At 34.8% G+C, this 72,089-nt stretch overlaps 6 protein-coding genes and 2 long non-coding RNA genes across 10 annotated transcripts in view; 7 read left to right on the top strand and 1 right to left on the bottom strand.

Moving 5' to 3' along the window:
• Positions 1-2,325: 2,325 nt before the first annotated feature.
• LOC131627806 (F-box/kelch-repeat protein At3g23880-like) lies at positions 2,326-5,235 on the top strand. The gene is made up of 2 exons (XM_058898666.1): positions 2,326-3,628; positions 4,795-5,235. The coding sequence occupies exons 1-2, from the start codon at positions 2,354-2,356 to the stop codon at positions 4,798-4,800; spliced, it is 1,281 nt and encodes a 426-aa protein (XP_058754649.1). The 5' UTR covers positions 2,326-2,353; the 3' UTR covers positions 4,801-5,235.
• Positions 5,236-13,132: 7,897 nt separating this feature from the next.
• Positions 13,133-17,186, top strand: LOC131627807 (F-box/kelch-repeat protein At3g23880-like). 2 transcript variants are annotated; one of them, XM_058898668.1, is made up of 3 exons: positions 13,133-13,847; positions 13,971-14,419; positions 15,111-17,186. In XM_058898668.1, exons 1-3 carry the CDS (start codon positions 13,148-13,150, stop codon positions 15,114-15,116), a joined length of 1,155 nt encoding a protein of 384 aa, XP_058754651.1. In that variant the 5' UTR covers positions 13,133-13,147; the 3' UTR covers positions 15,117-17,186. The 2 variants fall into 2 exon arrangements, with proteins under 2 accessions (XP_058754651.1, XP_058754650.1); XM_058898667.1 differs by having other exon boundaries at positions 13,133-14,419.
• Positions 17,187-19,269: 2,083 nt separating this feature from the next.
• Positions 19,270-20,226, top strand: LOC131627779 (F-box/kelch-repeat protein At3g23880-like). The gene has a single exon (XM_058898635.1). It carries the CDS (start codon positions 19,270-19,272, stop codon positions 20,224-20,226), a length of 957 nt encoding a protein of 318 aa, XP_058754618.1.
• A 2,285-nt stretch (positions 20,227-22,511) lies between these two features.
• LOC131627781 (NAP1-related protein 1-like) lies at positions 22,512-23,366 on the top strand. Its single transcript, XM_058898636.1, has 3 exons — positions 22,512-22,634; positions 22,818-22,940; positions 23,331-23,366. Exons 1-3 carry the CDS (start codon positions 22,512-22,514, stop codon positions 23,364-23,366), a joined length of 282 nt encoding a protein of 93 aa, XP_058754619.1.
• A 7-nt stretch (positions 23,367-23,373) lies between these two features.
• LOC131627830 (uncharacterized) lies at positions 23,374-30,835 on the top strand. Of its 2 annotated transcripts, XR_009291570.1 has the most exons (7): positions 23,374-23,578; positions 23,682-23,788; positions 23,913-24,045; positions 24,135-24,325; positions 24,964-25,026; positions 25,201-25,452; positions 27,784-30,835. It is a non-coding gene; the product is annotated as an uncharacterized LOC131627830 (long non-coding RNA). The 2 variants fall into 2 exon arrangements; XR_009291569.1 differs by having other exon boundaries at positions 25,201-30,284.
• A 1,100-nt stretch (positions 30,836-31,935) lies between these two features.
• Positions 31,936-35,541, bottom strand: LOC131627808 (uncharacterized). Its single transcript, XM_058898669.1, has 7 exons — positions 35,343-35,541; positions 35,005-35,252; positions 34,717-34,920; positions 34,528-34,620; positions 34,334-34,441; positions 33,876-34,238; positions 31,936-32,284 (listed from the first exon to the last, which is right to left on the bottom strand). The coding sequence occupies exons 1-7, from the start codon at positions 35,485-35,487 to the stop codon at positions 32,138-32,140; spliced, it is 1,308 nt and encodes a 435-aa protein (XP_058754652.1). The 5' UTR covers positions 35,488-35,541; the 3' UTR covers positions 31,936-32,137.
• A 13,539-nt stretch (positions 35,542-49,080) lies between these two features.
• Positions 49,081-49,665, top strand: LOC131627782 (G-type lectin S-receptor-like serine/threonine-protein kinase At1g67520). Its single transcript, XM_058898637.1, has one exon. The coding sequence runs from the start codon at positions 49,081-49,083 to the stop codon at positions 49,663-49,665; it is 585 nt and encodes a 194-aa protein (XP_058754620.1).
• A 21,205-nt stretch (positions 49,666-70,870) lies between these two features.
• Positions 70,871-72,089, top strand: part of LOC131627831 (uncharacterized) — a 4,609-nt gene continuing 3,390 nt past the window's right edge. Inside the window, exon 1 of the long non-coding RNA XR_009291572.1 lies at positions 70,871-71,285. This is a non-coding gene — a long non-coding RNA (uncharacterized LOC131627831). The remainder of the gene's footprint in view (positions 71,286-72,089) is intronic.

Consider the following 72,089-nt stretch of genomic DNA (forward strand, 5'->3'; position numbering starts at 1 on the left):
TTCGGAAGTTCATTTCCGAAACTGGGATGGAGGAGTTTTCGGAAATGAACTTCCGAAACACCCATGCGCAGAGCTTTTCTGCAACCTACAATGGCAGACCCCAAAATCAAACTTTAAACCTATGTCTATCTCTTCCCTTAAATCAACCACCACTATGATCACAATTAAAAACAAAATTAAATTTTTAATAAATTTTAATTTCCTCACTCTTTATTGGTTGTTCCTACAAATATGAATTTAAGTTCGTATTCATGCAAACATTTGTCCACTTTTGGATAGCTGCAGTTAGGGGTGGCAAAACGGGCCGGGGCCCACCGGGCTGGCCGCGCACCCGCCAAAAAATGGCGGGTTGGGATTTTAGGCTAGACGTCCGCTAAAGCCCGCCCCGCCAAAACCCGCTGCCCGCCATACCCGCTCCGCCAAAACCCGCTCCTCCTCCAAAACTCACTCTTTTTTTAGTTTATTCTAGTAATTGCAATTCTTGATGGTTAATTTATACATTTATTTATAAATATATGTAATATTTTTTAGAGTAAATTTGTTAAAAAATTACTTTTATAAAAAATTGTTTTAAAAAATAAGTGAAAAGTTTAGTTAAAAGGTAAAAAAAAGCATATTAATCTATTAAAAAAATATAAACAAAAATAGGCGGGTAAGCCCTCCGCCCGCCATCTTGGCGGGGCGGGCATGATTTTGATGCCCATTTTACTTGGCAGGCATGCCCGCCCCGCTCGTTTTTTGGCGGGCATAAGGCGGGGCGGGTGGCCTGTTTTGCCACCCCTAGCTGCAATGTGGGTTATTTAGAAGGTGTAGAATCCGAGAATTTTTCAAATTTTGAGTTTGTCGTGTCGGTAATTTGTGAAAAGGTAAAACTTGAATCTTATTGATGGTTGAAAGGTCATTTTGTGGATTGCAGGGAAAAGTACCAAATATGGAGGAGTAATCTGATAAATTATGGGCATGTGTGTTTCAGCTTTAAAAAAAAAGTGGATTTTTTTGTTGTAATTTTGAAAGTCGATTTTTCAAAACTGTTTTTCAAAATATTATAACTTTTTTTATATTCGTTTTTTCTAAAATGAAACACTAATTTTGACATTGTATAACATAAATATACATTATTGAAGACTAAAACTTAGTCAAAATCACAATTTTTTCAAAAAATTGTATTTCAAAAGTGATTTTTATTAAAATCTATTTGAAATAGTTTCTAAGTAATTTTTTGAAATTTTAATATTCAATTTTTTTTCTATAAATAAATGAAATACTTAAAATCACATTTTAAGAATAACCATCCAAACAAAATTTTCTTTTAAAATTTTTATAATTTTTTTTTTACAGAATTACATAACACTATAAAAATTATTTTAAAAAAAAAACTGGCCCTATATTTGGCAAATTTCGTGTAGTGTGCGTTTTCTGGTTTTTGATGTGTTAGCATTAGGGGTGGAAATAGGCTGGACCGAGTTAGGCTTTGTCAAGTCTAAGTATGGCCTGTCAAAAAACTGAAACCTAAGTCTGGCTTGTAGCCTGTGGTAGGTTTATTTTTTAGGCCTGAGTCTGGCCTTTTCGAAGGTCTGGTTAGCCGCCTACATAGAAGCCTATTTGTTTTAGACATGTGTAAATAAGCAATTAAAATAATGTAAAAATAGACTAACTTATTTTAACTTACCTATTAGCATAAGTTCTAGAAGATTATTTGTTTAAGAGAACTTATGAAACACAAGTTCTTTAAGATAATCAAGTTTTATTTATGTATTTTAATTCAAATTATAAAACATAACATATTGATCATAAAAAAGTATTATATTTATTTAAATAGGCTGGCCTGATAAGCTTAAAAGGTTTTTTTAGAGTCTGAAGCATAGCTTTTTTTAATTAAATAGGCTTATAAAGAAGTCTAAGCATTTTCTATTTAAAAATAATATGTGTCCTGGTCTGAGTCTATATAAACTAGCGTGTAGGTCCCTGTTATCGGCTTGACTTATTTCAACCCCTAGTTAGCATGTTTTGGACTAGATTGGTGTTGTAAGTAGTTTCTCAAGTACATGTTTGATGGACTCTTTTTGGATGTAAAATATATTATTTTAACTTCTTCAAAATACTTGATTTTAAATTTTATAAAAAAAAAGTAATTAAAATAAAACACCATACAATTTATAAAAAACTTTTAGAAATAACCTTACAATATTATCGTCAAATAAAAAAAATATCTATTTATATTAATAAAATTATTTTAAAATATTTTTATAATTTGGTGGGATACATCATACATGTGATTCGTGGTGTATTATGTCTCTTATTTTTCCTTATAAGCATATGATTCGTGGTGGGATACATCATAGAATATAGAGTCATGTTTCCATCACCACCGCCGCCGCCGTTCTTAACCGACGATCTCATCGCCGAGGTATTATCCTTTCACGATGTGAAATCTATTATGCGATTGAGATGTGTTTGTAAGTTTTGGAACACTATCATTTTCGATCCCACCTTTGTGAATTTGCATCTCAAGAAATCAGCAAAACAAAATCCTCAATTGTTACTCATCACCAATCATAGGAGTTATTATGAAAGAAAGGTCGAGCATGGTGTAATTCCCTACTCTATAAGCAGCTTACTCGAGAATCCTTCGTCCGCACTTTCTGTCGACTCTTACTACTTGTTGCAAGACAAAGAATGCTCCGATATAGTTGGTTCCTGCAATGGATTGATCTGTTTGAGTGGTGAAACTGTCACAACGGACTATTATGATTACTGGTTCCGATTATGGAACCCAGCCACCAGGATAATATCTCCAAAATTTGGATTCTTACGCTTATTTTACATTCGTCCCGACTGCACATCCTCTGCTGATGATGGCTATTACAGATTCAATTTTGGTTGTGATAATTCTACATCCACTTATAAGTTAGTGGCCTCACGTTACAATAAACGTGAACTGAGAAGCGATGCCAGAATTCTAAGTTTGGGTGATGATGTTTGGAGAGATATAGAAAGTTTCCCGGCTGATCCTTTGTATTTGGACTCATCTTATGAAGCTTGTGGTGAAGTTGGTGTGTATTTCAAAAGCACTATTAACTGGATGGCTTATCAAAATAATCTTTTGTATGATTGTGACAATATTAAGGATATTAGTGTTGAACAATTTGTTGTTGTTTCGCTTGATTTGAGGACGGAGACATACAATCAATACTTATTGCCTCCCGATTTTGATGAAGTTCCATCTGTGGCTCCAGTTATTGGTGTGTTGGGAGACTATCTTTCTTTTTCTTATTGTTATAAAGAAACCTACTTTATTATATGGCAGATGAAGAAATTTGGGGTTCAAGATTCCTGGACTCAATTTCTTAAAATTGATTATCACAATCTTCAAATTGAATATGACTATAGTAACGAAGATATAAAGTATTATTTTAAATTGGTTCCGTTGTTTCTTTCTAAGGATGGTGATACACTTGTACTTAAAAGTATTCCAAAATACCAAGAAATCCTCTATAATTGGAGGAATAATGGAGTAGAGCGAACAAAAATTATTGCAAGAAAAGCGGTTGCCGATTATCAAACTGTTGATTCTGTCTCATGCTCGGGCGGTAGCTATTTTGAAAGCTTAGTTTCAGTGTTTTGGAATGTAAGTTCCCCTTTCGTTTACATGTTGGTATTAACGTTAAGTTGTATTTGTTGTTTTTGCAATTATAGATTGTGTGAATGGTCTTTTTATGATTGTTTAGATTGATTGTATTTTTTTGAATGAATATATTATAGCTATCAACAAATGATATTAACAGATCTAAATACTTGAAGTGACACCTGAAGTCTGAACTTTAGAAAAAATAGATACAAGAAAAAGAATAGATCTTATATTATTTTTAGTTAGTAGATGCACCTCTTTGTTTATTACAAATAGTAACAGAGATGATGAGCTTTGTCATGTGGGCTTACCTCAATATGACTTAACATTATAGAATGAATTTCAACAACTTGAAGTAGTAATCTTTTAATATTCTCTAGGTCCTGATATTGTGTCTCTAATTCAACATTTTTCTTTCAAGACTTACAAATAAACATTATACTAATGTCATTTTTAATAGACAATCTCGATATTAAGATAAACGGTATTGATAAATCTGTCATCTGCTGTTGTGCAGATTACTTTAAATTGTACTATCTCTCACTACACGTTCTAAATCTTTGTTGCTTATTTTCCTATTGCGGGGATTAAACCCACTTTTCTCTACTGATTTTCTTGTAACACACGCATAATTGAAGTATTTGTACTACTATAATGTAAATGTAATACTACCATTTCAGTTGGGTATTTGTACTTCGGAAGTATTCAATGTCATTTATATTAGAGAAATGTATAGGAATTTCAATATGAGGTTACTACTGGTCAAAACTAATAGCAGGGGAAATTATTTCACATCTATTCTTACTCGATAAATGGTGTGCAAGAAAAATCATATATTCTTTATATTCGTTTGTTTAAATTTATTTAGCATCCTATTTTATTAAAGAATGACATACACTTGATAATTACCGGATGGATTTTTATTAGTATTTGTTCAATTTTATGATTTTTTACATAGAATTACTACCTTCATTCATTTTTTATAAGAAACAAGTCACTTTTTAGATTCATTTAATGACCAATGTATTTGGTTTGTTTATAGGCTACATATATTAATTATTCAATGAATCTAAAAAGTGACTAGTCACTTATAAAAAAAACGGAGGTAGTATATTTTTTAGACTTAATGAAAATAGTGGGAATTAATTTCATGCGCGGGATTGCAGAATTAGAAGGACTTTCAAGAACTAATACAATGTGGAAATTTAGAGCTTAGAAGAAGAGCAGCTAAGGCAGTGTCTTGGGAGGATCAGGGTGATTTCAGTGGAACATGGTTTGAATCAGTTTGGATTTTAGAATGAAATTTGTCCAGGTGCTTTGGAACATGATTTGTTCATGTATTTTGTTAATTTCATGTGTGAGAAAAGTGCATACTGTTTATTGACTTGTACCTGTTGTAGAAGGAATTCTACCTTTTTAGTTATTATGTGTTAATTATTGTGTTTGATATCCACATCATAGTTGGCATTTTCATCTATTCTTGTTAGTATTTCTAATTCACTTATGTTCCCTTGGAATTGGATGGCTCTAAAAGGACTACCTACGGATGTCTTAGATGGAAAAGGGGATTTATTTCATCTATCTATGTTGTGTTGATTGCAAGCTTATACCATAATAAAAAGTTCAAACTTAATGCAATGTATGTTTGAGATTATCTTTTTTCTATGCTTGCTTGTGTAAAGCCTTATTGTAAGAAATTAATATTCTTATTTACAAGAATACTGTCATGGTCTTGTATGCTATACCAATAGTTCAAGCAATAAAATTTAAGGTGGATAAAAGAATAGTAAATTTAAGGTGGATAAAAGAATGACAAAATCACATATACCTAGTAGAGAAGTTAAAAATCCAAATCTTAATTAATTTCTATGCTTCTTCTTCAAATGATGAGATATACTTGTAAGGCCACTCTAACGTAAAAGTAAGACAGGGTGTGAGTAGTAAATAAATAAATTGAATTGAATGATTATTTACAGACTGAATCCTTTATTTATAGAATGACTAAACTTGCTCTTTAGATACTACATTATTAGAGGTGTTTTATATGATTATTTTATAATTAGATGGAACTAAAAGTGCTCTCTATGTAATAAACAAATCGATAATTCTAAAACCATATTATAAAAAGAGTTTGACCTAAATAATTCATGTAAAATCAACTTGTAATATGAGAGTATCATTTTACATTAAAAAATTTCAAATTCTATTTATAATTGTTCTTGCTAAAACATTAAAAGGTTAGCTTCCCTGTTATAGGTTAGGGAACCGCAAATGTATGTTATAGAAGGATATTTGAGGGCTGGAAGCCGTTGTTGTTATCTCTCCGTTCAGGTCCCCATTCTCATTGGTACCCAGGCCTTTTTATAGTTGTTAGATCCATGGTTTTAGGATTGACAATATTTTTGCTAAACATGATTCACTGACAAATGTTGAGTAAAATGTCATAACATCTTAATTAACTGTACAACAGGTGTTGCTGTTATTTTTCTTGACACAGTTGATTTGGTTTTGTGAGATATCCTATGGATATATCTCACCTATTTGCACAGTTCAAGAAGTTTTTAAGTCCTAACATGTTGGTCAGACTTCATTGAAGATAGATGTTCTAACAGATGGTGTGACATGTTATACCAGAACTTCAGTACAGTTCAAATTTTTAAATCCTTAAAGATTTCTTTTTAAAATATGAGATTATGAATTATTCTAGTTCTCGTATGGTTGCATCTGAGCAAAAAATTTATTAGGAACAATACAGATTTGATTGTGTTTCATAAAAAGGATCTTTGAAACTTTTTAGGAAACTTTGAAGATTTGTTCCTATTTTTGTGGAGAAGATCCTGCAGGTGATTTACAACTATAAGATTGGATTTGATTGAAGAGTTCAAGTCCATATAAAGGGAAATACTAAACCTAAAAAGCGTGTGAATTATAATTGAAGAAAACGTGTGTTTAAAATAAGGGTTTAGGGTTTGAGAGTTATTTTAGTGTGTTGTGTTTGTGTGTGTCACTCATGTATCTTCGATACATTGAGGTAGACTGATTGTTACTTGATTGTATATCAAGTTATTGTTTTCACTCATGAGTTTTTAAGCAAAGACTTAAGTATTGTATTTGAAGTGTAATCTCTTATTTATTGCTTTTGGTTATTATCATTGGTTTGTGACTGATTTTTATCATTGAGGTGATTGTGGGAAGTGAGAGGGGCGTTTCATATCTAGAAAGTTTCTAGGTAGAAATTGCATAGGGTAGTTATTAGGTGATAATTTATAAACTGGGACTGTTTAGGCTTTGAACTAATACTATTATAGTGGATTTTCTTCCTGGCTTGGTAGTTTCTAGATGTAGGTGAGTTGCACCAGACTAGGTTAACAATTTATTGTGTTCTTTTACCTTCTGCAATTTATTTCTGTATTGTTTCTATTTTGGTAAAAGTTTTTGTCAGCAGTTGATGTTATAACATCAGTCTTGACATTGTGTTACTGTATAAATTTCTGATAAAAATAATTTATATTATTACAAAATTGAAGAGGCTAGTTGTTAGAAAGCTACTTTAGAACCCTAACAACTCAAGAAAAGTTAAGAGAAATAAAAAAGACAAGTAAAATAAACTAAAAAAATTAAAGACTTTTCATTTCATTTGATATCTCAAATGTGTCAACACTACATTATACTCGTCGGTTTACCCGTGCGAGGCACGGGATAAAAAATTGTATGCTAAAAAAAATTACTTTATAATTATTTACGATATACAAATGAAGTTATAACTAAAACTCATTTGCACTTTTTAAAATAAACATAAAATATTAATTTGTCTTTAGTTTACAACTAAAACTCATTTGCACTTTTTAGGTCTTTTACAAATAGTATATTTATTTTATAGTAAATTAGCACAATTTAAAAAATATACTCTATTTTATTTGATTTGCATGTGCCTAAAATTAAAATAAAATATATTGTAAATATTAAATAATTTATTTTAATTTTTTATAAATAAGGCAATTAATTCTAATAGAGATAAAATATATACTCTCTTGTCTTATAATAACTATCTATAATATTTTCACATATTTTTTAAAATAAATAAGTAATTATTTTTGCAGTTTTTAAGTCTTTTACCAATAATATAATTATTATATAATCAGCAATATAACTATTTATTAAAAATATATTTATTTTAGAAGTATGTTGTCTAATTATTTAAGAATTATAATCTTTTTATACATAAAATCACTCATACATGATACGTGGAAAATAATTAATTCTCCAATTTTTAATTTCAGCAGCATATTATTTTAACTATAATGGCACTAAAATTTCCGTCACAGTCCATTTAAAAATTAAAGAAAATTAATTCATGTATAATATGAATATTTAAACCTTAATAAAAAATACAAAATATTGTGATATTGCATAATAAATATATTTAATGAAATTTATTACACATTTATAATTTAGAAAATTCAATGTAACTAATTCAGAAGTAAAACAATAATCATTTTAGAGTGATCAAAGACAATAATCACTTTTGTCTATCATAATAAAAAAAATTAATAAAAATAAACATACATGTAATAGGAAAAATCCATACAAATTTTAATAATAATAATAATCTCTGGAAATACTTTTAAAAAAAGATTTAAGACTTTATATTAGAAATTTAAACACCTATTCTCTCTTACTGGGTAAAATTCTAAGAATAACTTATAATTAATGTAAAAAAAACTGTAATAACTATTAAAAAAAATTGAAAATCATAATATTTACAGAAATTGTTAATCAATTTTAATAAACATAATTGATAATAAGTATAACTGTTTAATCTTTTCAATTATTTGATGAAACCAAATTAATTTTCACGTTTTAGATTTTATAGAAATTTTGTAAATATTTTAGAATAAAGAGTATATTATTTTTAATAATGTATTCTCTTTGTAAGCACAATAATCTTTATATATATATATATATATATATATATATATATATATATATATATATATATATATATATATATATATATATATATATATATATATATATATATATATATATATATATATATATATATATATATATATATATATATAAAGACTTACTCCTCATCATGACCATTGATTCTTTTCAATCTAATGGTTAAAATTAACAAGTAATTAAATATGAAGAGAGAAAAATAATACTCATTAATTTTAACCATTTGATTGAGAAGAATCAATGGTAATGATGAGGAGTAAGTCTTGATAAATCTCTCCTCTCTCTCTCTCTCTCTCTCTCTCTCTCTATATATATATATATATATATATATATATATATATATATATATATATATATATATATATATATATATATATATATATATATATATATATATATTCTTCATTTGAGATTGGAGCAAGATATTTTAACTTTTGAAATCTATAAAATAATCCATTTAAGAAAAGTAATTACCATAATAATGATAATTATCTCATTTAATAATTATTTCATTTAATCATAATGATAATTATCTCATTTAATATTTCTAAAATATAGTAATGGTTACATTTCGGTGAACTATTCAATGAAAAACCAAAAAAACGTCTTCACAACTCAAAGCTTCTTATGAAGTTTTATAAAAAAAATTGTGATTAAAATTTCAGATTGCTCAAGTCCCAAATGACTTTGCATGAGAAAGGGTTGAACCAAAAACCATAGATTGAACAAAAGTACGGTTGTCTCTTTGTACTTTTCTTGTTTCTCTAAATCTCAATTAATCAACTAAATAAACAAAATGCTTAAACATCCCATGTCCGTCTCTCTCACGCTTAATTCCTCTCCTTCCTCTTGTTATCCTTTTCACGCTTATCTCTCTTAAATATCTAATCTCACGATTTTTTCCCTTCTTTTCTCTAGTCACCGAACGAAATCATATTTAAGCCCTCATCTCTTTCGATTACCCAAATCAAACCACCATCATCAAGCAAAAATAAAATAGATAAAAAACCAACAACCCTTACCCTAATTCATTCACATTATTTTGAACATTATAGATTACATCAATCGTGATTGCAAAAGGTAAAACATGAAATTGAGCAATACAATGGATATTCTTCTTCTAGATCCTCTTTCCTTCTGAAACCTCTTTTGGATATGAAATTTTGTCCCTATTCTTCTTCTTCTGAGTTTGGGGTGTATCTGGATTTGTTGTGTTGTGCGATTTGGCTCTTAATCAGGTCTGAAGGGTTGAATACAATGAAAACCAATTCGCCAATTCATCAAACAGTGAATGAACATTCTCAAGATCAAGAAGCTTCAAAACCTTCCTCTTCTATTTATTACTGTGAAATTACACAAAATTGCTATGCATCTCTAACAAAATCATAGTTTCAAGTAATCAAGAACTAAAATTACACTGGTACCTTAAGAGAATCAATGAGAAAAAGAAGAACGTGGGCTGCAAAATGCTTCTCGCAATCAGGAAGTTACCCAAAAATTGAAATATAAACACAGAGCACGAATTCAGAATTCAGTTTGTAATCAATCATATACATATACGAAATAATAAGAAATAATGAAGGCGGTCATACAACAAGAATGATTGAAAACACGAAACTGCAAAATGTAGAGTAAGAGTAGATCCAATTTGCACATCTTTATATGATAGAAGATATGATGAAAGAGAAGCATGGGTAATGACATAAAACTGGCCAAGAATCTGAAAGGTTGGAATTTAGAAGGTAGAAAGCATTAATTAGGGTGGACAGACATTGATTGAATTTCGGCGAACCATTGAAGCATTTGTTGCTGTTAAAAAATTCAAACGCCAGGCTCAAATGAAAAGAATTAATGACAGAGAGAATTAGAAAAATTAATAAAATAATAAATTAAATAATAATAAAATAATTAAAGTTAAATATAGTAAGTTACCATTAATAGTATGTTTTAAAATAGTAAGAAGGCGGTGTTCTCATTTGTTAAGGATCGAATATGGAAAAGAATTAATTCTTGGAGTGGTAGATCTTTATCTAGAGCGGGAAAAGAGGTTATGATTAAATCAGTGCTGCAGTCAATTCCCGCTTATATTATGAGTGTCTATTTGATTTCGGATGGGGTGGTGAGAGATATTGAGAAAATGCTTAACGCATTTTGGTGGGGGGGAGGTCATAATAACAGAGGTATAAGGTGGTTGTCTTGGGATAGAATGACTATGCGAAAGAGTGAAGGAGGCATGGGATTTAGGGACTTCAAAGCTTTTAATATGGCTATGGTAGCAAAGCAAGGATGGAATCTTATGGCGAAACCCAATTCTCTTGTGGCTAGAATCTTTAAAGCAAGGTATTTTCCTCGCTCCTCTTTTTTTGATTCTAAGGTTGGTAACAATCCGAGTTTTATATGGCGGAGTTTGTGGAAAGCTAAGGATGTTCTTAAGCTTGGTAGTAGGTGGAGTATTGGTGAAGGGAGTAGCATTAAGGTTATGTTGGATCCTTGGCTTCGTGAGAAAGGATGTTGGTGGGTTAGTGGTCCGCAAGTGCAAGAAGTGCATGATCTCTATGTAAAAGATCTTTTCCTCCCCAATGTCAAACAATGGGATGTGGGGAAGGTGAACTCTCTTTTTGGTCATACGGGGGCTGAAATCATTCTTAGAGTTCCGTTGGTGGAGGATGTAGTGGAAGATAGGTTGGTTTGGCAAGAGAAAAAGAATGGTGATTATAGTGTGAAATCGGGATATAGACTTTGGAAAAGGTTGCACACTAGTAATTTGCACTATGGTATTGAGGGTAATTGGAAGAATTTGTGGAACATTTCCGCACCACCTAGAGCCAAACACTTGTTATGGCGGATTTGTCGGGGCTGCCTTCCGACTCGTGCTATGTTGCAACATTATCATGTTCCTTGCCCGACTCTTTGTCCTTGGTGTGATTGTGAAGATGAAGATGATTGGCATGTTTTTTTCGGTTGCACTTCTACTTCTCAAAGTTGGCGGGCAGCAGGTTTGTCATCCTTAATCGACACTCGTTTACAATCATTTCATGATGCTAAGTCCCTTATTTTTGACGTTTGTAGTCGAGAGGACCGTAGGGATGCTGGTAGATTTGCTGTTATGCTTGAGGTCCTTTGGCGAAGTAGAAATAATGTGGTTTGGCAAGATGTCCGAGAAGATGCTATAAGAATTGGTTTACAAGCATATCACAACTGGTATGATTGGTTTATAGCTATAGAGGAGAATGCTATGTGTGATAATAATAATAATTCAGTGGCTTGGATACCGCCTATGATAAATCAGTTGAAGTGCAATGTTGATGCAGGTTTTAATAACGTTCGTGGTACGACTAATAGAGGGTGGTGCTTTAGGGATCATTTGGGGAGATTCATCAGAGCAGGTGTAGCTTGGGATGTGGGTCTTTTTTCTGTCCACGAAGCTGAAGCCATGGCTTTGAAGGAAACAATCCAACATGCCATCTCCTCCCATTTCTCTTATGTTGTCTTTGAAAGTGATTGTCAATTAGTCGTAAATTCTATTAAAGCCAAGCATGTTGGCTCCTCTGAGTTTAGTTTTATAATTAAGTCTATTCAGAATTTGCTATGTTGTTTTCCGAACTTTGAGGTAAAGTTCATTAAGCGCCAAGCGAATTCGGTTGCCCATTCCTTAGCTAAGGCGGCCAATTCTTGGTCTAGGCGTAGTTCCCTTAATATGATACCTCCTTGTATTGAGATTGATTTGATGAATGAAAGCTCTTAAGTTTGTTTCTGTCAAAAAAAAATAGTAAGACTTTTAAGAAGATGAGACTTGGCAAACTTGCCAAAGAACTCACCCTGCTTTATTTTATTGTATGATAACATTCATAATAAATAATAAAACTAAAAACCCATATACAATTAGAGCCCAATAATAATAGAACAATTTTTGTATGGTCACGAACCTAAATCCATATATTTAAGAACAACTAATAAGAAGAGAGAAAATTTAAATTTATTTTAAATTTAATTTCGTTTTTAATTGGCAACATGGAGGATGATTGTGATAATGAAGGAGAAAGATAATTTTAGTTTTATTATTTAATCAATAAAAAAATGTGATTGGTTGTGTGTAAATCCAGGTGTTATAGTTGTGTCCATCTAAGTATTTTCCATAATAATAATAATAATACTAATAAAAAGAGAGAGAATAATAATAATAATAATAATAATAATAATAATAATAATAATAATAATAATAATAATAATAATAATAATAATAATAATAATAATAATAATTGCATGGATACGAACCTAAATCCTATTTATAGGCACAACCAATAAAAAAAAAGAATATAAATTTATTTAAATTTTAATTTCGTTTTTAATTGGCATTATAGGAGTGATTGAGATAAATGAGGAGAGAGACAATTTTATTTTTTATTTTTAATTAATAAAAAAAATGTGATTGATTATGTGTAATTACAAATGTTATGGTTGTGTCTATGTAAGGATTTACCCTAATAAATAATAGTTATACATATTATAATTATAATACCCCTCTATCACTCAATCGTAGAATATACAATTATGTCTTCATCTCAGCTGTTCATCTCTGACGATCTCATTGCTGAGGTATTATCTCTTCTCAAAGTGAAATCAGTTCTTCGATTCAGATGTGTTAACAAGCATTGGGATACTCTCATTTCCGATCCCACTTTTGTGAAATTGCATCTGGAGAAATCAGCAAAACAAAATCCTCACTTCTTACTCATCACTGAACATATAACACATATCCCAGGTGAGTCACCCAATGGCAGTGATGATAAAAGTGAGTATGAATGCGGTGTCATTCCCTACTCTGTAAGCAGCTTACTCGAGAATCCCTCGTTCGACCTTTCCGTCGACTCTTACTACTTGATGCAACACAAAGGATGCTCTAAAATAGTTGGTTCCTACAATGGATTGATCTGTTTAAGTGGTGAATCATACGGCCGCGAGTATTATGAGTGTTGGTTCCGATTATGGAACCCAGCCACCAAGGCAACATCGCCAAAATTAGGGTTCTTACGCTTATTTCACAATCGTCCCGGCTGCGCTGCCGATAATGGCTATTTCAATTTTACCTTTGGTTATGATAACTCTACAGGCACTTATAAGATATTTGCCTCACGTTACGTTTTTCGTAAAAGGAGAAGCGAGGTCAGAATTCTATGTTTGGGTGATGATGTTTGGAGAGATATTCAAACTTTCCCTGTTGAGCCCTTGTGCTTGTCCTCTTGTCAAACTGGTGTGTCTTTCAAAAGCACTATTAACTGGTTGGCCATTAATAATATAATTTACTACAGCTGTAATACTTATAAGGATATTACTATTGATCAATTTTTGATTGTTTCGTTTGATTTGAGCACAGAGACATACAATCAGTACTCATTGCCTCCTGAGTTTGATCAAGTTCCACCTAGAGCTCCAATTATTGGTGTGTTGGGAGACTCTCTTTGTTTTTCTTACCGTTATAAGGAAACCGATCTAATTATATGGCAGATGAAGAAATTTGGGGTCGAAGATTCTTGGTCTCAATTTCTTAAAATTAGTTGTCACTCTCTTCAAATTCATTATGACTATACTGAATATATGAAGTTTTTTTTTAAATTGGTTCCACTATTTCTTTCTAAGGATGGTGATACACTGATACTTAAATGCTTTCAAGAAGACCAAGAAATTCTCTATAATTGGAGAAATAATACAGTAGTGCGAACAAAAATTTCTGCAAGTACAACAACTACTGATGACAGAACTGTTCATTATGTCTCTTGCACAGCCAATGACCATATTGAAAGCTTAGTTTCAGTTTTTCTGAAAGTAAGTTCCTCTTCCATCGTTTACATGTTGGTATTGGTAGTTATATATGTTAATTTGTATATGTTGTTTTCGTAATTATCAATTTTATGAATATTCTTTTTTATGATTGGTTAGATTGATTGTATTTATTTGAATGGATGTCCTGTAGCTATCAACAATATGTGATATTAACATATCTTAATATTTGAAGTGACACCTGAAGTCTGAACTTTAGGAAAAATGGATACAAGAAAAAGAATAGATCTTATATTATTTTTAGTTAGTAGATGCATTTCTTGTTTATTATAAGTAGTAACAGAGATGATGAGCTTTGTCACATGGGCTTTGTTTATTATAATTGAAGTAATTATAATGAAATACTACCATATCAGGTGGGTATTTGTACTTTGGAAGTATTAATCTCATTTCCATTACAACAAGGTTAAGGAATTTCATTATGAGGTTACTACTGTTCAAAATCAATAGCAGCAGGAGAAGCTATTTCACATCTATTCTTACTAGCTAAATGGTGTGCAAGAAAAAACATATTTGTTTCGTATCCTATTTTTGTGAAAGAATGATATACACTTGATTATTATCGTACAGATTTTTATTAATATTTGTTGTTCAATTTTATAATTTTTTTTATATGGAATTATATTTTCCAACTTGATGAAAACACTGGGAGTTAATTTGATCCGTGGAATTGCAGAATTAGGAGGATCACCGAGACCTAATACAATGTGGAAATTAAGAGCTTAGAAGAAGAGCAGTGTCTAGGGAGGATGAATTCAAAGGAACATGGTTTGAATTAGTTTGGATTTTAGAATGAAATTTGTCCAGGTTTTTGGAACATGATTTGTTAATGTACTTTGTTATAAACCTTTTATTTTTAACTATGTTGATTTGGATAGGGAAATACCTCATTGGACACTTTCATTTGTTGGATTTTCATCTTGCTTTTTATATTCAAAAATTTCAGTTAGGTGCATTCGGTTGTTTATGTTTGAATTAGTTGGGAGAGACTACATAATGTTGGCTTTTCTATTTCAGCAACAATTTGTCTTTCTTGTAACCAACTTTGAAGGCATTTATTCTCAGAGTATTGTGACAATAGTAATCCATCAGTGCTATTAAGATAGATGAATCACCAACACCACATGACTCACCACCGTCAACAACACCATCAAAGTCAAGTTTGGCTACAGGAAGGAAAGAAAAGGTAGTGAAAATAAAGAGATTGGCGTCGGCGTCGAGATCTGGTGGGTGGCATCAAAGATCGATGTATGTAATGCAATGACTCAAATTGATATGGAAGATATTTAAGCTAAGCCTCATAAAGTTATTGGTTGATTTTAATTCATTGTCATGGAAAATCTCAATAGTTTCTAGTCTAACTTGCAGGCATATAAAGGTTGGTTGAGTGATTGCTATCATGAGATTAAAAGTTTCAGATTTCATGAATTTAATGATGTTTCTTTAACTATATATATGTATGTTTTGGTTGGTTTATAAGTGTTTAATCTTGTATTCCTTAATGTTTAACCTCGTATTCTTTCATTTTGTTTAACGATTCCTTAATTTTGATGTAATTTTCTGTGACACTTGAAGATGCTGTGCCAATTTAAGTTATCAAAACATAGGAGACACCAGGTTAGCAGTTGAACTCGTTGTCAAAATGATCTTTAGTAGGAAACTTGATGCTTAGAGCATAAGCAAAGTATATGTATAAAATAGTTGAATTATATTCTTGTGAATCTTGTAGTCACATAGATAATTCGTTAATTTTATTGAGCCTACGACTTTAGGTTTGATTTTGATACCTCGGGTGTGTGTTCTGTTTTAAATATAGGTGAATAGGTTGGTTAACAGTTGTCGATTTCGATTGGCTTCCGATTATAAGAACATTATTGTAGTGACTCCCTTTAGCGTTGCACCACTAGTTTTTGTTTGCTTCCTGAGATTAGTGACATAAATAGGTTCTCGTGGAAGTGTGTGTGATGAGTTGTTGATTGGTCTAATGTTCTTATCAGTTTGCTTAACTGATTTCCAACAATAGTCCAGTGCAACAGTAGACATTGTGGCACATGCATAATGCAAACACACCTTATTTGCTGCATAGGCAATTTCATATATATCAGATAGCATAACTAAAATGGATCTGTAGGTTGCAGGTTCATCAAATCCAACTAATTTGAACAAAACTTGAACTGTTGGACATTGAAATTAGCAAGCATTAGGCAAACAGGCAGATGTGCGTTTTTTTCAGCAACCATATTTGTTGTTGAAATCCAAAAAAGCAGAGAAATTTTTGGTCAAGTCTATTATATCTTAGTTATGCATGCATAAGATTTATCACTACTCACTAGACCCTTCTTTGTGTATTTGAATCACTAGACCCTTCTTTGTGTATTTGAATTCTGTTGGTCAATTGTTTTCTCTTGTAAGGGTTGAGTACCCCTAGTACTCTCTTTTAATACAAGAGTTATTTATGGAAAAAAAACTTGTGTATTTGAATTTTGTTGGTCAATTGTTTTCTCTTGTAAGGGTTGAGTACCCTAATACTCTCTTTTAATACCAGAGTTATTTATGAAAAAAAACTAGGCCCTTCTCTTTTAATACAAGAGTTATTTATGGAAAAAAACTAGGCCCTTGTAGATAGAAAAAACAATCATGGCGTCGCAGTGGTGACGCTCCTTATTGTCGGTATGTCACAATCATTATCAAACAACGCAAGTAATCTGTTAAACCTTTAGGCTATGTTTGAAAGTTTGGAGGGGGAGGAAAAGGAGGATTTTGAAAAATAGAAAGGATTGAGGGAAAAGAATAGAAAGATTTTAGTTTGGAAGGATTTGATTTTTTTCATAACACTAAAAAAACCTAATTTGGGAAACTCAAAATTTATATTAAAATAGAGTTTTGGAGGGTTTAGACAAAATGTTCAAATATAATTTTTATTGTTATAGTATTTCAAATAGTAAATATACATTAATGACAAATATTATTTTATCATTCTAAATAAAAAAAATTTAAAAAAAATTGTTAAAAATTTCTCTATATTTTAAAAAAAATCAATTTCCGAAGCCCTCCATTTCTCCTGAAGAAAAGAAAAGAAAAAATAAAATAAAAGGGAATGATAAAGAAACTAATAAAATTTCAAAAGATGACTTAATACTTTCTAGACAAGTTTTTGACCGAAATTAATTTGGTTATTTTAAAAAAAAAGGTTATTTGTAATACAAGGGTTATAATCTTTTTGACTTGAATTTTTTTAATAGAATTTTGACGTATTAATGATTATAGTATTTTTTTTTTAATATATGTAGTATCCAATCCGTCAGATCGACTAGTTCACATGGAACGATTAATAATTATAGTATAATAATTAAAAATATAATTGCAAACTTTTATAAAATTATTAATAAGGGTTTAGGGTTTAGTATATTATGAACTCCTGAATGTTTTAGCTTTGGTGCTTTGACGTGATACAAAGTACACTAGAGAATTTATCTATGTGACTTAATTTTTTAATTTGAAATAAGTTTGATAGAATTAAGATGTACTAGTACCAAAATCACTATATCTGCAACTTAAAGCAAAATGAAATCACACAAAAAGAAGTTCGTGATGTAGAAATAGAATACATTTATCTTAGAGGGTTGTCAAACTATGTAGACTTGCAGCCTCATAGAATATTATAATCAGCCTACAATTCAATAATAGAGTTGCAAAATGGAGAACATGTGACAAATAGACAATATTAACACCTAATAGATTTCAAATAGAAAGGATTATCAAACAACGCAAGCAATATTGCAAAATGGAGAACATGTGACAAATAGACAATATTAACACCTAATAGATTTCAAATAGAAAGCATTATCAAACAACGCAAGCAATCTATTAGACCTTTAGGCTATGTTTGGAAGTTTGGAGGGGAATGGAAAGGAGGATTTTGAAAAGTAGAAAGCATTGGGGAAAAGAATAGAAAGATTTTAGTTTGGAAGGATTTGATTTCCTTCATAACACTAAAAAAACGTAATTTGGAAAACTCAAAATTTGTATTAAAATATAATTTTGGAGGGTTTAGAAAAAATGTTCAAATATAATTTTTATTATTATAGTATTTTATATAGTAAATATACATTAATGACAAATATTATTTTGTCATTCTAAATAAAATCTTTTTTTAAAAATTTCTCTATATTTAAAAAAAATCAATTTTTGAAGCCCTCCATTTCTCTGAAGAAAAGAAAAGAAAAAATAAAATAAAAGAGAATGATAAAGAAACTAATAAAATTTTAAAAGTTGAGTTAATACTTTCTAGACAAGTGTTTGACCGAAATTAATTTGGTTATTTAAAAATATGGTTATTTGTAATACAAAGAGTTATAATCTTTTTTATTTGAATTTTTTTAATAGAATTTTGACGTATTGATGATTATAGTATTTTTTTTTTTAATATATGTGGTATCTAACTCGTTAGATCGACTAATCCACATAGAAAGATTAATGATTATAGTATAATAATTAAAAATATAATTGCAAACTTTTATAAAAATATTAATAATTAAAACATTTCGGGAAAAAAATAATTAAAGGCATTTTAAAATATAATTGTATAATACTATAAATATATCATTATTAAAAATTGTATCACTTTTTTTCAATTTTGTTAACTTTTCAAATTCAAAAATTAAAGACAAAAACTTTAAAATCTATTTTATTTTTTAGTTTTTAAAATTTAAAAATGAAATATTGATTTTAAAAGTAATTTAAAAAAATAACATAAACTTTTTTTTGTAAATAAGATGACACAGAGTGAACATTTCATGAAAAACCCTTGAAGAATCCGTATAGAATATACAATCATGTCGGTGTCTCCGCTGTTCTTCCCCAACGATCTGATAGCAGAGGTGTTATCCCTTCTTAATGTGAAATCTATTCTGCGATTCAGATGCGTTAGCAAATTCTGGGATATTCTCATTTCCGATACCACCTTTGTGAATTTGCATCTCAAAAGTTCTGCAAAGCGAAATCCTCACTTATTACTCCTCACCTCTCATACCAAAAAATTCCCAGCTAAGGCATTATATGGCAGTGATGCAATTGAGCATGATTCTGGTGTCATTCCATATTCCATAAGCAGTTTAGTTGAGAATCCTTCTTTCACCATTTTGATCGACTCTGACTACATCGTGCAACACAAAGAATGCTCCGATATAGTTGGTTCCTGCAATGGATTGATCTGTTTGAGTTGTGAATACCTCAACTATGACTACGAGTATCATGAGTACTGGCTCCGATGTTGGAACCCAGCCACCAGGACCACATCTCCAAAATACGGCTTGTTTCGCTTATATCGCAATACTCCTGGTTGCCCTACATCTACAGGTTGTTACAGATTCAGCTTTGGTTGTGATAATTCTACTGGCACTTATAATGTAATGGCATCCTGTTACTTTCGTCATCAACAGAGAAGCAATGTGAAAATTTTAAGTTTCGGTGATAATATTTGGAGGGAAATTCAAAGTTTCCCTGTCGAACCTATGCATGCCGACGATGCTTGTGGAACTGATTATGATGATCTGTATTTCAAAAGCACTATCACTTGGTTGGGTATTCGAAATAAACTTTCATATAACTGTTCACTTTTATATGACCATACTGATATTAAGGATATTACAATTGAGCATTTTGTTATTGTTTCGCTTGATTTGCGGACAGAAACATATAACCAGTATTTATTCCGCTGTTTCTTTCTGAAGACGGTGATACACTCATACTTCAATGCAATCAAGAAAAGCAAGCAATTCTCTATAATTTAAGAAATAATAGAGTACGACGAACAAAAATTACTGCAAGAAAAACAATTACGGATGATATAGCTAGTGACTCTTGTTCTTGCTCGGTCAAAGGCTATTTTGAGAGCTTAGTTTCGGTTTTTTATATGTAAGTTTCTCTTCCATGGTTTACATTTTGGTATTTAATGTTAAGTTGTCTTTGTCATTTTCATAATTATAGATTGTGTGAATGTTATTTTCTTATAGTTGTTTAGATTGATTGTATTTTTTTTAACAAAGGAAATCTTAACTTTCATATCTAGGATTGCAGAATAAAAAGGGCAGCCAAGAGCTAATATAATTTGGGGATTCAGAGCTTAGAGCAACAACAATTAAGGCAATATGGTAGGAGGAAGAATTCAGAGGACCACGGTTTGAATTAGTTTTAGAATGAATTTTGTCAAGGTACCCGGGGACATAATATGTTGGTGAACTTTGTGATAAACCTCATATTTTTATAAGACTATGTTTTATTGGATTGGGAAATACATTATCGTTTGTTTTAAAGGTGATTATATAATGCCAACATTCATTTGTTGTGTATTATGTTGTTTATGTTTTAATTGGTTTGAACGAACTAGGTTCTTTAATTCCTAGTGGTAATATTAGTTTCTACCAATTAGCTTTTCTATCTCAGCAACAGTCTGTCTTTTTTATTATTTTTCTAACCAACAGGAAGCTATTCCTAAAGTATTGTGATTATAAGTATTAATTTCATATATCTCATTCTTCATCTTCCCAATATATATGAGATGTGTCACATGTCTAACATTGGTCTCAGAGCTCCAATATCTGGAGCACCTGGTAATTGAAAATTTGAAAAAATATTGGACCATAGATGTAAATATTGGAAGAGATGCAAGTGGTGGTATTAATCACCAACCAGTGACATATGGGCGTAAGACTCAAGTATGGCTATACGAGGGAAAGAAAGGAAAGTGAGAATGAAGGGATTGGCGTCGGTGGCTAGACCTAGTGGGTGGAATACGACATTGATTGCATTCAAATGATGCATGGACCCAATGATATTGTTTTAACCGTAGTAATTTCTTAGATGTTTTAGTTTTTTTTGTTGGTTATTTTCAATGTACCTTTTAATTAATGAATGAATTAATGTTTTTCATGAACGCTCGTGTTAGCTGATTCACTGATCTTATCTGCGCTAATTTAATATATATATTTTTTAAATATGTTAAAAAAAACAATTTAAAAAAAATCAAAAAAAAAAATTAATATGTAGAAACAAATAAAAAAAAACAAAAAAAAAAGATCCTACAAGCATGCGCCACCCCAGGTCGCTTGAAAGACCAAGATGCAAGTTGGCGCCACCCCAGGTGGCGCATATGTGTTGCCATTTGTTCCTTTACGCCACCGCAGGTGGCTCCTATGTAGAGACCACCTACAAAACCTGGTCATACAGGTAATTTTTCTGAAAATCTGGTTTTTGGTGTAAAATTTTTTTTAAACATGGTTATTTGTATTTTTTTTCACGTCCGCAGAAAATTATAATTAACTACTTAATTGATTGATTGTGAATTATTGGTGAATATACGTGACTTTGTGGAATAATGTGTGTTGTGGCAATATGTTTTGGGGTAGTGCACTACTAGAAATTTGGCCTACGGCCACGCTAAAATTTTCCACAGCTCAGAAACTGTGGCCATATATATGATATGGCCAGGGTTTTCAAAGCGTAGAATTATGTTATAAAATATTGAATCCGGAGTGTGAAACTGTGGCCTTTACTTCAATTGTCACGGTTAGACAACTGCAGATATTTTTAGCAGCAAAGAAAAACCGCGACCTTATAATTTTGACTACAAACTTGGCCAAAATCCACAAAATTAAACCCGCCAAATTTCCCCCCCCCCCTTTTTTTTTAATTTCCCTCTTCTTAATTAATTTCTTTTATAATTTTTTTAATTAAAAGAAATAAAAAATGTAAATACAAGTTCTCATTTGTCTAACCTAATTTTTCCTCTTCCTCGCATTCTCCTTCCTCAACCGAGATTCGCTCTCTTCTTCCTCAAATCGGTCCTCTCTCACAATTTCGGATCTTGAAATCTTTCTCTTCTATGTCATACCACAGTATACTCCGTGCACTTTCCTTTTTTATGTTACGCACTTTACACTCACACTCACCGCTCTAAACCCCCAAAACCCTAACACCTTCAATCAGACACGCTCGAGCATAACGAGGTTTGTCTCCTAGGGTTTTCACACAACAGAACCTCTGTCTCTCATTCCGAACAACAACAACAACAACAACGATGGTGGCCGACAAGAGCAAGAAGCTTAAGGTTTCTGAAAAGGGCGACAACGCCGAGGAAATCGACGGAGAACTTGTCCTCTCCATTGAAAAGTTGCAGGAAATGCAAGATGAGCTCGAAAAGGTATCCAAATTATGTTTCTTGTTATTATTTGCTTTCAAATTTTAATCAAATTTAGTCGATTCAAATTCCTCAATGAGCACGAACCCTAATTTGCATAAAAATTGAATTTTTTTGACAAAAAAGTAATGTAATTGAGGTTTTTGTTATTTTAGTTTAATTTAGTTGTGATTGTTGTGGTTTTAGATCAATGAGGAGGCTAGTGATAAAGTTCTGGAAATAGAGCAGAAGTACAACGAGATAAGGAAGCCGCTGTATGATCAGCGCAATGATCTTATCAAGTCTATTCCTGATTTCTGGTTAACTGCGGTAAGTTATTATCCGACGCGTATGCTTTAGTTTTGGTTTTGTTTTAAAGTTTGATTTGTTGTGGAATTACTAAAATTGTTGTTGAGAATTGTTGTGGACCATATTTAGTTTTTTTTTCTCCAATTCAAAACAACATAACTTTATGCTTTTTTCTCTAATGCAAAACACTCCTACTGGTAATTAATAATCCACTATTGATTCACCGTCGTTTTTTGAAACACAGTATTCATATTTCATAGTTTTTATATCTGTAATATTATAAATTTTTGTACTGAATAATTTTGTTCAAATTGAGATGTTTTGAAAATTGTAAGTCTTGATTGTGTATATTTGTGTTTGTGTTGGCACTACAATTGAGTTTTGTTTTGATTCTGCTTTCGTACAATGCAGGGAACTCTAGTTATCATGGAAGACACACGGCAGTAACCATTCCTCGGCCTATAAATCTCCAACTGATTTTTGTGCCTTCGATTACAGTAGATGAATTGAAGTCTGTGACAGATAGTTTTGGTACGAAGTCTTTCCTTGGTGAAGGTGCGTATGGGAAAGTATATCACGCCATGTTGAAAACGGGACGTGGAGTTGCGATTAAAAAGTTGGACTCAAGTAAACAGCCAGACCAAGAATTTCTTTCTCAGGTTTGGTTTGGTTCAATTACTGTTAGAATTTTTCTTATAAGATAATCAACGAAACATCGTCTTATATTTTTCCATTCACTACGCATGTCTCCATCGTTTCAAGGCTAAAGCATGAAAATGTTGTCGAGCTTCTTACTTACTGTGTTGACGGCCCTTTTCGTGCCCTTGCTTATGAGTATGCTCCAAATGGATCCCTTGACATTCTACATGGTTAGTTATTCCTAACACCATATCAATCTTTATCTTATGTATGTTATGTTATACAAATTCCCATGAGTTAGTTATTCCAAGTTGGTTTTAAGGACAAACAATGACTTGATTTTTTGTATGACAGATATGCAATGACTGGAAACCTCTCTTTAAAGAGTGATGTTTACAGTTTTGGAGTCATACTGTTGGAACTCTTAACCGGGCGTAAACCTGTTGATCATACACTTCCCCGTGGATAGCAAAGCCTTGTGACATGGGTACGCTATAATTTTTTTATCTCTTTCTGTTAATCTGACAGTGATTGGATATTACACAATGTGACTCTTTGTTTGTTTGATTTTATCAGGCAGCACCAAGGCTTAGTGAAGATAAGGTGAAGCAGTGTGTTGATGTTAGACTAAAAGGAGAGTACCCTTCCAAAGCAGTTGCAAAGATGGCTGATGTTGGTGCATTGTGTGTTATTATCCGATAAGGAAGCCGCTGTATGATCAGCGCAATGATCTTATCAAGTCTATTCCTGATTTCTGGTTAACTGCGGTAAGTTATTATCCGACGCGTATGCTTTAGTTTTGGTTTTGTTTTAAAGTTTGATTTGTTGTGGAATTACTAAAATTGTTGTTGAGAATTGTTGTGGACCATATTTAGTTATCTTGTACTTGGGTTTGTTACAATAGCTGACAATTGGATAGTTTCCTTGCGCTAGTGAGAGCTGAAATTCCCTAATTCTGTGCTCATGTATGATAAAGCTTTTTAAACTATTTGGTCCAAGAGAAATCTATATATGTTGGGTATGGTTTATTTTAACTGTTTGAACATTCAGACTCCAATTATAGTTACATTTGGATATTCACATACAGCACCATATGTCACGTATAAAGTAATATCAAAGGATGGTTTTATGCAAGGATTACTTTTGGATGGTTTTATGCAAGGATTACTTTTGGATGGTTTTATGCAAGGATTACCATATGTCACGTATACAGCACCATATGTCACGTATAAAGTAATTTGGATATTCACATACAGCACCATATATCACAAATATTTCATATTTTCTTCATATAGAAGGATTACTTTAAAATATATTACTTTTATTATAAATATATTTCATTTCTGAATTATAGCTCTTCTGTTTATATTGATTCGCTGGAAATATTTGAAAAATCTGAACATAGGTCAACAATGTTGGAATGGGAGCAAATGTGGATGGTGAGGCTTTGGCTGCTCTTGGTGTTGTGGTATGAATTATTTTTACATGAAATTGAGTGAATTTCTATGTGCATTTCTTAATTATTTCATATATTCAAAATCAAATTCAGTGAATTTTTATTTGCATTTCTTAATGAAATGAATTAATGTTGACTAATGTTTAAGTAGATAATAAATTTTCTTTATTGTTTTGGGTTGTGCAGGTATATCCTAATCAAATTGATTGGACTAAAATATTTTATGAAAACTATGAGAAACATCCTTCTTTTAGTATAAATGCTATTTCTCCGGGTTATATCAAAACAGATATGAATGGTGGTAATGGTGCTTTGACATCTATAATATGTTCATTTTCCAATATGTTCACATTTCATACTAGGTGTTGTATCTTTTAGGGAATCCGGCTTTAGAATAAATTTTAAGGAACCCGGCTTTGATTAGCAGTAGAAAATGAGGTGATATTTCCTATCACAGTTTTTTATTTATTATGTATTTTAGAATAGACTCAAGCACATTGAATGTTTATTTAATTCCAATTAGTATTTTCCTTTCATTTACACATCTTGCTATCATGATTAAAGTAATTTTTTTCTTAATTAAGAATATTAAACTGATTAATGACAAAAATAAGAAAACTAAGGGAATAAACTGTGGCAAGATTAATGGTTTAGAATGCATAACATATAACCACGGTTTTAAATCTGTGGTCATAACCAAACCGTACCGTGGTTATATCTTAAACCAAAACTGTATCGTAAACGTTAAAATGAAACCGTGGCTTTACCATATAGCCACAGTTTTTAAGTCATGGCAAGTTCAAACCGCGGCCTTAATCAAGCTACCTAAACCGTGGCCTAAAAAAGCCACGGTTGTAAAAAAGGCGTGGTCTATACCAAAAAACCGTGGACTTTACTTTAGGCCACGGCCGTATACTCCACAGTTGGATTTCCGTGGCCAAACCGTGGCCTAAGCGTTACGCCACGGTTATTTTGCATATAGCCTCGGTTTTCTGGGCGTGGCAGGAGGCCTTTTTTCTTGTAGTGGTGGTTAAATTATATGATGATTAGAAATAATTATTTTAATTAAATAATTTAGTTGAAATTATTTAGATTTAAAAATAATTATCTAGAAATTTATTGATAATTTAAATTGGATGAATTGAGTAGAAAGAATGAGGACAATGTGGTCTTTACATGAGAATTATTAAGGGTAAGGAAGGAAGATCATAATAGGGATCTAAGGGTTATTTGAGTAAAAAAATAAAGAGAGAAATTGTATCATTTGGAACGATTGCTCAGAGAGAGAAGTAGAAGTGAAGAAGTGAGAAAGAAGGCTAGGACTTGGAAGAATCCATTATTGGAGGCTTAGGAACCGTCAATCTAAGGTAAGGGTAGGATTCCAACTTTCTAAGGGATTGTATAATGTTAGGTATGTGGGGTTTGATTGCCATGGTTGTATAATTTTGTTCATGAAATTGCTTTGTGAATGTATGAACCTAAATGATGAATTGTTGACATATTTGTGGTTGAATTGATGAATTTTTTTTGTAAAGTGTGTAGAAATATCGTATAACATGTGTATGTAATTGTTGAAATTTCAAAATATGATTTTTTGTTGCAATTTGGGAATTTGGGTTTAAGGAGAAGGTTTTCCTATTTGAAAAATAGCAGATTTTTTGTTTTGGTTCAGATGTAACCGATTACCAATATCAGGGTAACCGGTTACCCTATGTGAAATTGGCACATGGAGACCTTTTTCAAGAGTGTAACCGGTTACCGGTCTGGAGGTGACCGGTTACCATACAAAACAGAAGCGCAATATTTTTGGATTACAAATATAACTTGTAACTGGTTACTAATATGAGGGTAACTGGTTACCCAATGTGAAATTGGCGCAGGAAGACCGTTTTTCAGGAGTGTAACCGATCTGGAGGTAACAGGTTACCATACAAAATGGAAGCACAATATTTTTGGATTGTAGGGGTATGGGTAACCGGTTACCACTGTGTTGAACTTAGATTTTTCTAAATTTTAAAAATTTCTTAATTTTTTACTCGGGTGTCTGTTTGACGCGCCGTTTGAACCTACAGGAAGTTAATAACATTTTCTATAAAAATAATTTCGAACAAAGTGGATGATTATTTATGGGGAACTGACACTTTTCCACGAAGATTTTATCTGTTGTGCTGAGGTGTGTGTATGTTGTTATGTGTGATGATGCTATATACTTTTGTTGGGTTATATAAAATTGTATTTTAAGTGTATGGATAACAGGTGACCTGTATTGGCGTGTCGCATTTATGGATGTAGATATCAATGTGTGGTGTTTTGTTGCATGGTTGTGTCGCATGCATTTTGTGCTATGCATTTTAGTTTAGCCCCTCCGGTTCTAGATGGCGTGGATCGGGAGCAATGTGAATCATATTATTCGTGATGTTGTTTGGTTCTGATCCTAGATGGCGTGGATCGGGAGTGAGGTGAACCAAAATGTTCACGATTGGTGGCTCTGGTCTTAGATGACGTGGATTCGGGAGCGATATTGGTACCACATGCATCGAGTCTGTGAGTCGGTCTCATTGCATTTCATTGTTATTGACATTAATAAATAAGTTGTGTGATTGATGTGTGAATCATATGATAATTGTTTTGGATGGGCTGAATGTATGAGATGTGGAATGTATGACTATGCATGATTATACTGCTATATATGTATTATTATACATTCTCTTATAATGTTGTGATATCTCACCCTTCTGTTGGAATCATGCTTTATACAACATCGTGCAGATAGTCAGGAGTTGTTCTGAGGCTAGGGAGTTTGGAAGAGGTTGCTCTTTATTTTGTTTCGAGTTGGTATCATTGCTCTGATACGTAACATCGGGGGAATGAACGCTTAGTTATTTTGCTGTTTTTGATGATTTTTTGGAGTCTTATGAAATTCTTGTTATTTGAATAAATATCATTTTGTTTGTTGGATACAAATGGTTTTAACAATAATTATAATTCTTTTTTCGCTGCGTAAAAAAAGTAAAATTGAGGACAATGAAGTTTGTTTTGGTTCATCCTTAATTCGTGTTATGTATCTATAAATATTTTGAGCAGGTTTATTATGTTTTGAAAATGTGGTACCCTAATTGCATGTTTATTATTTTGAAAAATTTATTCTGATTTTAAATTACTAATCGCATAGAAATTATGATGTTATAGGAGGTATCATATCAAAGTATGTAATGCTACAACTCAAATTGGTATGGAAGATATTTAAGCTAAGCCTCATAAAGCTATAGTTACATGCCACTATGTTTTTGGTTGATTTTAATTCTTTGTCAAGAAAAATATCAATGTTACTAATCTAACTTGCAGCCATATAAAGATTGGGGGAGTGATTAATGTCATGAGATTAAGGGTTTAAGATTTCATGAGTTTAATGATGTATTTTTAACTATATATTTACCCAAGCATGTGAGTGTTTTGGTTGGTTGGCTAGTGTTTAACCTTGTATTCCTTCATTTTTATCCCTCATTGTATGTTTTAAAGGTGTTGCTATGTTGCCAACATTCATTTGTTATGTATTTGTTGGATATTCAAAAACTACTTGTCTGATGAAGCTGTTTAGTGCATTTTGTTGTATGTCTTTGAATTGGTTGGGAGAGACCAGGTACTGTTAGTTTCTCTCAATTAGCTTTTCTATTTCAGCAACAAATTTTCTTTCTTGTAACTTCTCATTCTTCATCTATCCATACACACTGGATGCATCACATATCTAATATTGGTAGAGCACCTGGTAGTAATCCATCAGTGCTATTAAGATAGATGAATCACCAACACTAGATGACCTAACACCATTATCAATACCGTCAGACCCAAGTTTGGCAACGGAAAGGAAAAAAAGGATAGTGAAAATAAAGCAATAGATTGGCGTTGATTTATGTAATGCAATGACTCGAATTGATATGGAAGATACTTAAGCTAAGCCTCATAAAATTATAGTTGCAACCTACTAAGTTAAGTTATGGGTTGATTTTAATTGGGTAACGAAACCTAAACTGCCTTGTATAAGTAATCTAGCAGCGCAACAAGTGTTTTTACTACCTGTGGTCAAAACAATTTATCGTATTACTTTCCATAGATATAAAATGCTGCATTCATATTTCGCTGAGATAATGTAGATATGTCTTGGCTGAGTCGAAATGCCTTGGTGCCTTTAATTTCTTCAATTTTAGATTGAAGACAGACATCTCTTTCCCTTTTAAAGTATTCATAATTATAATATTCCTTCATTTTGAAACTTTATTTTACTATGATTATGTTTTGTTTTAAAATGACGATAGTAACAAGATGCTTTGAGGGTTAGACATCCAAGAGAATGTGGTTATTGGGCATTCTTGTAGATTTCTGAGTGATTACTGATTTTCATTATAATTGTGTAGAACAATATAGGGATCAACATCAAATTATAGGTGTGAGACAGCAGATGTATAATTATAAATATTATCGAGTAAATAAGTATAAATATTATTTAGTAAATAAGTATGAATTATTTGGTAACTGCTATTTCAGTAATCAAATTTTAAGTAATGCAGTTGCAGGCTACTGAGCATAAATTCAACCTCATGTAATCATATTTATTCCTTAAATCTGGCAATGGTTACGGTTAGTTTTGGTACCTTGGGCATGTTCTATTTTAGAATGATGACAATAATTTAAGTGATTTTGTAATCTTGCATGTTAGTGTTGGTAGTATGACTTATTTTAATCTTTGAAGAGATTGAATTATGCATAATCTTGTGGAGCAAGAATTTGATCAATGAGTTGGTGAGAAGGAATTAGATCACCAACAGATGCGAGAGAATCAACCAGAACTTTAATTCAAGAAAGATAAGCTTCAGACACTACAATTAAATAATGTAATGAAAATGCATTTTAGCATGCAGTTTGCTTACACAGGCACGAGTGAGCTTTTGGAAATGATCATTAATATGTGTCCATACTTGCGAAGTATGAACACAACTTAAGATACAAGGCATGACTGAGCTCGAGATGGTAGATTGAAGCCATGAAAGAAGCCATTGATCTTGTTGAGTCCAAGAGCGCAAGGGAGTGTCAGTGATTAGATTGGTGATGTACCAGTCGGGAATTGAAACTTATAGGTAATTGAAATTAATGTTCCATTTGGCATAGCTCTCTAGAGGCTGTGCAACCCTCCCACGTATAAGTTTGTCTGATTGGTCGGCCATAATGTCTTCATTGTATTACAAATAAAATCGAACTAGATATAATTTAGCTATAAAAAGAAAATAAAAAAAATTTACCTTCGTAGGTGCAAATACGAAAATCTTTCGTAAATGTAGCTACGGAAGTACTCAACATTTCAAAAAACTGTGATTGATTGTTCTTTAGATGCATCTACGAAACAACCTAACGTTTCATTTGTTCTGTAGATGCACCTACGGAAGATTCTAAAACTTCAAGAACGCAACAATGGCGTCTGTCACTGTTCCAGCCACTATAAAACCCTATTTTGGTGGCTTGATCGTCCGTTTTACATATCAAAAAATACCTACATTGTCTCTAAACTATGTTTCTAAAACTACCTAATGATTTCTACACCTAAAAGTGTATTCAAACTGCATTACGGGAAATACTCTAAAGTAACTCGAAATCTCGAAAACTTACTAATTAATGAAGTTGTTGGAATGTGTTGATCGTTGATGCACACGTTTAGAGCCGAACTCGAGAGAAAAAACCAACTTTGGTGGATTTTAATTTTTGAGGTTGAGAGAGTTTGAGAGTGTGAAGAAGAAGAAAAGTGAAGAATGAGGGACGAGAATAGTCTGACACGAATATAAAATCAAATGCTTTCGTAGATGCATCGCTGAAAGACTCATTTTAAAACGGAAGGAGTATATTGTTGTATAGAATTGTTAATATCTCTTTCCAGAGCAACCATGGTGAGTCAGATCTTGTGTTGACTCTTCCTCGAAATCCTAACCTTAACTTCTATATACTCCCGCTCCTTCTCCACAACCTCCTCATGCCGCGTCCTACTTCCTCTTTCCTTCTGCCCTCTCTTAACTCCCGTCGTCCAGCCACTATAAAACCCTATTTTGGTGGCTTGATTGTCCGTTTTACATATCAAAAAATACCTACATTGTCTCTAAACTATGTTTCTAAAACTACCTAATGATTTCTACACCTAAAAGTCTATTCAAACTGTATTACAGAAAATACTCTAAAGTAACTTGAAATCTCGAAAACTTACTAATTAATGAAGTTGTTGAAATGTGTTGATCATTGATGCACACGTTTAGAGCTGAAATCGAGAGAGAAAAACAACTTTGGTGGATTTTATTTTTTGAGGTTCACTACAGGAAAAAAGGTCTCCCGCCACGCCCAGAAAACCGAGGCTATATGCAAAATAACCGTGGCGTAACGCTTAGGCCACGGTTTGGCCACGGAAATCCAACTGTGGAGTATACGGCCGTGGCCTAAAGTAAAGTCCACGGTTTTTTGGTATAGACCACGCCTTTTTTACAACCGTGGCATTTTTAGGCCACGGTTTACGTAGCTTGATTAAGGCCGCGGTTTGATCTTGCCATGACTTATAAACTGTGGCTTTATGGTAAAGCCACGGTTTCATTTTAACGTTTACGACACAGTATTGGTTCAGGATATAGCCACGGTTTGGTTATGACCACCTATTTAAAACCGTTGTTATATGTTATGCATTTTAAACCATTTATATGCCACGGTTTATTTCATGTTATGCATTCTAAACCATTTATCTGCCACGGTTTATTTCTGTATCATTACATAAATATATATATATATATATATATATATATATATATATATATATATATATATATATATATATATATATATTTATATTTATATTTATATATAAATATATATATCAATATTAAATTAACAATGAAATTAACATTAATAGTAGTTCATCCACTAATAATAGTTGGATACTAAGTTTTTCATCCCAAATTCAAAATCAAAACAACCATATTAAGTTGATCCATGATCCCTACACTATTTAAGTTGTACCACCACAAGTTTCTCTCAAAATGGAGTCATCCCAAAATAACCAAAAAAAGTTCTAAAAACTGGGCTAGATAACATAAAACAACTATTCTTCTTGATCTTCTCCTTGCTCTTCTTCCACATCTTCTGAACAACCACCTTCTTCAACATCTTCAGCATAACCTCCTTCCACATCTTCATGATCATCACAAGCTTCTTCCATATCTTCATCACAATCTGCTTCCTCTCCACCCTACAATAAACATAACATCATTCAACATTCATAAGTGTACGTACTAGTCATGGTTGTGTAAAATAGAATCATGAATCAAAAGACAGTTTTAGGCCATCACCACCAGAATCATGCATACACCTATTTCAGAATCGTTTCCCTATTTCATACACATATTTCAGAATCAAATCAATGGAAATATAGAATTCTTACAAACTGAAATAAAATAATCAATTAAACAAGTTGGTCCATCAAGGCGCAAGGGCTTGAATTCAGTAAGTATATCCTAAGTTAGAACCCACTTTTACTCCATTTCATTTGGTCATTTTTGGAGTAAGTATATCAATGACATGTATTGTAAAAAAGCCATGATGGCATCACCTTCCAACATCAGAGACCATTTATGAGGATTAAATAGAGTGATTGAAGATCTAACTTGTTTGATAAGAGGTCCATTTCTATCACACCTTATTCTTTTTCTAGCAAATACACTAACATCATGTTTAACCTAAAAAGCTGCAGCATTAGTCACTGCAATAACTTGGAATGCTAAAAATAGAGGAGTTTCTATGTACAACAAAACACAATGATTCTTTTATTTAGTGCATGGCTTATCAAACAAGAATCATAAAACCACAACAAAACCTTCAAAATCAAATACCTATTAAGGGAAAGCCATATAAGACACTCAGTTTCAAAAGGTCAATCAGCAACACAAGTTAAAACTAGAATACTAGTTATGTCATAGATTTTTGCTTCTTTGAAAAGATGGTTTTGAAACACTAAGAAAGATAATATTGAGATACTATAAGATACATGAATATCTTCTAGCAATTTACCTAGTTATAGTTCTTGTGTATTTATCTTTATGCCTACTTTTTTTTGGCACAGGTTTTAGAGGCAAAAGTTATCCAAATAAACTCTGCACGTGGGCGCATATTTTTATCATTAAAGGAGGTCACGGTAATCATCTATATAGTTATTTTCTATGAAGTACTTCCATTATTTGGGAAAATCTATTTAAACTAAGCAAGTTTAGATTCCTAATTCAACAAATCATTGCCTGCCTATTACAGCCTGATCCATTGATGGAATCCTTAGAGTCTGTAGTTGGGGATCATGAATCCTTTGATGGGAGATTGGAAGCAGCTCAAACTGATACAGAGGTAATCTTGACATGAAAGTAGAAGTGACCGGGAATTTTTTTTAAATGAACCTAAGTACACCCATTGTATTGATTAAATAACTGTGTTGTTGGATCTTATTGTGTCAGTAGTTTAGCAACCAACAAAAGGCTTATGAAAATTTAATTCTCAGACATTGACATGCAGAGTCATGTTCGTTAGATTATTTCTGCTTGATGATAAATCCAAGGGTAACAAAAAATGGTCAATCAGCAACATGATGAAGCAAATCAAGTAACAAAAATTGATCAGTTTCTAATTCAGTGCCCTATACACTTTCAGAAAACACTTGCCATCAAATTAGTGCCCTATACAGTTTCTAATTCAGTTCCCTAAACAGTGCCATATGCTGCAATTTCAGAAAACACTTGATAATTCAGTTCCCTAAACAGTGCCATATGCTGCAATTTTTGTAGTTTAGAGTATACCTGTTCGCAATGCGGAATATGAGTTGATGCAGACGAATGTGGATCAGCAGGAGCAGCAGTAGAACTAATGGAACAGCCCATAGCACTTGCCATCAAATTAGAGATCTCGTCGTCGCTCATTTGTGGGTTTTGTTGCTTCATCATTGTCTTAAATAGCGCCTTCATACCATCCATCTCCCTCTTCATGCCAGCCACTTCATCATTATGTTGCCTTTTAATAACCAGAATTTCTTCTTTTCTTTTAAGCATGGTAGGTGTTATTGTTCTTCCATAGCAACGAACTCGTCCAGATTTTTCTTTCCCAAACAAGGAGTTAAATGTCTCAGATTCAGTTGAATTCTGAACTGATTCTTGAAGCTTAGACTAATTAAAAAATATTCACATTAGAAAATATTCACATTATAAAAATAAATGATTAAAGGCAAATGTTGATTAAAGGCATAATCTGCCTGGCTTACAATTACACTTGAAGTTTCCTCATCCGGCTGTTTTCCTTTTCGACTTTGTCGAGTCTCAATGAACATCTCTGCCTGGCTAACTTCCTTTCCGTCCTCTTTCTTAGCACGCTACATTGGTTGATAATAAACACATCAAAATATGAATCACTCAACCAATACATAATTGTAAATTGAAGGATGTATGAACACCCTACCAGTTTTGCACGAATCCTCGCAAAGTTTGTTGGGCCCATCCGATGCATATACTTTTGCTTAGCTCTGTTCACAGCATTGATTTTGCTAATTTTCTACATTCAGAAACAGCAAAATTAGGGACAGCAAATGTTAAATTACAGAATTAAATATTAGGGACAGCATTGATCAATTGCTAATTGTTATCTTACTTGGATGTTATTGTTCTTCCAATAGGATATCAATTGCTTGAAATGAACTTCAGGTACGGTCTGGGGACGATGCTTCAATCTTTCACTCATAGTAGTGTACTTTAAAAAACAACTCTTTTTGAGATCTTTCTTGAAACGCCTCCAAGCATCATTAATGCGAGAGAAAACCGCTCTACGTCCATTTTCAGGGATAATGAATTTATCCTACAACAAAAAAGGAAATTAGTGACAAGTAAATAAGGAACACAACTTATGTTTAGATTCACACAGTGACAAATTCCCACTTACAGTGACAAATTCCCATATACGGTCCTTGTTTGCTTTCTTCAAAGCTTTGAAGTTAGTAAAAACTAAGGGACACAAGTCTGAATTCCTTGCGACAGTGCCAAGGAAACAACTCAAATCTGTCACGGTTCGATCATTGGGTCCAATAGGTTCTCCATCATCGTCTAAGACCACCTCTTCACGATCCGCACTCTTTCTAGCATGGATTTTCAAACATTTAGTTGGTCCACGTGTCCTTTTCTTACTTGCCCCTGTGTTAGATAAAATATAATTAGCATGGGATATAAATTTGAATGAAACAATAATAAAGAATAATGCATGACACGAAGCTTAGTACGTACCTTCAGTTTGTTTACTTCCATTTTGCTGAGTGTTTTCCTCTTCACCCATCATATTTTCTTCTTCCTCAAGATTCTCACATTCATCTTCTTCACTATTTTCCCCATTTTCTTTGAGGAATTCTTCAATGGATGTCGATTTACACATTGGGCTTCGTTTTGTCTTCTTCACGGTTTGTCCTTGCCCTTTCCCGGAATTTCCATCGACTTCTATCATTGCCCTTTTCATACGATTCTGGTTTGACCTTGAATCAGCAGTGTCAGCCACCCGTTTCTCCTTAGGTTGCTGCTTTGCACTTGAAGGAAGTTGCTGAGACGCAATTGAAGGACGTTTCTGATTCGCACTCGAAGCTTGTTGCTTAGCACTTGAAACTTGTTGCTTAGCGCTTGAAACTTGTTGTTTAGCACTTGAAACTTGTTGCTGCTTTGCACTTCCTTGTTGCTGCTTTGCACTTGCACTTGAAGGATTCTGCTTATCATTTCCTTGTTGCTGCCTGGTCCTTGAATCAACAATTTCAGGCCCTGTTTTTTTAGCAAGTTGCTGCCTGGTCCTTGAAGCAATTTCAGGCCCTGTTTTGGGATTCACTTGCTGCATGGTCCTTGAATCAGTACATTCAGCCCCTACTTTTCTGGGAGTTGTCTGCCTTGTCCTCATTTTGGTTGGATAAAACACATCGGCCGAACTATCAATCTTTGAAGCAGCAGTTTCAAACTTAGATAAGTTGAATAGTTCCCTAGATGCAGGCACAAAAGGAGGTCGGATGCCCACTTTACTAGTTCCTTCACGGTTATTATTATTTACCATCTCGCATTTGATATCATACTTCTTAGCCAATTCAGCACTGGATCTAAATAGAGGCAACCGAAAATTGGCGGTAACTTGTTCACCCTTTTGTGCGGCAGCCGTCTTCTTTTGCAAGTTTGAAACCTTCTTCATTTTCTGTTAACATGGAAAATATTAAAAGAAGTTACATCAGGAAAAAGAAATTCTAATCAGTCACAAATCAGAATGGAAATTCTAATGATATCAAACGGTTAACAATAACTCACAAATTACTGGACATGAAATTCTAATGATATCAGAATGGAAAATAAAAACCAGTTACATCAGGAAAAAGAAATTCTAATCAATCAAAAATAAAAACCAGTCACAAATAATTCACTAATTTGCAATATCCAATCAGTTACATCAGAAATTCTAATGATATTGTCATTCTCCTAATGAAAACAGCTCATAAAACCAATACATGAAAAGTTCAAATGGAAAATAAAAAAGAAATGTATTACACCAGAAATGAAATACACCAGAAATGAATCGGTAACATCATAATTCCGACTCTTCCTATTAAACCTTGTATCTACATTGCTATGCAAATACCTTGAGCAAAATGTTATAGCTTCTTCAGCCAGATACCCCTTGGCAATAGAACCTTCAGGATAAGCTCTATTGCGGACATAGTTCTTAAGTTTACACAAGTATCTTTCGGTGGGATACATCCATCGAAATTGAACAGGACCACCCAATCTAACTTCATTTACAAGGTGAATAGGCAAGTGAACCATTATGTCAAAGAAACTTGGAGGAAATATCATCTCCAACTGACAAAGTATCTCTGCAATCTCATTTTCTAGGTAATCTAAATCTTCCACTTGTATAACTTTCTGACATAGAGAGCGGAAAAAGGAACCAAGACGAATTAGTGGGGTTGCCACCTCCTTGGGCATTGTGCTTCTTACTGCGATTTGCAACAAATAGTGTAACATGAAATGCGCATCATGACTCTTGTAACCAGATATTTTTCTGTCACCAACTTGTACACATTTTGAAATATTTGATGCAGTCCCATCTGGTAACTTGGCAGCCTTTATAACTCCACAAAAAATTGACTTCTCGTGCGGAGTCATTGAAAAACACGCTTTTGCAAACTCTGAACGTCCTCCACCAATCTCCCTTGGATGAAGTTTTTCTCTAATTCCCATTTCTTGCAAATCATAACGGGCTTTAATATGATCTTTTGTCTTCCCCATGATGTCCAAAAGAGTTCCAACAATACTATCAAATATGTTCTTTTCAATGTGCATTACATCTAAGTTATGGCGCAATGTATTTTGAGCCCAGTAAGGCAACTCAAAAAAAATTGACCTCTTCTTCCACGGGCCATCAACTTTCTTCTTTTTCTTCCCAAATTCATTATTGAAATCTTTTAAGAGTTCAAGAATTTCAGCCCCGTTTAACATGGATGGTGCAGTTCTATGTTCTTCTTCTCCGTTAAATGATTTGACATCGTCTCTCCAAGAATGAGTTCTTGGTAAAAAGGTACGGTGGTCCATATAACACATCTTATGACTGTGTTTGAGGTATAACGAATTGGTGTTAGATTTACAACAAGCACACGCCAATTTTCCTTTGGTGCTCCATCCCGACAACATAGCATAAGCAGGGTAGTCACTAATTGTCCACAGAAGAGCTGCACGCATTTGAAAAGTTTGATTCATTGAAGAATCATATGTCTCTATGCCGGATTCCCATAACTCCTTTAGCTCCTCTATCAGTGGTTGGAGGTAAACATCGATATTGTTGCCTGGAGATTTTGGTCCAGGAATCAACAATGACAACATTGTATATTCAGGTTTCATGGACAGCCAAGGTGGTGTGTTGTATACCATCATCAAGACAGGCCATGTACTATGAGATAAGCTCATGGTCCTAAATGGATTAAACCCATCACTCGTTAAGCCAAGTCTTACATTGCGGGACTCACTAGAAAAATCTGGATGGAGCTCATCAAAGTCCTTCCACGCTTTACCGTCAGCAGGATGCCTCAATTTTCCATCCTTTGAGCGCTCTTCTTCATGCCATCTCATTGACTCAGCTGTCTTTGAACACATGAACAACCTTTGTAGTCTAGGAATCAACGGAAAGTGCCTCAAAACTTTTGCAGGAACTCTACAGTCATTTTTGGGTTGCTCAGACTCGCATCCTTCAGTTGCAGCATTTTGTTTCCACCGTGAAGCTTCACAAATAGTGCAAGAATTGTCCTTTTCACGCTCCTTCCAAAATAGCATGCAATCATTTGGGCACGCATCTATCTGTTAGAACAAGATTTGTTCTTATCAATTATCTTAGTTTTGATGATAACAATAATATGAATTTTGCTTAAGATAATATGGTACTCTAATCCAATGCAATTTCCCTTTCAGGAAATATATATAAAGAGTACGCATAATTCAGCGCTCAGAAGATGTGTCTCAAATGGTTCAGCATGCAACATCAGAACATGGTCTGGCAAGACATCAGAAGATGGTCGAAGCAGAATCAGAACATGGGTCTATGGAAGCATCAGAAGAACATGAGATCAGAAGCACTGAAAATCAGAAGATGGTATCACGCTCAGAAGCACTTCAAGGTCAGAAGATCAGAAGATGCTGTGCACCAAGCTGTTTGACTCTGATGATATTCAAACGTCGTATTCACAAACATCAGATCAGAAGGAAGTACACGTGGCAGACTACGCTGACTGACAAAAGGAACGTTAAAGCTACTAAAGGCTACGTCAGTAGACACAGCGTGAACAAGGCTCGAGGTAGTTGACAAAAGCGTATAACATTAAATGCAAAGCTGTACGGAACACGCAAAGCATTAAATGCATTCAACGGTCATCTTCTCAACGCCTATAAATATGAAGTTCTGATGAGAAGCAAGGTTAACGATTTCGCACCAATACAATTCAAATTAACTTGCTGAAACTCTGTTCAAATCCAAAGCTCAGAATCTTCATCTTCATCAAAGCTCACTACATTGCTGTTGTAATATCTTAGTGAGATTAAGCTTAAATTGTAAGAGAAATATCACAGTTGTGATTATCGCTTTTAAGAAGCATTTGTAAACTCTTGAATAGATTACATTAAGTTGTAAGGAACTAGAGTGATCAGTTGATCAGTACACTCTAGGAAGTCTTAGCTGTTGGCTGAGCAGGAAGTCTTAGCAGTTGGCTGAGCAGGAAGACTTGGCAGTTGGCTGAGCAGAAAGTCTTAGGAGTGAACTAAGCCTAGAGTGATCGTGTTGATCAGTAGACTCTAGAAAAAGTCTTAGGAGTGAACTAAGCAGTTGTTCCTGGAGTGATCAGGTTGTGATCAGAAGACTCTGGAAGACTTAGCTGCGGCTAAGTGGAAAACCATTGTAATCCGTGCGATTAGTGGATTAAATCCTCAGTTGAGGTAAATCATCTCTGCGGGGGTGGACTGGAGTAGCTTCGTTAACAGCGAACCAGGATAAAAATATTTGTGCATTTATTTTTATCGTCCAAGATTTAAAGTCACACTTATTCAATCCCCCCCTTTCTAAGTGTTTTTCTATCCTTCAATTGGCATCAGAGCGCCGGTTCTAAGGTGCAAGCACTTAACCGTGTTTAGAAAAGATTCAGGAAGAGAAAAACGCTTCATTTAAAAGATGGTTGATGAAAGTGAAAGGACTATACCTACACCTGCATCTACATCTGGCTCTGCTGAGCAATACAACGGTAACAATGGTTATACTAGACCGCCGGTATTTGATGGTGAAAACTTTGAATACTGGAAAGATAAACTGGAAAGTTACTTTCTGGGTCTAGATGGTGATCTATGGGATCTTCTGATGGATGGTTACAAACATCCTGTAAATGCCAGAGGCGTAAAGCTGTCAAGGCAAGAAATGAATGATGATCAAAAGAAGCTTTTTAGGAATCATCATAAATGTAGAACTGTTTTGCTGAATGCTATCTCTCATGCTGAGTATGAGAAGATATCTAACAGGGAAACGGCCTATGACATATATGAGTCCTTGAAAATGACTCATGAAGGAAATGCTCAAGTCAAGGAGACAAAAGCTCTTGCCTTAATCCAGAAGTATGAAGCCTTCAAGATGGAGGATGATGAAGACATTGAAAAGATGTTTTCGAGATTTCAAACTCTTACTGCTGGATTGAGAGTTCTTGACAAAGGATACACCAAGGCTGATCATGTGAAGAAGATCATCAGAAGCTTACCCAGAAGATGGGGTCCTATGGTGACTGCATTCAAGATTGCAAAGAATCTGAATGAAGTTTCTCTGGAAGAGCTTATCAGCGCCTTGAGAAGTCATGAAATAGAGCTGGACGCAAATGAGCCTCAAAAGAAAGGTAAGTCTATTGCATTAAAATCAAATATCAAGAAATGCACTAACGCTTTTCAGGCCAGAGAAGAAGATCCTGAAGAATCAGAATCTGAAGAAGAAGATGAACTGTCCATGATTTCCAGAAGGCTAAATCAACTCTGGAAGACCAAGCAAAGGAAGTTCAGAGGCTTCAGAAGTTCAAGGAAATTTGAACGTGGAGAATCTTCTGATGAAAGAAGATTTGACAAGAAGAAGGTCATGTGCTATGAATGCAATGAGCCTGGACACTACAAGAATGAATGTCCAAATCTTCAGAAGGAAAGTCCCAAGAAAAAGTTTCATAAGAAGAAAGGTCTTATGGCAACCTGGGATGAGTCAGAAGATGATTCAGAAGATGAGCAGGCCAACTGTGCGCTGATGGCGACAGAAGATGATGGATCAGAATCTACATCAGAATCAGATTCTGAAGAGGTATTTTCTGAACTTACTAGAGATGAGTTAGTTTCCGGTCTAACTGAACTTCTGGAACTCAAGTCTCAGATTAGTCTCAAATACAAAAAGCTGAAAAAGCAATTTGAATTTGAAACAAAGAAGCTTGAGTTGGAGAATTCTGAATTAAAAGAAAAACTTTTAAAATTATCCAATAATGTTGGATCTCCTTCTGATTCAGAAAAATCCACTCCTAGTCTGAACCATATTCTGAAAGAATATGATTTAAGTTTCAGAAAGTTCTTATCTAGAAGTATTGGCAGAAGTCAGCTAGCTTCTATGATATATGCTGTGTCTGGAAACAAAAGAGTTGGCATTGGTTATGAGGGTGAAACCCCATACAAACTTGAACCTGTTGATGAAATGAAACTCACATACAAGCCATTGTATGATCAGTTCAAGTATGGCCACTCTCATGATATTAGGCACACTTCACATGCACAAAGTTTTCACATTACACACACTAAGAAGCATGTGACACAACCTAGGAAATATCATGAAACTCACATTAAGAACTATCATGCTGTTCCTCCTATTGCTTACAATGTTAAATCCAAGTTCAAACAGAACTTGAGAAAATCTAACAAGAAAGGACCCAAGAAAATGTGGGTACCTAAGGATAAGATTATTCCTATTGCAGATATCCTTGGCTGCAAAAAGGACAAAGCACAACATGTCATGGTACCTGGATTCTGGATGCTCGCGACACATGACAGGAAGAAGGTCTATGTTCCAAGACCTGGTACTTAAGTCTGGAGGAGAAGTCAAGTTCGGAGGAGATCAGAAGGGCAAGATAATTGGCTCTGGAACTATAAAGTCTGGTAACTCTCCTTCCATCTCTAATGTACTTCTTGTAGAAGGATTAACACATAACCTCTTATCTATCAGTCAATTAAGTGACAATGGTTATGATATAATCTTCAATCAAAAGTCTTGCAAGGCTGTAAATCAGAAGGATGGCTCAATCCTATTTACAGGCAAGAGGAAGAACAACATTTATAAGACAGATCTGCAAGATCTTATGAGTCAGAAGGTGACTTGTCTTATGTCTGTTTCTGAAGAGCAGTGGGTCTGGCACAGAAGATTAGGTCATGCTAGTTTGAGAAAGATCTCTCAGATTAACAAACTGAATCTTGTCAGAGGACTCCCTAATTTGAAATTCCAATCAGATGCTCTTTGTGAAGCATGTCAGAAGGGCAAGTTCTCCAAACCTGCATTCAAGTCTAAGAATGTTGTTTCTACCTCAAGGCCATTAGAACTCTTGCACATTGATCTGTTTGGCCCAGTCAAAACAGCATCTGTCAGAGGAAAGAAATATGGATTAGTCATCGTAGATGATTATAGCCGCTGGACATGGGTAAAATTCTTGAAACACAAGGATGAGACTCATTCAGTGTTCTTTGATTTCTGCATTCAGATTCAATCTGAAAAAGAGTGTAAAATCATAAAGGTCAGAAGTGATCATGGTGGTGAATTTGAGAACAGACCCTTTGAAGAATTCTTCAAAGAAAATGGTATTGCCCATGATTTCTCTTGTCCTAGAACTCCACAGCAAAATGGGGTTGTAGAACGAAAGAATAGGACTCTTCAAGAAATGGCCAGAACCATGATCAATGAAACCAATATGGCTAAGCATTTCTGGGCAGAAGCAATAAACACTGCATGTTATATTCAGAATAGAATCTCTATCAGACCTATTCTTAATAAGACTCCCTATGAATTGTGGAAGAATAAAAAGCCCAACATTTCATATTTCCATCCTTTTGGATGTGTGTGCTTTATTCTTAACACTAAAGATCATCTTGGTAAGTTTGATTCCAAAGCTCAAAAGTGTTTCCTTCTTGGATATTCTGAACGCTCAAAAGGCTACAGAGTATACAATACTGAAACATTGGTTGTAGAAGAATCAATCAATATCAGGTTTGATGATAAGCTTGGTTCTGAAAAACCAAAGCAAGTTGATAATTTTGCAGGTTGTGATATTGACATATCAGAAGTTGTTGAGCCAAGAAGCAACGCATCAGAAGCAGAGCTTCTCAGAAGCAAAGAATCTGAAGATCAAGTATCAGCTTCTCTGGAGGATCTAAGTATTTCTGAAGAACCATCTGTCAGAAGATCATCCAGACTCATCTCTGGTCATTCAGAAGATGTCATTCTTGGAAAGAAGGATGATCCAATCAGAACAAGAGCATTCCTTAGAAACAATGCAGACTGTCAATTAGGTCTTGTATCTTTGATCGAGCCAACTTCTGTTGATCACGCTCTAGAAGATCCAGACTGGATAATTGCTATGCAAGAAGAACTAAATCAGTTTACAAGGAATGATGTTTGGGATCTTGTTCCTAGACCAGATGGATTCAATATAATTGGTACAAAATGGGTCTTCAGAAACAAGCTCAGTGAGAAAGGCGAAGTGATAAGGAACAAAGCCAGACTGGTGGCTCAGGGTTATAGTCAGCAAGAAGGGATTGACTACACAGAAACCTTTGCACCAGTGGCCAGGTTAGAATCTATTCGTCTATTAATTTCTTTTGCCACTCAACATAACATCACTCTCTATCAGATGGATGTTAAGAGTGCCTTCTTAAATGGTTATATAGATGAAGAAGTTTATGTCCATCAACCTCCTGGTTTTGAAGACTCTATGTCTCCTAATCATGTTTTTAAACTTAAGAAATCATTGTATGGATTGAAACAGGCTCCCAGAGCTTGGTACGAACGCTTAAGTTCTTTCCTTCTGGATAATGGTTTCACTAGAGGAAAAGTGGACACTACTCTCTTTTGTAAAACCTTTGAAAAGGATATTTTAATTTGTCAAATATATGTAGATGATATTATTTTTGGAACATCTAATGCTACACTTGGAAAGGAGTTTGCTAAGTCTATGCAGGCTGAGTTTGAAATGAGCATGATGGGAGAACTCAAGTATTTCCTTGGAATACAAATAAATCAAACATCAGAAGGAACGTATGTTCACCAAACCAAGTATGTGAAGGAACTTCTGAAGAAGTTTAATCTTCTAGACTGCAAAGAAGCCAAAACCCCTATGCATCCAACATGCATCCTAGGTAAGGATGAGGTAAGTAAGAAGGTAGATCAGAAGCTATACAGAGGTATGATTGGATCTCTTCTATATCTGACTGCTTCTAGACCTGACATTCTGTTCAGTGTTTGTTTGTGTGCTAGATTCCAATCAGATCCTAGAGAATCTCATTTAACTGCTGTTAAGAGGATTCTAAGGTATCTGAAAGGTACTACTAATGTTGGCTTAGTTTACAGAAAATCTAAAGAATACAACTTAGTAGGATTCTGCGATGCTGACTATGCTGGAGACAGAATTGAAAGAAAAAGTACTTCAGGAAGTTGCCAATTTCTTGGAAGTCATTTGATCTCCTGGTACAGCAAGAAGCAAGCAACTATTGCTCTATCAACAACAGAAGCAGAATATGTCGCTGCTGCTGGTTGTAGCACACAGATGCTCTGGATGAAGAGTCAGTTAGAAGATTATCAGATATTTGAGAGTAACATTCCTATATTCTGTGATAATACTTCTGCTATATGTTTATCTAAGAATCCTATTCTTCATTCAAAAGCTAAACATATTGAGATAAAACATCATTTCATAAGGGACTATGTTCAGAAGGGTGTTATTTCTTTAAACTTTGTTGATACAGACCATCAATGGGCTGATATCTTTACAAAACCCCTGGCTGAAGATAGGTTTAAGTTCATTCTGAAGAACATCAGTATGGATTTATGCCCAGAATGAGAAGATGAGAAGTTCTCATGTATGAGTATCTTCTGAAATGAATGTGGAACAATTTTTTTTTAAGTTCTGATTGAAATCTTTTAGAAATTATGATTCGGTTATTACTAACGTTTCATTGTCTAAGTTGATTCAGAACCTCTTTTAAAGCAAAACAGCTGTTACGTTTTATCTCGGGATGGTAAACCTGTCGTTACTATTCATGGATAAGCGCGCGTGCAGTTGAAGGGACGCCGACCATAGGTAACTGTGCTAGTCACCTCATTCGTCCTTATTATCTCTCCTCACGTCACGTAACATTAAATGCTTTTCATCATTCGTTTCATTTTATTTTCTTTTAAATACTCTTTAAACTCTTCTCGTTCCCTCTCAACTTCTTCTATCTCCTTGCATTCCTCATAAAGTTTGTCTCTCCCTCTCTTCCATATCAAACCCTACCTGCAAACCCATCATGAACTCTTCATCAAGCCCAGGAAATCATGAAAATAATAAAAACAACAAACGAAAAGCTGTTGAAACATCTCCTTCCAAACCCAAAAAGATCAAAATCACCTATGATCCTCTCAAGGTGAATCCTTTCGAAGCAATGTTGTCTGGAAACTATTCTAGACGTGTGTTTCATCCTCCTGGTGAAAGCCCTCCATCATCTCCATCTTCTTCCTCATCTTTCGACCTTCAAGACTCAGCTTCCTCTGATTTTTCCTCTCCTTTAATCTCTTCTGAAGACATCTCTTCATCTTCACCCGCTGAGGATGTTGTCTCTGGTAAAGGTGGTGGAAGATCTGCTGCAGGACCAAGTCTCCCTGATCCCTCGCCTGAAAGCCCTAGAAGCAGTCAATGAGGCGTCATGGCATGCTGGCACAGACGTGGTCTTAGCTAGGGTCCTAGGATTTGGTCTTAGTAGTTTTCTTTTTCTTTGTTGCACAACTTCTTGTAATCCTCTTTTGCTGATCAATGAAAAAGTTTCTTTGTGTTTTACTTTCCAGTAAATGTTTTCTTGTGTTCTGTTTTATTCATCTGAATCTTTTTAAAATATTCTTTTTGATGTTATGACAAAAAGGGGGAGAAGATAAATGATAAATGATTTGATTAAATCTATCAGTTGCTGGGTAAAGGCTCCCACACATTCACTAACAAGAACTGCAAGTTCTATATGGTTTAAGTGTTTTGCAGGTACAAAGAAGTGAAGTGAATCTTCAGAAGCAAACACTAGAAGCAAAACCATAAGAAGTGTTATTCTGTAAAAGGAATAAGCTCTTGGAAACTGAAGCAAGCTGAGTGCTGTCAAGCTTCAGAGATCAGAAGCAAGAAAGAAGAATGAATCAGAAGCACTGATAATAGAATTTGAATATCATTGTCTATCCTGTTATGACAAAATTCTATTTGCCCTGATACATAAAATGTTATGGCTCTGATACATTATTTGCTCTGATACATGTTTTTAGCCTAAATGCTCTGATACATTTGGCTCTGATACATATCATGTATTTGAATATACATTTTATGTTCTAACTCGTTCATGCTGACTTTTGTCGTTTAGTTTTTGTTCTGTAACATTTCAGGATGTAGAGATGCTCAGATGATGCTCTGGTACATTCAACAATGTTCTGATACAAATCTAGCATGAAGTGATGTTGGTAGACATTCAAAGTTCTGAAGCTATCCGAGGGAAGCAGAAATCAGAAGATGTGAATGTTCTAAAAGATCCAGTAATTCAAGTTCTGAAGCTGTCCTGAATGGAAGCAGAAGTCAGAAGCTGTGAATGTTCTGAAGATCAAAGAAATTCAAGTTCTGAAGCTGTCCAATGGAAGCAGAAGTCAGAAGCTATGAATTCTCTGAAGGCAGAAGCTTATATGATCGTCTCTACCGAAATAATCAGGGAAGTCTTTTATCAAAGTTCTTCGAGTATTTATTTCAGGGGGAGATTATTTATCTCAGGGGGAGATTGTTAATCTCAGGGGGAGACATATTCATATGCTTATGCTATAGCTGTGTAATTTGTCTTTTGCCGTCTACTCTTTCTGATCGCAAATTCATATCATTTATATATGTTTTTGTCATCATCAAAAAGGGGGAGATTGTTAGAACAAGATTTGTTCTTATCAATTATCTTAGTTTTGATGATAACAATAATATGAATTTTGCTTAAGATAATATGGTACTCTAATCCAATGCAATTTCCCTTTCAGGAAATATATATAAAGAGTACGCATAATTCAGCGCTCAGAAGATGTGTCTCAAATGGTTCAGCATGCAACATCAGAACATGGTCTGGCAAGACATCAGAAGATGGTCGAAGCAGAATCAGAACATGGGTCTATGGAAGCATCAGAAGAACATGAGATCAGAAGCACTGAAAATCAGAAGATGGTATCACGCTCAGAAGCACTTCAAGGTCAGAAGATCAGAAGATGCTGTGCACCAAGCTGTTTGACTCTGATGATATTCAAACATCGTATTCACAAACATCAGATCAGAAGGAAGTACACGTGGCAGACTACGCTGACTGACAAAAGGAACGTTAAAGCTACTAAAGGCTACGTCAGTAGACACAGCGTGAACAAGGCTCGAGGTAGTTGACAAAAGCGTATAACATTAAATGCAAAGCTGTACGGAACACGCAAAGCATTAAATGCATTCAACGGTCATCTTCTCAACGCCTATAAATATGAAGTTCTGATGAGAAGCAAGGTTAACGATTTCGCACCAATACAATTCAAATTAACTTGCTGAAACTCTGTTCAAATCCAAAGCTCAGAATCTTCATCTTCATCAAAGCTCACTACATTGCTGTTGTAATATCTTAGTGAGATTAAGCTTAAATTGTAAGAGAAATATCACAGTTGTGATTATCGCTTTTAAGAAGCATTTGTAAACTCTTGAATAGATTACATTAAGTTGTAAGGAACTAGAGTGATCAGTTGATCAGTACACTCTAGGAAGTCTTAGCTGTTGGCTGAGCAGGAAGTCTTAGCAGTTGGCTGAGCAGGAAGACTTGGCAGTTGGCTGAGCAGAAAGTCTTAGGAGTGAACTAAGCCTAGAGTGATCGTGTTGATCAGTAGACTCTAGAAAAAGTCTTAGGAGTGAACTAAGCAGTTGTTCCTGGAGTGATCAGGTTGTGATCAGAAGACTCTGGAAGACTTAGCTGCGGCTAAGTGGAAAACCATTGTAATCCGTGCGATTAGTGGATTAAATCCTCAGTTGAGGTAAATCATCTCTGCGGGGGTGGACTGGAGTAGCTTCGTTAACAGCGAACCAGGATAAAAATATTTGTGCATTTATTTTTATCGTCCAAGATTTAAAGTCACACTTATTCAATCCCCCCCTTTCTAAGTGTTTTTCTATCCTTCACTATCTTCTTATAATCAAGGCCTAAACCACTTATCATGGCTTTTGTCTTGTAAAATGATTCCGGAATGTTCAAATCAGGCATTGCTTCTTTCAATAATTCTAATAGGGCAGTGAATGACGTATTGCTCCAGCCGTGGAGACATTTCAACAAGTAGAGTCGAATCGTGAATGATAACGAAGAGAAGTCTTTGCATCCAGGGTACAGTTCTTGTTCCGCCTCTTTAATCAAACTGTAAAACGTTCTAGCCTCGTCATTGGGACCTTCACCAACTCCGTGTGCTTCTGCCCTATCTCCATATATGTCATGCAATAAGCCAGGAATGTCATCATGTGATCCATCTTGATCTTCCATCCCATCACCAATTTCCATAGACCTTTGTAGTTTCTCCCCATGGTGCACCCAAACGTCATAACCGTCTAGAAAACCTTTGGCTATTAGGTGATCCCTAATAATATCCCTGGTTTTCCAATATATATTTTTACACTTAGCACAAGGGCATAGAAGTTCACCTCCTTGAGGACTTCCTTTAGTGAAGGCAAAGTCTAAAAATCGAGTAACACCGTTGATGTACTCTTGACTAAACCACGGTAATTTAGTCCACTCTTTGTCCATCGCTTGATAATCTATATATTTGAAACACAACACATAACACATTCAAAACACATAACACATTCAAAACTTAATTCATATAAAAAAATGCACTAACAGTACCAAAACATGTGTTGAGCAACCAAAAAATTACTGGGACAGAATTATTGTATATAAATGGAATTACTGGGACAGAATCTTTGCAAGAAATAAAATGCAGTTGGTGGTGGCAGAGGCGGATCTCTCTCTCTCTGACAGAGATTGGAGAGAAGTTCCTCTTCCCAGCCAAAGAAAGACAGCCTCCACTAAAAATTCCAGACAGATTTACCTCCCACCAAAGATCAAATCTCTCATACACTCTTTTTTTATAGTCGAAAAATAAGAAAAAGCCTATAGAAACAATACTTTGGCTACTATGCTAGACACAGGTAACTTTGTACTTGAACAACTTCACCCCAATGGAACTAAGAGTTTATTGTGGCAGAGTTTTGATTATCCATCAGATATTTTGATCCCAGCAATGAAGTTAGGTGTTAATCGAAAAACGGGACATAATTGGTCTCTAATTTCGTGGTTGACTCCTTCACTGCCATATTTGGGTGAATTTAGTCTTGAATGGGAACCAAAAGAAGAAGAATTGAACATTAAGAAACGCGGGAAAGTGTATTGGAAAAGCGGAAAACTTGGAAATAATGGATTGTTCGACAATATTCCAGCAAATGTTCAACAAAATTATCAATACGTTATTATCTCTAACAAGGATGAAGATTCTTTCAGTTTCAAAATTAAAGATCGGAACTCTAAGATGCTTACAGAATGGGCACTCTTCTCTGATGGGAGGTTTGTGAGTTTGGAAGGAGAGTTGGGTAATGCAGATATTTGTTATAGATATAGTAATGATACTTGCAAATTGCAACTACTATGGATAATAAGCATGAACAGAGTGAAAGAGGAAAATCATAATCAATGCATAGTCAGTTTCCAATATATTATGATATGAAAGTAGTTACTAGTTTGCCAAAAAATCACTTTTCTACTTAAAGGTCATCAAACACAAATCATTCCGCTACAAAGTACATGTCAAAATCAACTCTAGCAAGATCTAATCCAACACATAGGAAAGCAGCAGCAAACACAAATCTAAGTGAGCTCAGAAACAAGTTAGAACACTGACCTTAGTGCCAAAACGACCTTCTGGATGATCTGTTTCAAGAATATTCCTCCCCTAAACAAACAAACAAAAAATACATAATTACAAACTTCCTTCAAATGAATAATCTATAGTATATTGCAGCATAATAGAGTTTCAGAGTAAAATTCATAAATTATCATACACATACACATATCATAATAACAAGAATTTCTTCTAATAATCACAAGAAATTCAATTCAATTCATGATATTAAGCATAACTAGCATTCTGATTTCTTCCCAAACAGAAATTCAATTTTAGATTTAACAATACTAACAGTCAAATAACGGAAATAGCAGTTATAACTTGAATCTAACATACTTTCTCAACCTAAAATCCAGATCAGTTTTCAACCCTAACAAAATCTAACCTAAATCACCATAACAAAGTCTAACATAAACTCAGTGCCTCTCTCAGTTTCAAATCACCATAACAAAATCTAACATAAATAACAACAACAGATATAACAATGCAGAGATTAGTTCAAAATGAAGCCCTCAGTAGATTAGGTCAAAACAAAACATGCATCAAATCACACTATCCAAACATCAGTAGTAGAATTTCTTTAAACATAGATTAGGCCAGAAAGAAACCCTACCGTATTAGCGTCCAGAAGCTTTGGTACCTCACATGCAAAACAAAATATATATTAGGTCAAAAAAATCAGAGGAGACGAGGGAAGATGAGGAACACGAAGAGAGAAGAGAATCGTACCTCAACTACAAAACAATCGTACACAGATGAATAGAGGAAGCCTCCAGAAGCTTTGGTACCTCAACTACAAAACAAAATATATATTAGGTCCAAACAAAATCAGAGGAGACGATAGAGAAGATGAGGAACACGAACAGAGAATCGTGAGATGAAGAGAGTTAGGGTTCGTGAGTTAGGATTCGTGAGATGAAGAGGGTTAGGGTTCGTGAGATGATTGAGGTTAGTGAGATGAAGGTGAAGCAGAGATGAAAGCAGAGATGAAGGTGAAGAATCTAACCTGTAGGCGATGGAGGTGGCAGCAGCGGCGGAGCGGCGGAGCGGCGAAGCTGAGATGGAGTTTTCAGATAGTTTTGGGAGATGAAGTTTTCAGATAGTGTTTTGTTCATATGGCTCTGCAATCTCGTTTTTGTTATTCTTTCATTTTTTTTCTTTTTTTTAATTAAAAAAATAGAAAAGAAAATATTAAAAGATAGAGGGAAACTAAAAAAAAAGGAGGGAACTTTTGGAGGGTTTTTTTTTGGGGTTTTGGCCACAGTTTGAACTGAAAATTATAGGCCTCGGTTTCTTAGTTGCGGCTTAAAATATCTACCGCTATACAGGCCACAGTTTTACACTCCGGATTCAATATTTCTATAACATACATCTACGCTTTGATAATCATGGCTAAATCATATAAGTGGCCACAGTTTCTGAGCTGTGGACAATTTTAGCGTGGCCGTAGGCCAAATTTCTAGTAGTGGTTGAGGGAGTTTGAGAGTGTGAAGAAGAAGAAAAGTGAAGAATGAGGGACGAGAATAGTCTGACACGAATATAAAATCAAATGCTTTCGTAGATGCATCGCTGAAAGATTCATTTTTCAAACAGAGGGAGTATATTGTTGTATAGAATTGTTAATATCTCTTTCCAGAACAACCATGGTGAGTCAGATCTTGTGTTGACTCTTCCTCAAAATCCTAACCTTAACTTCTATATACTCTCGCTCCTTCTCCACAACCTCCTCATGTCGCATCCTCCTTCCTCTTTCCTTTTGCTCTCTCTTAACTCCCGTCGTCCTCCTTATTCCCCCTTCCTTACGTTCTCTCTAAACTCACACCACCATAGGACCTAACCCTAAATGTCCCGCCCTTAAGTTGCATAATAGTTGCGATTACTACCGGCACCTCGTTCATATGCAGGCACCACATATTGGCCTCTTCAGACGCCTCTTAAGAGGTGAACCCACCAGGGATGAAATCATCCATAGTTATGTTAAAACACTGTCCGACCTTGTCAGAAGGTAATTGTCGTTCATCTATTATCTTTCATGTGTATATTTTCTTTTTATTCAATTCCACGTACCTAATAATATAATAAACGCAAAATCTCTGTGTTTTGAGTCAGTGAAGATGAAGCGAGGATGCTAGCATATAAATGTCTTATAAATTCAACAAAGACCAAATATGGATTTGGGACACTTCGATCCCAGGAGCTTTTTCATAGAATTGAAGGGGCGGGGCGGAGTGGACATGCTGACATTGCACCTTTTATGATTGGGAAAAAGTCAATTGTAGATAGAATAATGTCTATGTGTGAAGTGTACTACACCATATACTCATATATTCTTCAACATAATCTCTCTGTATATTCTGATAACTATAACCTGATAAATTAAATTAATATTTATATGATAACCATCATTTAAGATATATTTTTCTCTTAATTTGTATATATTTTTATATACATTTTTTAACCATAAATATATAATATTTATATCGACTTTGCGCGACCCGTACGGACGCCCGAATCATTTACTAGTAATATAAATAAAACTAAATATATAGGCGTAAGAACATAGAATAAGCAGATAATTTATTTAACCACTATAAATAATTATTTAATTGAGATAAAGAAAGTAGATTGTTCTATTGAATTGTTTCTTCTCAATCTCACATTTCAAATGCTTTGTTAATTTTTATTACTTCCAACTTATATTGTTAATGATTTTTTAAACTTTATTTACTATTAAATTTATATTAAAAGTGATATGTGAAAGTGTTTTTCTAACTATAAAAATTAATAATAATATATATACTATTATTTACATTTAATTGATACATGATATCTAAAGTTATTAACATAAAAATAAGGGTGCGTGTGTGTGGTCTAGCGGTGAAACGCTTGGGTCTTGAGAGTGTGTTCCTCTCAAGGTCTCAGGTCCGAAACCAGCTAGATACAAATTGCTTATTAAAAAATAACATAAAAATAATTTATACATTGAAAAGAAAATTAGATATGGAAGAAGCGATAATTTGTGAATTTATGTTGAACATGTGGTTGACAAGACTGAGACACATTATTTGTAACAAAGTGTTATGGCAAACCAAACCACGTCGTATTTGGGGAATCAGTTTTGGGGTAGCGGACCCCACTTGCTCGGCTGTTGTTACCCTAGGATTTCGACTTACTAAATAATGGTAGATAATCTCTAAAACAAGTGAGATTATTAAAGAATCTAGAAGAGAAAAGTCTAACTAAAAGGTCTTGTTTAGTCAGAGCTGACGTTCGACTACCTATAAATTATCATTGCCAAGGTTCGACTAGAATTAGTCAATATGCATGTTCGACTAGAACAAACAGAAAAAACTTAGACGTTTTGTTTAAGTATAACCCTGAAGTCGGAAGGCATCAGAAGTTAAGAGGCAGTTTCAAGCAGTTTTCTGGCAGTTTTCACAGGACACGTGGAGGTCCCACAGTTGAAGATCTTGCATGTCGAAGACACGTGTTGACTGATAATCAGTCGACCGTTAGTAGTAGTTATTTTATTTTTACTATTTAAGCAAGTTCCATAGGAACAGTTTAGGGTCCGCATTGTCTACAAAACACAAGTAAACTCAAATCTCTGTGCAATAATGAGTGACGAATGCAACTTTGGAATGTACGTATGCGTACCAGTTTGATTTATGCAATCATTTTACGTTAAATCTCATTTTCAGTGCACATTTACTGCTCTTTTATTGCTTTTATTTACTTTAAAGCCTTTAATTTCAGTGTTTACTTTTACTTTAAAGTTATTGCTGCATTTAATACAAACCAGATACACGTGATAAACAAATTAAAGCAATTAGTCCTGGAATATTCTAGTTGATTCCGCAAAAGTAACCTTTAAAAAGGAAACTAGCGCTTGTTTACCATTTTTCTGGGTAAACTAATTGGCACGCCCAGTGGGACCCGTCAATTGCTGTTTGTTTTATATTTGTTAGTGTAATAGTTATGCATGATACTAAGAAGTGGTTGAAAATTAACTAGCATGTCTGAAGTTAATGCAAATGATTCTGACCTTTCTAGAAATCAAGGAGTTGTTCTAACCGGAACAACATCACAAAATGCTGCAAATTCGTCCCCAGTTAGAACAACAAATATTGGTGGATCGACGGCAGCAACATTGGTATCATCACCAATGAATGTACGGTCACCGTTTAACCCATTACGACCGCCGTTTCATGGAATGCTACCTCCACCAGGTTTTAATCCTCAGTTTGGAATGCCTACGTCTATGATGCAAGGATTGCACACAAATCCTTCATTATATTCCGACAGCATGATGGCAACAAGCACATCAAATCCAGGGGGTCGACCTATGGGCATAGGTTACAATAACCAGGCTTTGCCATTGTTAAGTACTACGTCAATGTTGTTAATTCGACAACAAATAGACGAAAGTAATCATGAAATGGTGAATGCCCTTACTCAACAAATGGGAACTGTTTTTACTCCCATGATAAACAACACGAACCAAAGTTATGAAATATTGGCTAGACAAATGGCCAGAATAGCAGATTTCTTTGGAGCACCCCCACAACCAAACCTTTCGACTCCACAAGGGTCGAATGTTAGAGTAGTTGAAACTCCTAGAAATGGGGAACAAATTGAACAAGAAATTCCTAGAGTAGTACAAAGGCATCAAGATGCTGATCAGGTTCTTAGAAATATCCAGCAAGATGTCAATGTTGGACACAATAATATCTCTAATGTAGTCGAACAAATCTTAGTTCAAAATGGAATAAATGTAGGTTTGCATAGACCAAATTTTGTTTCCCCATTGTCAGAGTACGTAAGGCAGACAGAATTGCCTAGGGGTTGGAAAATTCCAAAATTTACCAAATTTGCTGGTGAGACTGGCGAATCGACAGTCGAACATATTGCTAGGTTCCAGACAGAGGCTGGAGAATTAGCAAACAATGAAAATTTAAAATTGAAATATTTCCCAAGTCCTTTAACAAAAAATGCCTTTACTTGGTTCACGACCTTACCTCCACAATCTGTATTTTCATGGAGTCAGTTAGAACGATTGTTCCACGAACAGTTTTATATGGGACAGTCGAAGATTAGTTTGAAAGAATTAGCTGGAGTTAGGCGAAAGGGTACAGAAACGGTCGATGACTACCTCAACCGTTTCAGGTTATTGAAAGCTAGATGTTTTACACAAATTCCTGAACATGAGTTAGTCGAAATGGCTGCAGGTGGGTGTAATACGGTGAACTGACTTTTTATCGATCGAAATGTCGCGGTTAAGCATGAGTCGCCACCGACTTTTATTTTATCCAAACAAATTCAGAAAGGCTAAAAGAAACAGAAAAAAACCTTTTAAAGAAATCTAAGTTCGGGGGGTAATTTATGCAAAGGGAAGGTGTAAGGCACCCTTTGCATCCATGGTCTTCCATGGGCTCTTAATTGCTTTGCTTGCTCGTTTTCAGAAAATATAGATGAAAGAGGAAAAATGGACTTTAGCTCGTAAAATGAGCGTAGCCAGTTTTTGAAGAATTTTGAGAAAGAATATAGAAAATAGAGCATGGCAAGGCAATTAGGGGCAATTACCTTAAACTCAGATGATAGGTCTCTTTTTAGCCTTTCAGAATGAAAGGATCTATCCTTGCCATAAGAGGGCAGGAAGCCTTTCGTTTGGAGGTTGAAGGGTCGTCGAAGCATCCTTTGCCATAAGACTGTCCCATGCCATAGAAAGGCAGGTAATCTAAGGCAAGGATCAGAATAAGCCATTTTTCGTTAGGCAACCAGAAGATACCTCAGCCTTTTTCCGTAGGCAACTTCCGAGGGTCGAGGTCATTTGTGTATCGAAGGCAGCGTCATTTAGGGTCGTGACCTTTTTATCGAGGCAACATGGCTGAGGTATCCTCGTATTCGAGGGACTTGGCTTATTCTGCAAAAAACACAAGGCAACAGGCAACAAGGCAACAGGCAACAAGGCAACAGAGAGAGGTTACCCAAAAGCGTGCGTGTGTGCACCAATCACGTGATTATATTCAATTATATTATCTTGTAAATTAGCGATTCTAAATTCAATTCATGGTTGTCACTCCCTATTTTACTAACCACGCAGATAATATAAGGCAAGAAACAGTAATATGGGGGAGGGAAATTGTAACCAGCGGATCCCTTAATAGGGTTTGACATAAGTAATAATAATAAAACAGAAGGGATTTAGGGTTACCAATAGCGTAGCTTTGGTAATTTGACAAACCCTGAAAAGGCGGAAAAACAAGAAGACAAAATATAGTGAGTGCATTATCAGGTCCGAAGGCGATTGAATTAACCCTAAAAAAAAGGATAAAGAAATTAAAAATAAAGAAATAGAATAATAGTAAAATACTTAGCTTCGGATTTGATCTGATATGGTTAGCGGGAAGCCTCGGGGTTAACCCTGAAAAGGCAAAGGCAGACAGAAAAAATGAAGGCGGGGTAAACCCTAGATTTAAAGGAAACCAAATAGACTTTAAGAAAAAGAGTAAATAAGGTACTTAGCTTCGAGTCTTGATCGGGCGCATTGTCGGAGTGAACCATGTTGGTAACCCTGAAAAGACACAGAAAACAGAAGTATACTCAGTGTATTGGAATGTTCATCGTAAACCCTGATTAGGGCGAAAATTGAATTAGCATAAAATAATTGATTTAATTAATTATTGGTCTCTCGACCTAATTAATTAAATCGGAATAAGAAAATAAAATCGGGGGCCAAAATAATCTTTAAGAATTTTTTGGCATTAAAATAAAATATTTATGAGTTTTTTAAAATAATTAAATATAAATAAGAAAAGGAAAATAATAAATGTATGATTTAAAAATATAATAAATATATAAATATATATAATAAACAAATAAAATAAACATATTACATAAAAAAAAACTATTTTTATAAAATATATATATATATGAACTTATATTAGAGAGAAAGAAAAAAAACAAATTTTGATATATAATACATATATATTAAAATAAAAGGCTATGCAATTAAAAATAAAAAAAAATTGCAAAAAAAACTTAGCTGTAATCATATGTGGCGCAGGCGTGTGGAGTACGGTGCACTGGCAGCTTCCTGAGCATTGGTTCGATCAGAGATTCCAATCAACGGCTGAGATGGCGAGGGAGTATGGTAACGCGTAGGTCTTAACGCGTTGGATCTGACATCATCCCTTCACTTTTCGCGCGCGTCGGAATTTAAATGGGCCAATCACGAGATGACACGACGTCATCTTCTTCGCCCAAAACCTGCAGATTCTCTTTTACACCGCTTTTATGGAGGCGCTGTAATAGAACACACTTTCTATACCTGCAAAAATAGCGAATGCGACCAAACGGCCACCAAAATTGTGCGCGAGGTCACGGACAGCTTCGTCCCAACCTTGCGAATCTGATAGCACCTGTCCTAACATCTGATTTTGCAGGTTTTAAAAAACCCCAATTCAAAAGTCCAAACCCTAATATGGTGATGCACTCATAACAGCATTATAAAGTACCATATTCTCCAGAAACGATAAATACATCATTCTAAACATGAATATGCCATTGAATTTAAGAATGGATGCATGAATACAGGGAATCGAAGTGGTTTAGAAATCGGTTAAGTATAACTTACAGTGCTTGATTTGTATAGTTTTGTAACTCGAAAACGATTGGGAATCGTTTATTGATGCTCGAGGAACAATTCTTGATTACCTGCAACACCTGAATTGGCTTAAATCTCCAAATTGACTCTTGAATTTTTCTCTCTTTTTGGACTCGGGTTAGAAGCTCTTGGAGGCAGAAAACTGTAACCCTTGCACTATGGACTTGTTGTATATTTATAGAGGAGTGATTAGGGTTAATAAAACGTGAGCAAATCTCCTTGAATCAATAATTGGCAATCTCAAAAATTTGATTCATGGAAGTTTCTATATTAGGTCCAATTTCAATCTTTTTGTGATCAATTTGATTTGCACGAATTTCATTGATTTTAGGGGAATATATTGTCTGATTTCTTGACTTAAAATTAAAGCAAAATCATATCTTTTATTTACTTATTATTTTATATGATTAATTTATGATTTAAATAATAAAAAAAACCATAAAATAATCAATAAAAATAATAAAAAATAATGAGATATAATTTTGGGACGTGCATGGGCCTAAGATGAGGTTTGGATGGAAATAATATGGGCCCATTTAGAAATATTTTGAGTTTTGAACCTTTTCTCTTCACATTTTTTTTTCAAAAATAATCCAACTTTGACAAGGTGTATCTCCCTCAATTTTTGAGGTATGGAGGTGTTCTAGGACTTTTTAGAAACCTTGAAGAGTCTTCTAACCAGTGTCTTTGGTCTCATATCAAAATTATTTTCCATGTTCATTTTATGTTCTTTTGAAAAAAGTGTCTTCTTGTTGACTTTTGAAAAGGACCTATAATGTATGAAGCCATATCTCTTAGATTATTGACCTATGAGCTTTGATTCTTGGACCATTGGATAGAGGAATGAATTCCCTTCAAAATGAGCTTTGGTGGGAATTTTTCTGATGAAGTATGAATATTTGGTGAATTTTCAAAGTTTGGTTGACTTTTTTCAGTTTATGCCCCAAAATAGTAACTTTTGACTTTTGACTTTTCTGATCTTTCCTTGTATCATCATGATCAACCCTTGATCAAATGATGATTTTAGGGTTAAGAGGATGTTGCTGACCGAATATCTTGAATTTTGACTGTGTATTGACTTGAAATGACTATTTTGCCCTTGAGAGTCGATTGTTGCCCTAATCAAGATTTGAGGGACTCAAATTTCTCTGATTGGCTTGGAACTTTACATGGAGATTCTTTGAGATGTTTGTGACCCTATGGAACCACCTTGAGCCATTGATTCAGTGATTTTCCTTTGAAAGAACCAAACCCTAGTTCAGAACTTTGTATAGGAGAATTTGTATAGGAGCTTTGCATATGGATTTGAAACTTGAATAGGAGAAATAGTGTGGGCAAATTTTGGGGTATGACAGTGGGTTAGATTATTCTATAAGGAAGAAATTAGATACCCAACATTTAAGGGATATGGCACAACTGACAGACAGAGTACGCCAGGTCGAAAGGCTAAAAGCTGAAAAAACCAGAGTTAGTAAATATCATAAGAAAGAAAAGATAGCTTATGTTACTACAAATGAGTTCGACTCTGATAGTGATAGTGAATACGAAGAGGGAGAGGTCAATGTGGCTGAATTGAAGCCGGGACCACCATATATTTGTAAATTACTCAAGCCCTGAAAAGATAAAAATCCGATCGAAAATAAAAATGATAAATTTTCTAGTAAAACGTATTCATTTGATATAACAAAATGTGATGAGATATTTGATTTGTTAGTAACTGATGGGCAAATCATAGTACCCCCAGGACTTAAGAATCCTCCTCTTGAACAAAAGAAAAAAAGAGGATTTTGTAAATTTCATAATTTCCTGGGTCATAAGACTTCTCAATGTGTTCTTTTCAGGGATTTGGTGCAGAAAGCTTTGAAAGAAGGAAGGTTACAGTTTGGAGAAAAGCCAAAGTCATCAATGCAAGTGGATACTGATCCCTTGCAAGTCGAAGAGGCTCACTATGCTGAGCTTGTTGATGTGATAATGGTCGAAACTACTGATGGTTTCGGCGGAAAGCAAGATGGTGCTACTGATGGCAAAGTCTTGAACATGGTCTATCCTAAACCAAACGAGAGCCTTTTGAAATTCCTTGAGAGGTGTCACAACAACAACTCTCAAGTTGGATTATGTCCAAGGTGTGATGCTGTTTTCAATGTTGATGCTGCAAACAAAGTGAGGTTCGACCCTCGTCGAGGCAAGAATCGTCAGTTCATGTATACAGGAGAAAACAGTGGTCGAAGGGCTGGAGAGTACAGGAAGAGGTTTGATTAGCCAAAGACTTTTCGACCCAAGACGGATGTCCCTGAGGACAAGTGGGTGAAACCCATTAACTTCAGAGGAGGTAAACGTCCAGAATGGCAGATCCAAGGTACTGGAGCAAATGCTGAAGGCTCTTGGACTGATAGTGGATCTAAGAGGAAAGACTATATATCTCCAAATTACAAAGGAAAGAATCCTATGACTCGAACGCAGTGGAGGCGTTACCAAATAAGCCATAAGAATGGCCAGGAAAACTCAAAGATGATGCAGGCAGGTTTTTCTCACTACCAGCCGAAACCTTTTCAGAGGAGATTGACTGAAGAGCAGGCCAAAGTGGAAAATGAAAGGTTGGCTGCAGGAATGATCCTGGGAAAGAAACTCATCAAAGAATTAGTTGATGATGATGCTCCGATTCTCAATACAAAAAAAGAGCCTGAGTATTCTCCATTGTCGCATGAAGAGGTCGACGACAACTTTGACATAGAGTTAGATGAGTTGTTAATTGACTGTGGAATTGTATCTGTACTTCCAGCAGAGTTCGATAGAGTATCTGAGGTGTCTGAGAATGAAGATGATTTTCTCCCTGACGAGAATGTAGAAGAGACGCCTGTTTGTTATTATGTAATGGGAAAAGGAGTAGTGGAAGAACAAAAGGCTGTGTTTGAGAAGCCAGATCGAGGAATGATGTATCATTTGAAGCCTTTATTTATAAGGGCAAAAGTGGATGGGGTTCCAATAAACAAAGTGTTTGTCGATGGTGGGGCTGCTGTGAACTTAATTCCTTATTCCTCACTTCAGAAAGTGGGAAAATCTGACAAAGATTTAAGACCCCACAATATGGTGCTGTCTAATTATGAGGGTAAGACAAGTGGAATACTTGGAGTAATTCATGTGAAATTAGCTGTTGGTTTGACTGTCAGGTCAACCATCTTTATGGTGATTGCATCTCAAGCCAATTTCAAGTTACTTCTAGGTCGAGAATGGATCCATGGTATAGGGGCAGTTTCCCTCTACTTTGCATCAGCGTGTGGCCATTTGGAGGCCAGATGGTATAGTGGAAAATGTTGAAGCTGACCAAAGCTATTACAAAACTGAGAGTGGTCGCAAGCATTTCGACCAGCATCTAGCAAATGTAGCCCCTTGCTACAAAGCAGAAGAGGTGTATTCTTCTGATGAAAGCGTGTCTAAGTATCTGAACTTGGACCCAAATTATGGTTTCATTTGGAATAAAGAAGATCCTAATGAACCATTGAATCATGAAAGTCCTCCAGAGGAGAGGACAACAGTCAAAGATGATGACCACTGAGTCAGAATATCTGGCTCGAATAACGGCTTATTTGGCCGAGAACAGGGAAAAAACGGCTTTAGAAGCCGAACTAGATAAAAATATGGCCATTGAGGCCATGATGGTAAAAAATGCAAACAATCAGGAAATCAATCACCAGGTCGAAAGGTTTGATGGGATATACGATGACCCTTTAGGCTTCGAAATGGATCCATTAGGATCGGTAAAAAGAATGCAAGCTCAAGATCCTCTTGAGGAAGTTGACTTAGGTGACGGAGTCACTAGAAGACCTACTTATGTAAGTACAAAACTTACAACTGACCTAAAGACCAAGTTAGTTCGACTGTTGAAAGAATATAAGGATTGTTTTGCATGGGATTACAATGAAATGCCTGGTTTAAGTCGAAGTGTGGTTGAACATCAATTACCTTTAAACCCAGGAAAGAAACCCATCAAGCAACTTCCTAGAAGATTTGCGCCAGAGGTTATGGAAAAAATCAAAGTAGAAATTGAAAGATTGCTGAAAAGCAAGTTTATTCGAACTGCGAGGTATGTCGAATGGTTAGCTAATATAGTGCCTGTAATAAAGAAAAATGGTAGCCTTCGTATATGCATAGATTTCAGAGATTTAAATAACGCTACCCCTAAAGATGAATATCCCATGCCTGTTGCTGAAATGTTAGTCGATTCCGCAGCCGGATTTGAATATCTCAGTTTATTAGATGGATATTCAGGTTATAACCAAATTTTTATAGCTGACGAAGATGTACCTAAGACGCCGTTTCGATGCCCAGGTGCTTTAGGAACTTATGAATGGGTAGTAATGCCCTTTGGTTTAAAAAATGCTGGAGCTACATATCAACGAGCTATGAATTCCATGTTTCATGATTTTATTGACAAGTTTATGCAGGTCTATATCGATGATATTGTAATAAAATCTAACTCTGAAAATGGTCACTTAGACCATCTTCGACAATCTTTTGAACGAATGAGAAAATATGGACTCAAAATGAATCCTTTAAAATGTGCTTTTAGTGTCCATGCAGGGGATTTCTTGGGCTTCGTGGTTCACAAGAAAGGTATTGAGATAAACCAGAACAAGACGAAAGCAATCTTGGAGCTAAAGGCGCCAGAAACAAAGAAACAACTCCAGTCATTGTTGGGGAAAATTAATTTCTTGAGGAGATTTATTTCAAATCTAAGTGGCAAAACGAAGATTTTTTCACCACTTGTGAAGCTCAAGAATCAAGATCAATTCAAATGGGAGTCAGAACATCAACAGGCGTTCGACCAAATAAAAGCTTATTTAACTAAGCCTCCTATTTTGTTACCCCCCAATAGGACAAAGAGTATGAAATTGTACATAGCTGCATCAGGTTCGACAATTGGGAGTATGTTAGCCCAAGAGGATGATAATGGCGTCGAAAGAGCTATATATTATCTAAGTCGAACCTTAGTGGATGCTGAAACTAGGTATAATGATATTGAAAAGTTATGTTTATGCTTGTATTTCTCATGTAACAAACTTAAGCAATATATAAAGCCTGTTGATGTGTATGTGTCCTCTCATTTTGATGTTATTAAACATATGTTGTCTAAACCAATTTTGCATAGTCGAATTGGTAAATGGGCCTTAGCGCTAACTGAATTCTCCTTAACATATGTTCCTTTAAAAGCTATGAAAGGACAAATCGTGGCCGATTTTATAGTCGAACATGGTTTAGTTGAACTATCAGCAGATCTGGTCGATCAATCTAACTGGAAGTTGTTTTTTGATGGTTCTAGTCATAAAAATGGATCAGGAATTGGAGTCCTGATTATTTCTCCTGAGGGACTTCCAACCAAGTTCCACTATAGAATGAAGGATGTATGTTCTAATAACGAAGTCGAATACGAAGCTTTGATAACTGGTTTGAAAGCCCTAATAGACTTGGGGGCAAAGCGAGTTAAAATTCGAGGTGATTCTGAGCTGGTAATTCGACAAATCAAGAAAGAGTATAAATGCATCAAAGAAAATCTAATAGTGTACTATGCAATAGTGGTACGCTTGTTAGAGAAATTTGAACATATCGAGATCTTGCATGTACCAAGATCTGAGAATTACATTGCTAATGAATTGGCATAGATTGCTTCTGGCTATAGAGTTTCTAAAAATAAGTTAGAAGATATGGTCGATATCAAAAAGAAAGAATCTCATGAAATATCAGACAAGTTAGGTCAATTGTCGACGTCAAAATTTGGGGGGGTAGATGACAAAGTTGAAAGTAAAGATTTGTATGCCTTAGAAATTTTTGCCATCGACAATATGACAGATTCTGACTGGAGAAACCCATTGGTCCAATACCTAAATAATCCAGTCGGAGGAACCGATCGAAAGATTAAATACAGAGCTCTAAACTATGTGATATTAGGAAATGATTTATACAAGAAAACAGCTGAAGGTGTATTGTTGAAATGCTTAAGTGAAGCTGAAGCATATTTGGCTGTGTCAGAGGTTCATAGTGGTGTTTGTGGAGCTCATCAGTCAGGCCATAAGATGAAATGGTTGTTGTTTAGACAAGGTTTATATTGGCCGACAATGCTAAAAGACTGTATTGAATATGCAAGAGGATGCCAAGAGTGCCAGAAATTTTCAGGCATTCAACATGTTCCAGCCAGTGAATTGCATGCCATTGTCAAACCTTGGCCTTTTAGAGGATGGGCTTTGGATTTAATAGGAGAAATCAAACCTGCATCTTCTAAGCAACAAAGATTCATTTTAGTGGGAATAGATTATTTTACTAAATGGATAGAAGCAATTCCACTAGTTAATGCTGATCAAGAAGCAGTGATTAGTTTCATACAAAAACACATTATTTACAGATATGGGATCCCATAAACTATTACTACTGATCAAGGATCAGTGTTTGTTGGTCGAAAGATGCAAGCTTTTGCAGCAGAGATAGGATTTAAATTTCTAACATCCACTCCATATTACGCTCAGGCTAATGGTCAGGTCGAAGCTGCTAACAAAGTTATTATAAATTTGATAAAAAAGCATGTGGGAAAAAAACCAAGAAATTGGCATCAAACGCTCGACCAAATCCTTTGGGCTTGTCGAACGTCACCAAAGGAAGCAATAAATACTACCCCATTTCGTTTGACTTTTGGGCATGATGCTGTATTGCCTGCAGAAATTCATCTACAGTCAACAAGAATTCAACGACAAAACAGTCTTTCGTCTGACGAATACTGGAATATGATGTTAGATGAATTAGTAGAATTAGACGAAGAACGACTAATAGCGTTGGATAGGTTAATAAGACAAAAGGAAAAAGTGGCGAAGGCTTACAACAAGAAAGTCAAAGAGAAAACATTCATGGTAGGTAATTATGTATGGAAAGTTATTTTACCCATGGATCAAAGGAATAAATTATTGGGTAAATGGTCCCCAAGTTGGGAAGGACCGTTTAAAATTTTGCAAGTGTTTTCAAACAATGCATATGAAATTGAAGAACTAAATTCAGACAGTCGAATTTTGAGGATAAATGGTAAATATTTGAAAAAATATAAACCTATACTTCAAGAAATTCGCATAAGAGAATAAAACTAAGAGATTATATTAAAATGGCTAAAAATTTGGCCAATCATTACAAAAGGTTCTTATAGAGCACGTTGGCGGTCATTACAAAATTATAGCCAGTCAGTCGAAAATGAAATTACAAAGCAGGGAAGTTGTTCCTAAAATAGGCTAACTTGGCTGACTCAAAATCAATCTTAGAGTCAAGTCGAGACAGGTTTTGTCTAAGCTGTCGAATGTTACTTTCCAACTTGAGGGCATTTTCACCATGACCAAGTCCTTTCAAGACTTCTTGGTTAATAATTTCAGGTGAATGGACCTCTTCAGTTTGAGCCAAACTGATTTTCTCTTGTTCAAGATTTTGAATCTTCTTGTTGAGGTCATCAATTTGAGCCTTGTAATCAGCAATCTTGTTGTCGATCTCTCCCTTCTTATCAGAAAACTTTAAAGTTTTCTCCTGAAATTCTTCAACTTTTTTGGTCGAAGCTGCACTGGCATCCCATTCCCTCTCCATTTCACGCTTTTTGTTCTTTGCCTGACGAGTAATGTTCTTCTTCGTCATAAGGTCCCTCCAGAGCTGGTCGAAGTACGCCTCAAAATCAAAGAAGAATTGAACAACAACTGCTGGAAGAGAAGCTTTGATTAGTAAGTCTAGGATCTTACGAATTTCTCCACCAAGATGTTCAGAACTCTCAAGAACAGCGAGAAACACAGGTTCGTTCAGATGGGCTTTTAGCTGGCATATAGCTTCGACAAGAGGAGCATCAATCTCAGCATCAGGATTGGTCGATTGAGCAGGAATTTCAAAAGAGCTTGGTCGCAACTTCTGAAGTCGAAAGAGAGCTTCCAAAGGATTAGTCTTCTTCAAGTCCAGAATTTCCTCCTGACTAAGAGAACTGTTGGAGTTAGTATCGTCAGCAATAGAATGTTGTCTTGATTGAGAAGCTGCATTGTGTTCTGGTCGAGGGACATCTTCAACATTTTTTGTGACAGGTGTTTGTTCGACGATGGGTTTATCCTGAGGATCTGTTCGACTTCGACCTGGAGTGTTAGCTGAATTAGTGTTACTTCCAAAAGCGTCAGTCCTCTGAGGGCTAAAAGGGTTGGAGTCAGGAGTAGCTTCAGCAATCTTTTCAGCAACCTCGACAACTTTCTCCTGAGTGTGGTCGACGGTTGGTGCATTCTGTTTAAGAAAAGTGTTAGAAAACAGAGATATTGAGAGATATATTGGAAGAGAATGTTAAGTTACCTCAGGAAGAGTTTGAGACAAAGAAATTGTTGGAGCTGTTTGAGGCTTGACAACCACTTTGGGAATGTTCTTTACAACTTTTCGTCTTTTTGGTGGAGTCGGAAGCGGGGGTCGTGAAAAGATCTCACTTTCCTAATTTGGTGGAGATGTAGTTTCGTCTGATTCAGTAGGAACTACCAACTGAAAAGGAAGAATAACAATTAATGAAGGTTAAGGTAGATTTGATAAGATTAAAGATCAAGTTAAGTACCTTTCTAACAGTTTTGTTTTTCTTGGTGGTGCTGTTCGACGTACTGGGGCGCTTTCGACCTGGCTTAGGAGCAGGAGCTTCGATTTGATTGGTAAGATCAGGCCCTGAAAGATCTAAAATTGATATTAGAATATTGCTGTTGACAATGAAAGGAAACGAGATCAGATATAAAATACTTACTTATGGTAAGTTGATCTTCCAACTTGTCGAACGCAGTATTCAATTTCTTGATAAAAGAATCTCCATCAAATAGTTGGTAGTATTCAGACCACCACTCACTGAATTCTTTAGTTGTAAAGTAAGAGTTTTGGAAAGTGAAAGTTGGGTGTTCCAAAGATTGTTTATTATGAAACTTTAAACAGTCAAGATGTTGACGAGCCGTGAACGGTCGACCAGAATAACAAATGTCATTGTCATGGGAATACAGGCTTTTAGGCAGCATCTGGCTCAAACCAAATTGTCGAGAGACCAAATTTGGTTGATAACTTACAAACCCATAGCACTTGCCTGTCGACTCAATACAATGAGAGAGAAGTGTTGGGGTCAGAAAAGCAGCCCAAATAGCATTCAGTTGAGCTCGAAGAGTTGGAGTGTTCCTAGGGAAAACAGCTTTGAACCAAGTCGGCCCAAAGCATCGATTGGAAAAAGGGGCCATAGAAGCTATGAATGTTTTACATTCAGAAAACAGTCTCACATATTTGAGAAGGTTGGGCCTGTTAGACTCATCTTGAGGAGTTTGAAAGGCAAGTTTGATGACTCGAAGGTGGCATTCAACCAGTGTTGCAAGAGCCAATAAGGTCCTGACAGAGAGAGTTGTTTTGGAGTTTCGTGCAAACGTTTGATCCTTAAAGATGCTATGCCTAAAGTATGGTAAAGATAAGCAAGGAGAAGCTTACCTAAAGAGACCTTTCGACCTTCATGAATCTGAATAGCCAAAGGTATGTAAGCTTTAGCAATCTGAACTGATCCTGGACAAAACAGATAGTATGAGAGCCAGTAGGTGAGGAAGGCAACATGCTCTTCGTCAGAGACTTCTTCTGTCGACTTGTCATAATGATCTTGCATATACTTGGTGATGGTAGCGTTGGTGAAGTTGAAATTCATTTCTGTGGGAAGAGTTGGGTCGAAGATCTCACCCAATGGCGAAAGCCCTGTGATGGCAGCCACGTCGAAGAGAGTGGGAGTCATCATTCCACAAGGAAAGTGGAAGGTGTTAGTCGAACCTTCCCAGAAAAATATCGAAGCAAGTAACATTGGAGGACAAACTCTATGACCGGTTCTGGATAGTTGTATGACGTCGAAGATGCCCAATTCCTCCCATCTTTGTTGCTTTTTCGCTTGAACTTTGTTAAGCCAAGCCAAATACTCTTTGTTGCCAGGAGCTGGAGTCGAACGAAACACCCTAAGCGAAGGGTCCATAAACTTCAAGTCGAGGGGACGGGGTTTGTCGAAAGCTACAGGCATGGTGGTTTGGAAGCAAGGAAAGAAACCAGTGGTTTGTTCTGGGTGATAACGATGGTCTGGTAATGGCCCTGAGAAAGCCATTAGTTTATCAGTAATCTGAAAAGGGATTAACATCTGGTTTTGCCAAATAATGGCTTTGGCTTCAGTGAGGTTGGGTTGAGGAATAAAATCCAATCCTTGTTTTTCTTCTTCACGAGACATAATAAACCCTAAAGGGTTCGCACCTGTAGCGTAAACGGTAGTGTTGGTGGTTGCAGCAGCCATTGTTATGTATGGAAGAAAGAAAATGGTTATCGGAAGCTGAAAAGGTTAGAGAAGAAGGGTTTTTGCTTTCTGAAACGTTTGAGAAGAGTTGGAAACGAGAAGAAAGAAAGGAAAAAGGAGAAGGAAGTTGCACATATATAAGCTGGTAGTGACGTCAGCAGAAATCGTGCAAAAAGAGGTTGTAGAAATCAAAGGTCATGTCAAAGAAACGCTTTGGAAACTGGTTTTTAGAAAGTGGGGAGCAGTTATAGCCCACTACCTAAGATTTAGGTAATAATTAGTACCTAGGGATGTGCAAAGTAATCATGGCGTCAGAAGGGAACAAAAGTCGAAACCCAAGAAAGAACTGAAACGCCATTTTTCTCTTTCCTAAAGTCAGTCGAAAGAAGTCGCTTGGGAGGCAATTTGTTACCCTAGGATTTCGACTTACTAAATAATGGTAGATAATCTCTAAAACAAGTGAGATTATTAAAGAATCTAGAAGAGAAAAGTCTAACTAAAAGGTCTTGTTTAGTCAGAGCTGACGTTCGACTACCTATAAATTATCATTGCCAAGGTTCGACTAGAATTAGTCAATATGCATGTTCGACTAGAACAAACAGAAAAAACTTAGACGTTTTGTTTAAGTATAACCCTGAAGTCGGAAGGCATCAGAAGTTAAGAGGCAGTTTCAAGCAGTTTTCTGGCAGTTTTCACAGGACACGTGGAGGTCCCACAGTTGAAGATCTTGCATGTCGAAGACACGTGTTGACTGATAATCAGTCGACCGTTAGTAGTAGTTATTTTATTTTTACTATTTAAGCAAGTTCCATAGGAACAGTTTAGGGTCCGCATTGTCTACAAAACACAAGTAAACTCAAATCTCTGTGCAATAATGAGTGACGAGTGCAACTTTGGAATGTACGTATGCGTACCAGTTTGATTTATGCAATCATTTTACGTTAAATCTCATTTTCAGTGCACATTTACTGCTCTTTTATTGCTTTTATTTACTTTAAAGCCTTTAATTTCAGTGTTTACTTTTACTTTAAAGTTATTGCTGCATTTAATACAAACCAGATACACGTGATAAACAAATTAAAGCAATTAGTCCTGGAATATTCTAGTTGATTCCGCAAAAGTAACCTTTAAAAAGGAAACTAGCGCTTGTTTACCATTTTTCTGGGTAAACAGCTGTACACCATATTGTCTTTTGTGTGTGTTTTTGGATGGTAGTAAAGTACTAGTAGGCTTTATGAGTAAGTATAGAGCAGTTAGACGCATAATGATTTTTAAGTTTGACTGCATCTTGTGGATAGTAGTAGTATCTTGTGTGGATAAAAAAGGGAACGTAAACAGTGAAAACGACTTGGTCTCTCAAATCGTATCCCTGAAAAACCATGTGTCATACCCTAATTTTTACCCCTAACTTACCACCTATCATTCATCAGCATCTCTCCCATCAATCATTCATTGTCATTCGCTTACATGTGACTTTTGCTATTGACTTTATCCAAGAGGGTGTTTTAAGATACTTCATTGATCATGAAGGATAATTCATTGTTGCTTGTTTGTGTTACAAGTTATGGTCAAGGTTTTCACAAATAAGAATAGGAAGTGTATGTGGAGGCATTTATTTTGCACTAGAGGTAGATCATTTGAGGAAGTCATTGGATCAATAGTCGAAAACCTAAGTTCTTCTTCGAAAATTAGGGTTTTCTATTCATTGATACGGTGATCCGATTATCAATTCAAGAATCATTTTTGGTCATGATTATTGGTCTAGGGTGAAGTTATGCTTCTTTGCATTTGAGAATTCAAGATTAAGTGTCAATTTCGCAAAAGAACAGCAAATATCTGATTCAAGAATTCAAGAGACAAAGTTCGTACGCTTTTGACAATATTATAAGTTAACTTACAAGATAATTTCTTTAAGTTACGAAGAATATTTGTCATTTAAATGAAAAGTCCTAAAGTCCATGAATCAAAACTCATGAAGCCAAGTTCATTCAAAATTCCAACCAAGGACATATTTCATTCAATTGCAATTAACATTACATCTTACAAAAAAAAAAAATAGAAGTTTCATTCTAATCTCATTTGAATATTTCAAGAACTACAAGATATATTCCAAAATTCCTTAAAATAATTATTGAAAGGTTACAAGTAAATGGCACAAGTTATTACATGAATTCAGCCCCATAAACCTAAGCTCTAAGGGTCCGTTTGGAATAAGAGAAATTGAAGCGAAAGAAATAGGGGAGAGAGAAGTAGGGGAGAGATGAGGCATTTCTTCTGTTTGGAACAACACATAATGAGTGAAGAGAGAATAAGATCCCGTGGGTCCCACCCCTTTTCAAGTTCTCTCCAAAATGGGAAGAAAGGAGTATAGATATGAGAATTTCCCATTATATCCTTTTAATTAATGCAGGAAAATTAAAATAATTTATGGTGTGCACCGAAACTGGACATTGATTTTTTTTTCCAATTATATAGGCTAGCTGTATATTTATCTAATTGCAATTTTTTTATTATAATAATTTAATAATAACAACTAATGCAATGTAGTATTTTATAAATATTAAAATACAAAAGTTTAAATGAGTTAAATTGCAAATTTAAATATTAAATTTATTTATATTAAAATTATTATTTAATAATATCAAATATATATATATATATATATATATATATATATATATATATATATATATATATATATATATATATATATATTCAAATAGTTTATTTTCTTTAATCATTTAAAATTATATTAACAAAATTAAAATGAAAATCACATTTAAATAACATAATTATATGAAGGATATTTTTGCCATTTTACAAATTAAACACATCTCTTTCTCTTCTATTTCTCACTTCTTTCTCTTCTACCAATCAATATATCAAATCTACTCTATTTCTCTCATACTTCTCTCTTTTCACACTCTTTCTCACCTATTTCTCTCTTCACAACTTCTTCTCTCAACCAAACAGACCATAAAGGCCCAATTGCTGCCCCAAACTTGCAGTGGTCTGTCCCATAAAATGCCAAAACCTTCTGTCCAAAATTAGCCAAAACCTGCCCTTTTGCTGCAGCCCTGCATCATACAAAAGCCTGCACAAGACAACAAAAATTTGCTTCAAACTTGCACTGAAATGTCAAAACCAAACCTGCATCTAAAAGAAAGAAAACAGCATACCACTTTCAAAAAAAAACCTCTTCAAATCTCTCCCAAACCCTAATCTCAGGGGATATAAAAAGAGACAGCATACAGGAGGAGGAGGAGGCAGCTACACTTGACTGCAGAAACCCTACAAATTTCTCCCTCAAACCTCTGCCCAGAGACACAAAAATACACCAAAAATACATACAAATATTTATTTGCTTCTAATACTACAAATATAGAGAATCTGGACGCAGAGTAGTAGCAGAAAGTTCCACGATACTTACCTTGGTGAAGCTTCATCTGAAAGCCGTCGGTTGGTAACCTTTGAACCTTTATTTGCCGTTGCGCATCTTTGTTGACTTGGTTGTTATGTCTGCTTGCTTGTTCTTTTACTGATATTCTGATAATGTTCATACTTAGATGTTGTTGTTCGTACTTGGATGTTGGTTTATTAGCATTGTTTTGGTTAGGATTTTGTACCTAGGGTTTTCGTTTTGGGTAAGGAGACCCATAATTTGTGTAATTCAATGTTTGTCTTTGTTGGTTGGATGATAGAGAGAATCGGAGAGAGACGAAACTTTGAATCGAGAGAGAATCGAGGGTGAAGAGATTGAGCGAGTCGAGATCGAGAGAGGTTTGAGAGCTCGACGACGACGTTTTGTTGTTGTTTGTTTTTTTCTGGAAAAGTTGGAACGATGACGAGAGAGAAAGAGGAGCGTTTTGTGCAATTTAGGGGTGTGCAAAAAATCCGGTTATTCATAACCAAATTAGTATCCAAATTGATCCATTTTTTAAAATCCAATCCAAATATTAAAATATAAAATTGGGTATCCATTTTGTTATCCAAATATAAACCGGTAACCACAATAATAATGTGGTTTAGTTATTGGATACCCAAATTTTGTTATGTATTAAATTTATATGTTTGTCTCTTTTTATGGTTAACCACATACTTATGATGAGAAAAGTTAAATTTCTCTAATAACACATTAATGAATTCTGAATTAAAATTTTAATTTTAAATAATTATTTATTAAATTAAAATGAAACATGCTTGCAGTATTTTTAAAAAAAAGACTTGTTATTTCTAATATATTATATGATGATGAGACTTAAT

This window comes from Vicia villosa, unplaced genomic scaffold (assembly GCF_029867415.1).
Source record: "Vicia villosa cultivar HV-30 ecotype Madison, WI unplaced genomic scaffold, Vvil1.0 ctg.000402F_1_1, whole genome shotgun sequence".
In the NCBI taxonomy this organism is placed as follows: domain Eukaryota; kingdom Viridiplantae; phylum Streptophyta; class Magnoliopsida; order Fabales; family Fabaceae; genus Vicia; species Vicia villosa.

Bases quoted from the DNA above. Each gene is read 5' to 3' on its own strand.
- LOC131627808 (XM_058898669.1), bottom strand. From the start codon at position 35,487: ATGTGTAAATCGACATCCATTGAAGAATTCCTCAAAGAAAATGGGGAA. The intron at 34,621-34,716 runs GTAAGATAACAA...TTCTGAATGTAG, and splicing joins GGAAGAACAATAACATCCAA to AAAATTAGCAAAATCAATGC. The intron at 34,442-34,527 runs GTAGGGTGTTCA...CAACCAATGTAG, and splicing joins CGAGGATTCGTGCAAAACTG to CGTGCTAAGAAAGAGGACGG.
- LOC131627781 (XM_058898636.1), top strand. From the start codon at position 22,512: ATGGTGGCCGACAAGAGCAAGAAGCTTAAGGTTTCTGAAAAGGGCGAC. The intron at 22,635-22,817 runs GTATCCAAATTA...TTGTGGTTTTAG, and splicing joins TGCAAGATGAGCTCGAAAAG to ATCAATGAGGAGGCTAGTGA. The intron at 22,941-23,330 runs GTAAGTTATTAT...CGTACAATGCAG, and splicing joins CTGATTTCTGGTTAACTGCG to GGAACTCTAGTTATCATGGA.
- LOC131627806 (XM_058898666.1), top strand. From the start codon at position 2,354: ATGTTTCCATCACCACCGCCGCCGCCGTTCTTAACCGACGATCTCATC.
- LOC131627779 (XM_058898635.1), top strand. From the start codon at position 19,270: ATGTCGGTGTCTCCGCTGTTCTTCCCCAACGATCTGATAGCAGAGGTG.
- LOC131627782 (XM_058898637.1), top strand. From the start codon at position 49,081: ATGCTAGACACAGGTAACTTTGTACTTGAACAACTTCACCCCAATGGA.
- LOC131627807 (XM_058898667.1), top strand. From the start codon at position 13,148: ATGTCTTCATCTCAGCTGTTCATCTCTGACGATCTCATTGCTGAGGTA.